The sequence below is a fragment of the Brachycentrus maculatus genome, unplaced genomic scaffold (assembly GCF_059751285.1).
Source record: "Brachycentrus maculatus isolate JH-2025_06_01 unplaced genomic scaffold, ASM5975128v1 h1tg000119l, whole genome shotgun sequence".
Classification (NCBI taxonomy): Eukaryota; Metazoa; Arthropoda; class Insecta; order Trichoptera; family Brachycentridae; genus Brachycentrus; species Brachycentrus maculatus.
This window is the reverse complement of record NW_028280872.1, coordinates 133,851-205,939: the sequence shown is the minus strand read 5'-3', so window position 1 is coordinate 205,939 and position 72,089 is coordinate 133,851. Positions and strand designations below refer to the sequence as shown.

The following is a 72,089-nucleotide window of genomic DNA, read 5'->3' as shown; positions in this document are numbered from 1 at the left end:
ATTATTACATAATTTTTGAAAACGGAATGTTAAAAAAACTGATATTTGTAATGTCCATTTCCGATCTATTTATTGACCACAGGTCAACCTTTCACCATTCGTCTGAGGTCGCTTGTGTCTTATTCTGATTTCAATATCACCAGCTATATCAACAAAATGTGCTTTTAAAGTACAATGTATTTTGGGTCAAGGTGAACAGTACATGTTATGTGTGACGAAGGGTTTTCCCAGTATAAGAATATCTATAATGTCCAGATCATACATTATTTTGTATAATTTATATTTGAAGCACTAACTTTGTGACTTTCCATTTTATAATTAAAATGTAACTTAGTTTTAAAATCACTTATTTATTATATCATACCTTAATTATAATGTCAGCCGGTTTCGAAGCTAACCGCTTCTTTATCAAGACTGATTAATACTTGTATTAATCAGTCTTGATAAAAAAGCCGTTAGCTTCGAAACCGGTAGACATTATAATTAAGTTATGGTATAATAAAATATTTATAGTGATTCTAAAACAATGTTACATTTTAATTACATTATTTTGTGTATCAAAGGATTGACTTACTGTTATTAGGTTATCAGGTACGATGGTTACTGTGTTTGGCTACCGTCCGGAGGTTCGGGGTTTGATTTCAAGGGCATTAAAAATAAATAAAATCTCACAACACTTTGAGTATGTCTAAATACTTCACAAATCTGGGGTTTCTCCAATTAGTAGTAATTTTTACATTACATCTAGACAAAGATGAGGAAAACTATGAAAATTTTGGTATTTGTTGGGCTTACAAACCATTTGGTATACCCTGTCATAGGCTGGTTAAGTGATCACTTTACATTCGTGCAACATTCACCATTCTACCCATCATTGACAACCACACTACTCATGTTTTTAGATATCCTAGATATATGATCAATCTTAAAATACAGCCATTTGTGTTGGATTGAAAAAGCTTTTTTTTAGCAGACACTTTTTTTTATTTTTGGATGTATGCATGATCCGTACCCCGGATTATTTTTACGTACCTGAAAACATTATTTTCATTTTTTACGCAGTTTATATAAGTGATATATAAGTAATCACTTAACCAGATTTCGACAGGTCATAAGCCCTGTAAATATCCACACTTCCATATACTTTTTTATCTACATTGAGATGCTAAAAAAATTTGAATGAAAGTGAAAAAATAATAAATGTAGTAAAACACAAATAAAAGTTATCAATTATTACTGTAAATTATTATTTATTATTAATTAATATTATAATGCTGTTATTTCCTCACTCATTCGTTCCTCATGTCCAAACCATCTCAACACACCTTTCATAATTTTATCGATAATTTTTATCGCAGCCTTGAATTCCTTTCTTATTTCACCATTACATCTATCATACATCGGTTTGCACACACATTCGTGTCTGGGAGATTGCATTTTGACTGCATATTTTTAAATTTTAAGTATTGTGGTTATCAATCACGGGTGGAAAAGTTACACTGTGTAGCGAGTGTTTTTGCCTAGAATTTTTACGCAATTATAGTAACTTTAAACATAAAGAGTAAATCCACTCACGAGTAGGCATAGGCTATGAAACTTATAAAGTTAAAGCCTGAGTAGAGACATGATAAACGGTGTTGCATAAGCCGTAGCTAGATTTCAGAGTCACTTGGACGTTGGGTAATTCAACAAAAAAAAGTTACACCGTGTACCTGATCTACCGTGTACCTGGTCACTGTAGTGTGCTTGATCACTTAAACCAGCCAATGACAGGTTTTGGGCCCCGTTAAAACCTTAACTTCCATATTTGCTTCAAAGCATATTTCTGTATTTACGGTGAATTATAAATAAAATCGAATGCAAAAAAATCCGAATTAAATTTGCATAAAAACTTGAATGCAAGGTCTTGGGTTTTGGTAATGTTTATATTTTAATAGGTTTATTGACCAAATCATTTAATATTTTCCTTATAATAAACCAAATTTGGAAATGCACTTGGTTTTCAAAATGATTTAAAATAATAATGATTTCAACACAGGAAACAGTATTTTTTCTTCACTGGTAGAGCATTCGTTTTTACTAACTAACTACTTAACCATCACGCCCCTTCGCCACAGGGGTTGGGCAGAGAAATTAGAACGCCACACCAATCTGTCTTTGCACACAATCTTTGCCTCTTCCAAATTCCTACATATTTACATACACGCCGATTATTCCGACTTCTGACCTGGCCACCTTTCAAGAATTTAAAATACTTGAACATGGCAAGTTTCCCTCGATCTTCCTCTGCTTCTATTACCAACCACATTCGCCTCATAAATTTGTTCAACTATACGTTCTTCAAACTTATTACTTAACTTCTTCCCAAACCATCTCAACGCACTTTTCTCAATTTTATCGATAATTCTTATCTACATTCAATCTTACATTCTTTCCTTATATCGCCATTCCAACATCTATCATACAACGTTTTGCCGCACATTTATCTGAAAGAACGCAATTCAATTGCATTTAGTCTTGTTTCATCAATCTTTTGCTTCTCTTCCATACGTTGGCATTCATTCAATAGGAGATATAAGAATTTTTCCTCGTAAGCACGCGATGTCTAGGTACGGTAAACCCCCTTATAACGTTGAGATAGATGCAGCGTTTTTCAATGGGGATATTGTAGGAGGTAAATGTTTTTTAATTGTATTTTTATTTTAAATGAGTCATTTCAATCTTTTCCGCTGGTAAAAATATAAAAATAGATTTAAAAAAAAGTCACGTATAATACGTATAATATAATATTCCTTTTGATAATGCTAAACCTATCTCAACTTTATAAAACGTTTAACAGTGTTTAGATTAATGAACTGTTGATAAAATGATTCGGTATTTTTTTTACAATTATTATACTTCTTCTCCGTCTTAATCCTCATTGCTGAGGGTTGTGACCCTTGCAGAAGCAATGACTCTTCTCCAGTTATCCCTTGACTGCGCTGCACGTAGCGCTCCAACCACTGAGGTGCCTGCTGCTGCCTTAATTTGATCGGTCCATCGTGTGGGGGATCTTCCTCTCCCTCTCTTTCCCTCCAGGCTACCGATCACAACTAGTCGTTCCAGGCTATCCTCGTTGCCACGCGCAACGTGTCCAAAGAACTGGAGAATCCGTCGGGTACAGATATTGGCCAGAGACAAGCCATCCAAGCGTAGTTCCTGGCGAATGGACTCATTGGTACGTCTAGCTATCCATGGAATTCGGAGCATGCGCCTCCAACACCACATTTCGAAGGCATCAATTTTTCTCCTTTCTGCTGCTTTTATAGTCCATGTTTCAGCAGCATAGAGAAAAATGGAGTGGACCAAGCTCCTGACAAGCTTCATCTTGGTGTTGTTACTCACACCCCGGTCTTTCCAAATTTTGTCTAGCTTAGACATGGCACTTTTGGCGATGGCGATACGACGTCTAATCTCTCCTTCACAAGTTCCTTCATTGCTGATTTGAGATCCAAGGAACTGGAACTCGTTTATTATCTCTAAACCTTCCAGTGAGTTCCCGAGACCACCAAAACTTCTTAGATCGATCTATGATCATGATCTTGGTCTTGCTTTGGTTAATCTCTAGTCCCAGTGCCTTGCTCTCAATCTCTACTCGTTTAAGGAGATTTACCATCTCTTTTGGGTAAAATTATAAGTTACTTAAACTCATACGGAAAAACCGGAAATTATCATATTCACTCGTGTTAATTCTTGTTTTTTTGTAATAGGTACACAATAACTATGCTTACCTATTGTTTTGACGAAATGTTGGCATTGAGAAAATTGCATAATTATTATCAAGGAACATTGTAACATAAATATGGACTCACTTTTTATTAAAAAAATGTAGTTCTAATCAATGTGATGTTACTATTGTTTCTAGGTAGGTAGTAGTGCCTTATTTCTTTGATTATTCGTAGTACCTCGTCGTTTGAGATATGGTATTTTCAGGATATTCTTAGCAATCTTCTATTGGTCCACATCTCGAACGCATTTAGCCTATCCTTATTTCTTTCAGAACGCTATGAGAAAAGCTAGGAAATATCATTTTCATTTTATTATTTTAGCTTATAATTCGACCAGCTAATTTATTAACATAAATGTGAGTGTATCCATATACTTGTTCACAAATCTGGATTATTTCTAATTAAATGAGTTGTTTTTTACATTAATTTTTGACATCTCAACAACTCTTTTAATTGGATATAATCCAGATTTGTGAACAAGTATTTGGACACACTCAAAATGTTGCAACTTAAGTTAAAATAATTGATTTGACTAATTTTTAAAGATAGTATTTATGCAGTGTAATTTTTAGTTGGTTTTTCCAGATTTGAGTGGATATATTAGTGATACTTTTGAAAGTACGTAAGAACCTTATATTATTGTTTCGAATGTAGGTTAAAATGATTGAACACGTATTGTCCTTGCAAATATTATAACAATGCAAAAACTTTGCTGTCTCGTAAGACGTTAATGCCTTGTAATTGATAATTGGTCTATTTGTCCGTCAATCTTGGTAGTAATTTTTATATTTATTATTTTTTTATTGAAAAATACATGTGCAGTTTTGATAGCTAGGCCATTGTTTCCGTTATGCTAAATTAGACTTGCCTTAGTTTTTCAAGGCATTGGGTAAATGGATATTAAAAACACTAATTAATCATATATATATACATACACGTATATATATATATATATATATATATACATATATATATATATATATATATATATATATATATATATATATATATATATATATAATATATATATATATATATATATATATATATATATATATATATATAAATATATATATATATATATATATATATATATATATATATATATATATATATATATATATATATATATATATATATATATATATATATATATATATATATATATATATATATATATATATATATATATATTTATATATATATATATATATACATATATATATATATATATATATATATATATATATATATTTATATATATATATATATATAAATATATATATATATATATATATATATATATATATATATATATATATATATATATATATATATATATATATATATATATATATATATATATATATATGTACATATATATATATATATATATATATATATATACAGTATCTACTCAATGAATTAGGGCCACCCATTATTTTTTTGAATACTCTGAAATCTTTTGGATTATTATATTTATTTTACAATAAATACTTTAAGTTTTCTATTGACATCTAATATCATGTATATTACCTTCAATAATATGTAAAATATACCTGGATTATTTAAGCCTTTACAAAATTTCAAACCCTTTTTCTGAGAAAGGTCCCTAATTAGCACAGGTAGACAGATAGTTGAAAGTTCAAAAAATAGTCCTATCTCATTTATTAGTGAAGTTTCTTGAGTTCTGGTTGTTGTTTTGTTCAGAGAGGTTATATAGTCATCGTGTCTTGTGAAAAAAACTTAATTTTTAATTTTAGTTCATAAAGTATAAAAAAAAATTGTAAACACAAGTGTTTTTTTTGAAAAGGACAAAATGAAAAAAAGTAAAGACATTTCTGAGGAAAAAAAGTCTAGTGTTATAGTGCTACTGAAATTAGGAATACTATCTAATAGAGAAATTTCAAAAAAAGAAAACGTTTCTCGTCAAACAGTGGATAGAATTTCAAAATCAATAAAAAATCAGTCACCCGCCACCAGCAATCGGCGAAAGAACTGTCGTAGGATTAAAAAAACAACACCGAGGACTGATCGAAAAATCGTTCAAAGTGCCTTAGAAAACCGTAGTGCATCAGCAAAAACATTAAAAATAAAATTGGAAGAAGAGGGTATAAATATATCGGTATCAACACTGAGGCGACGTCTTTACGAAGTAAATCTGAAATGCAGGCGCCCTGTAAAAGTCCCAAAATTGACACTACGAATAAAAGCGGATCGATAAAAATGGGCCAGGCTACATCGAAATTACTCGGTAGATGATTGGAAAAAGGTATTTATTTAAATTGAATTTTCAACATATCATTTTAGTAAATAAACTTATATATTTGAATTAAACTTAAATTTTCATTATTTTTCAGGTTATCTTTAGTGATGCGTGCCGGTTAGAAGCCGTGACAGAGAGCCGTCGATTCGTCAGGAGAACACCAATGGAACGTTACAATGAGGCCTGTGTGGTAAAAGTTATCAAACACCCCCCTGCAACAATGATATGGTCATGTATTATTAACAATTTACCTGGGCCGTTGTTTTTCGTGGAAGGAACAATGAACCAAAATTCCTATAAGCAGGTCCTCGAACGAATTTTATTGCCCTTCTACCATACACTCGACCCAACAGAAGGTCCATACACCTTCATGCAGGATGGGGCACCTTGCCACCGGGCTAAATCAATAATAAAATTTTTGTCTAACAAAAATCTGCCTTTGCTCCCCTGGCCTGGAAATTCTCCGGACCTTAATCCTATAGAAAACGTATGGAGCATGTTAAAAAATAAGGTATACTCATTTCCAAATCCGACAGTAGACTGTCTAAAAAAAATATTAAAAAAATTTGGTCAGAAGACGAAGAAATAAAAAACATCATAAAACAGTGCATTTTAAGTATGCCAGAAAGAATTGAGGCAGTTATTTCTGCCAAGGGTGGAAATACTAAATACTAACTATATTTATATGAAAATATATGCATAATTTAAGCGTAATAAAGTGTTCATGTGTAAATAAAATTCAATGTTGTTTTATTCAAGGTTTTCTCTGAGTTATTCCTGTTTGAATTGAGAAATTGCGCGAAATTCTGCGTGGCCCTAATTCATTGAGTAGATACTGTATATATATATATATATATATATATATATATATATATATATATATATATATATATATATATATATATATATATATATATTTATATATATATATATATATAAATATATATAAGTATATCGGATTATTTTTACATACTGAAAAATACATGAAAAGACGATTATCATTTTTTAAGTAGCTTATAATTTTACTACTTATTTTTAATCGTTACATTTTGAGTGTGTTCAAATACTTACATACAAATCTGGGGTTTTTCCATTAAGGGGTTATTTTTACATTTTTACATCTCAATGATGAAAATCTTCCTCGTTTATATAGAAATGACAATATGTGAAGTAAGGAAGTGGAGAAAACCCAGAATTGGAGTATTATTTATGTAGATACGATCAAAATGTGAAAAAAGTGTTTTTATTTTTTTACTTTTCAATGAGATGACAAGACACAGGTGAGATCAAAGAGATAATTTTTGTTAAGTAAGATTCTAGGAGACAAATAAGGTACACTAGGATAAGGGAAATATGTGAGATCGAAGATGTCGTTAGGTGGGAAAGGCAACGAAGGAGACAATGTTATGCGCATGTGGCCATCCAGACTCCCCCACATTGCATTGCACGGTCAACCACGGGCATACCACTAAAGAGATGGATTTACAGCTGGGAATCAACATCGCAGGAGGCTAATCTCCCTTAGAAACAAGCCACAAGGCCTACACCAAGAAGAAGAAAAATAATTGTACTGTGAGGTCTGGTTATTAGAGCATTTTTTGCGTTTTGCTTAATTTTTCATAAACCAGTCAAAAAAGTATGTTTAAACGTGCGTACAACGCTAAGTTCAGTGACATAATAATTACGTTACGACCTTGACATTTGTAGTGCGTCTGATTTTTATTTCCAAAACACCGTACGGTTTTTACGCGCGGCCTTGCGCGAACCAACACCCATTTTCGACGTTTTTAGTGAAAACTTTGACCATGGGTATCATTATATGATTATATTTTCGCCCACGCTATGGGAAGCATCTTTTTATTCTAGGTCACTGTTACGGGTGACTCAGTCTTGTTCTTTGTATAAAGTAGACGACCTTTACGCAAGGATTGTACTGTAATACTAAATTATGTTTCATATTATGCCAGAAAAGTATCTGAAATTACATACTTTTGCTAAACAAGGTTCTCTATGAAATATCTTGCTTTTAATCATGATATTTTACATTTTCTGGAATTCTGGGAAAATTATTTGTGTATTGGAATTGAGCGGAATATATAACTACATACGTAAACTACATAAACTAAATATAAAAGTCCCAATTTTTTTTTTAATCTTGGATTTTTTGGTGTCACCTTAATTGATGAATCTAACACAATTTGTTTTACTAATGAATTTGTAAACTATTTTTTTTGACATCTCAACATAGATGAAAGTGAATGTTAAAGTCTGTGCATTTACGGGGCTTAAGACCGTCATAGGCTGGTTTAAGTGATCACTTTTCACACGTGTAACATTTTTCATATTATTTTTTAGCATCTCAAAAAATAAAATGAAAATAACTCCTATAGTTGGAAATAATCCAAATTTCTGAACAAGTATTTGGGTACAACTTGAGAATATTGTGCTGCTAAATAATAAGTAAAACAAAAAAAGTTTTCAATCGCTTATTGATGTGAAGTAAACACTTTGTTTTTTAAACTTGAAGCGTTAATTTGGAACCATAATAAATTAATGCTAAGGAAAGCTTAATACGTATAAAAAGCTAAAATAAAAACCTAGTAATTCCTTAATCAAAATTGTTTTTTCACTCACACCCCTTGACTGAAAACAGCAGATATCGTATCTATATAGGTACATACGATATGATTATAAATATGTTACTTTAATAGAAAACACATAATACGCATTACAATTTGTTTACAACTTGATGTTCGTCAAGGAATATAGTAGGCGTAACATGTTTTTACACTATCTTTAAAATTACTATTTCTTTTTGCACTATAATAATACATACTCGTTATTATCTATTATGATTATAGTATTTGATAATATAATGATATCGTATCAACACTTCGTTATCAACCCACAAAGACCCACAAAGTTATTATTTAACATTTTTCTTTTTTAAGAAGTCGGCAATTTGCTTATACACGGTGTTTTTTTTAAGGTATACAAATTCAAATTTCCCACAGTAAATTTATGGTGGCACCCGCCGTGTGGCATGTTGTGTCATCTTGTTGAAACCACAGCTCTATCACATCAATGCCATTCAACTGAGGTAGGAAAAAAACAGTATCACGGTTCTGTAACGCTCTCCATTGACCATAACATTGTGGCCGGCATCGTCTTTAAAAAATACGGGCCAATGATTCCACCTGCCCATAAAAGCACACCATACAGTGACTTTTAATGGATGTATGTGAGGGCGTCTCGACAAAGGGTTCTGGGGTTTTTATACTCCAAATTCGACAATTTTGCTTATTGATACAGCAATCTAACCAAAAATGTGCTTAATTATTGAACACAATATTGTGTTGAAAAAGAGGATCAAACAGAATCTAGTTCTCGGCTCATTCACCGAACCTGTGACACGCATAATGGTCATTCAGTCTATTCACGGTGAAATGGCAAAATGTACAGGCTACAAATCAACTGTCAACTGTCAAACTGACAGTATGTAGAAACAATATTTCCATGATGTTCAAAAAGCTATCAGAATGATGAACAATATCCAAGTAAAGTAATGAGTTTGTAATGACCATGTTTCATTCTTTCAAGTATTCTTCGTCTCTATGAGACATATAACCTACATTATAAAATAACAATTATAATATTAACAGTCCGTCATTCGGCCACATAACTGTAGTTTTACGCATTACTGTAACTCCATAAATTAAAATAAGGGCCTAAATCTTATTTTTGGCAAAATAAGGTTTGCGCAAGTATCATTGAACCGTGTAGACTCCTCAGTATTGTTACCATAATTAATGAAGCTTAGGCAGGTATTCGATTTTTTTTATACGACATTATGCATTGGGCGTGTCGATATACGTAATAAATCGCTGTTAAAGGTCCTTATACTCATGACCGATATAAAAATTACCACGTTATTATATTGGAAAAAAATACCTCGTCTGTTACAGCGCATGAATATGTCGGACACCAAAATCGTGTGAATTTTGACAAGGCTATCAGAATGAATCAGTATATCTTTTTCATTGTTGTGTGTTTTTGTTTCGAAATTGGTTCAGATTTAATAGAGGTTATGAGATCTTGAAGAATAATTTGATTAATTTTCAACTGTTTTGCACTATCATTATATGCACATGTTTTAATCACTTATAATTATTATAAAAATAAATATTATTACTACATACATAATATTTCGAAAACATTAAATGTCCATGAATTGCAATTTTGCGATAGAATGTACTTTATTTTCTCACATATTTTTCTTCTACTTCTTGGTGTAGGCCTTGTGTTCTGTTTTTAGGACGGATTAGCCTCCTGTGCTGTCGATTCACAGCTGTGGAGCCATGTCTTTGGTGGTCTGCCTGGGAATCGTCTACCTTAGGGTTGGCCGTTAAGTGCAATGCGGGAGAGTCTGGATCGTTGCCTTCCCCATCTAACGACATCTTCAATCTCGCATATTTCCCTTTCTTGTTGTTCCTTATTCTGTTTTCTGTGTAGACTCTTACCAGTAATCGCATTTTTTTTTACATTGTCAAAATTTACAATTTTTAATTTCCATTTCTGAGAATGTTCTCACCTTTACACACCCGTGATTCTCACCTTCGCACACTTATGTGTTCCTGATTATGTAATTGTGTAAACAGGAACACATAAGTGTATGAAGGTGAGAATCAGTCCTGTACTCCAGATTCTTGAATCAAGGAATATATCAAAGGAATATATCGTAGTCATACAGGAGAAAGTAACCAACTATCAACACGTAAAATGTTCAGGAGGGCCATTTAAGTCACTTTTGCTTGGCAAGAAAATAAACATCAATGCAGTTAGTCATTTTTAACAAGTCAATATATTATACTTCCAAGTTTAAAATCCATTGGGATTTTTTCAGGGCAATATTAAGCTAGTAAGATATCAAATAGTCAATGATCACGTTTTTGTAAAACAATACACTTGGTCACTTTCTCCTGTATGACTACGATATTTGGAGGGATACAGGTAATACTACATCGTAGAATGCTACCCATTCCATGGACCGATATGGTCAGCATCGCAAATATGCTCCAAAGAGCAAGAGCAGGGAGACAGTTGCTGACTGATATCAAGGTCCGGAAGGTGTCCTATCTGGGGCATGTGCTAAAAGGAGAGAAGTACGAACTACTACACCTAATCGTAAAATGTAATATATAGGGTCGACGAAGTTTATATAAAAATAATTTTTTCTTCGAAATAATTATATGGTTTTGAAAATAAAAGAGCTGCTGAAAGGTAAAAACTTGAACAAATATATTTTTAACAAAAAGCTATACATTTTCAGAAAAAAATTTCAAATCCAATATACAAATATATTTTTAAATAGCACGCAAATGCACACCGATCTCTTGCGTGGTCATCAGCGTTCTGAAATTGAATTCTGAGAATTTCCCCTTAAGATAAAATTGCATTGGTAAAGGAAGTATTGCTTCTATTGAGGACATTTCTAGCTTCGGTTGAGTTGATTCTTACAATGACTTCACTGTTCGTTTCTTAGACATCACTCCGATGAGGCGAACGAATTCTGTAACAGACAATAAGTGAATTGAAAAAAAATATCTCTAACTTTACTCGTCGAACCATTCACTTAACTGAGAATCATTGTTACTTTTGTATAGGGTGGAGCAAAATTATTCATCCTATCGGAAGATGAATTTATTTTTGCGAATGATGTTTTACGTTAATCACACTTGATGATAGTAAAGTAAATAGTTGCAGTATACAAACAAATTGATAAAACGGGCACAAATGTATATCAACACTGGCAGCAGCCACTTGACAAAAAATTTTTTTTCCATCTAATAGAAAATAAAATACATCTCCAACTAAGATTTCCAATACTTAAAATATTTTTATTTTATCAACATTTATCAACAAAAAAAAAGAGTTTGTATACTGCAGCTGTCTTGTTTGTAAATGTAAAATATGATTAACGTACAATGCCATTTGTAAAAATAATAGCATCTTCACATAGGGCGATTAATTTTGCGCCACCCTGTAAGTAAAACGTGTGAATAATCAGTGTCAGATTTTTTACACAAGTATTACTTTTACATTATTACATATTGAAATATCATTTATTAAAGTTTTTTTATGATGTCATCCTTTATCAATTAAACATAAATAAGTTTTTAATTTATTATTTAATTTATAACTTTATTAGTTTCCTATCTAAAACTTTCGTGTTTACTTTCGAAATCAAGTGAGGATTACAGAGGATTGGAATTGATACTTTCTTATCCGAAGTGTTTTTTTTAAATATTTTTTTTTAAAAGAGAAATATTTGGTTTTTATTATTCAATAATTCAATTTTATACTATTTCAATGAGCCTAAGCGGCTCATAAGAAATAGGTATCAAATTGTGGTAGAGTGCCTTCGAACGGAGGAATTCTGACTCAAGAGTCCGTTACACTAACCACGGGACCACAACCCGACACTACCTATTATCCAAACTTCGTATTTTGGTCACATAATGAAAGGTGAAAATTATGCCATCCTACAACTGGTCATAAAGGGAAGATTGAGGGTAGCAGAGGGTTTGGAAGAATGCAGCTTTCCTGGCTTCGGAACATTGCAGAATGGACCGGAATGAGAGGTGTGCAGGAGCTGTTTCGTGCTGCCCAGAAGAGATAAGGTTTCTCCCAAGTGATCGTCAACGTCGCGACGTGTCACGCGTCCCGTGCTGACACGTCGCGACGTTATTCAAAATGTTATTCAAAGGTAAGGAGTTATGTATATATATATATATATATATTATATATATATATATATATATATATATATATATATATATATATATATATATATATATATATATATATATATATATATATATATATATTATTTTTGACATCTCATCAAAGATGAAGAAGAATATGGAAATAGTGAAGTTCTATTGATTCAAGAACAAGGTTTCTAAATTGGTTCATATATACAGAACTTCCAAGAATTAGAAACCTTGTTCTTAAATCAATAGAACTTCACTATTTCCATATTCTTCTTCATCTTTGATGAGATGTCAAAAATAATATGAAAATAACTCCTGTAATTGGAGATAATCCAGATTTTGTGGACAAGTATTTGGACACACTCAAAATGTTATATATATATATATATATATATATATATATATATATATATATATATATATATATATATATATATATATATATATATATATATATATATATATATATATATATATATATATATATATAAATATATATATATATATATATATATACATATATATATTTATATATATTTTTTTCTAAAAAAATGTGCGCACACAACACATGTGGCTTCTAGCGCAGCCAATTGTATATTCGAGAGTTCATCCTTAATTTTTTTTATGTCGAAAACGTTCTAGATTAGGGCTGCCAAATTCATGCGTGACTTTTTTTGCATTTTCTCACAATTGGTGATGATTTAGAAAAAAATAAACTAAGGTTTACAGCAAATTATTGTTTCTCAATACGAACATTGTTCCTCCCAAGGATATCGTTTTTTTGTAGATATATTGGTGTACCTATACGCAAAAGTAATGTGAATTGTATTTTTCGTATACAATGAAGGAATCGAGGAAATGACCACCATTGTGGCATATCAAAACAATGCAATGCAATGTTGAAATCGACACGTTATGTAACAGAAAAACGATTTTCATATGAATAGAATCTGTATTCATGTAATTATTGTCCACATTTTGAGTGTGTCCAAGTACTGAAATTGAATACGCAAAATGTTGTACATAAATTAACTGGTAAAATTATAAGCAAAAACATAATGAAAAGGATATTATCTAGCGTTTCTCGTGTATGTGATTATAATCCAGGATTAGCATCTCACGTACAAATGAAAGAGTTTGTGCTCAGTAAAAAAAATCTTTAGAAGCAAAAAAAAAAAATTAAACAAAAATAAATATGTAAGTATAATAAAAAGTTCTTGTAAATATTGATACTGATTATACAGTCCGCCTCCGTAGTGTAATCGTCACCACGCTGGACTACCGTATTGGAGGTCCCGGTTTCGATTCCCAGTTGGGTGTCAAATAAATATAAACGATTTTTTTCACAATAATATTTATACGATATTACCCTGGACTGGTACCTAAAGCGGAGGGCTGATCACCTTTCCTTCATAGGTTGACGATCAAGACACTTCGTTTATATGATGCAGTGCCCTATGCATCATTGGGTGCGGATAAGGATTAGAAGAAGAATACATTTATCCATTCAAGATCCATATATTCTATATACATGTCATTTCTGCAAACATATTTAAACGCCTATGAGTGTGTAAATCTAAGTAAAATAACGTATGGCGTATTGATCTAATTATTACGATAAAAAAGATAACTATCAATTATCATTGAATGCTTCAAAAACAATGAAATTGTATTAATTAGTGACGAGTAATAACATATTATTATTAAAAATGTACATACTTATAAGAAAAGTCCATTAAGATTATTTTAGAAATAAATAAAAATATGTGATTACAAATATCCAGATAAAAGACATGGATCTTCCTCGAAAGATATCTAGAGGAAGACCCAAAAATTCATGGATGCTGCAAAGAGAGAACCTGGCTCGAAGACATGGCCCAGGTGACGTTGTCCATGACAGAAGGACCTACAACCTGAGAACGAGGAGAGCAGTCTTAAAAGACTGTTGGGATGTAGCCAGGAAGTTTTTCTTCTTAGCCAGGATATGAGTCGAAATGTCACGTTTTATTTATTTTTACATTCCTACTGTTGGCCGCCAGATCCACATTCCACGCTGGTCGCATGATCCCTGTCGTTCGATGACGTTTTAATACAATCTGAGATTACTTTTATTTGATTTTAACGAGATCACTTTTCAATTTATGACAGATGACGAAATAGCAAGCGGAATCCCACGCTGACCTACTCAAGTATCCTTGGTTTTAGCCGATACCAAACCTAGAAAACGCCAACTCATTTCTTTTTTGTATGGATAAAGATACACTTTATTGCGTAACACACGATTAATAATACGAGTATAACGTAAGTTAATAGTGTTACTTATTACGAGTATTAAAAATAAACTATCTTTGAATTTTTCACCCCACAACACACCTATCTTAACCTGTCCAGGAGCCTTAAGGCGTACATGTACGGCCATACCGAATTTTCCTTTTAAGAGTATGGCCGTACATGTACGGCCGATACAAAACATGATTAATACCAAAACATGTTTAAAACATGATTTAAGGCAAAATCGAAGTTTCGATAAATCATGTTAACTAGTGTAAATAAAAAATAATAAAAAAATAAATAAAATATGGTGCTTATAGCTCATAGCGACTATGATATAAAATTATTAAAACCTGACTTCCCAGATACAGTTTTGTCCGCAGAAACTCACTCCCGGAGAGGTTTATTTTAAATATAATGCTTATCTCAGCCTTGCATTCTTTCCTTATTTCACCATTCGAATGTCTATCATGTATCTTTTTGCCGCACATTCGTCTGAGGGATCGCAATTCGATTTGATTTATTAATATCCAATATAAAATAAAACAATGAATAAGGTAAAAGTACACTTTTTAATAATGAACAATTCTTCTTCCTTTATGTCATGTTAAGTTGTTATGAGGGTGTTAAATTTTGCTGCGTCAAAATTAATAATAAGATTATTAATTTTGACGCAGCAAAATTAATAAACAAAGCACAACGCACATTTCTAATTTTGAATGACTAACGATTCTTCTTGATGTACGAGTATATCATGTTGTCATTGGAGTTGTTGTTGAAGTTGTTATTGGAATTGTTGTTGGAGTCGTTATTGGAGTTGTTGTTAAAGTTGTTACTGGAGTTGTTGTTGAAGTTGTTATTGTAGTTGTTGTTGAAGGTGTTATTGGAATTGTTGTTGGAGTCGTTATTGGAGTTGTTGTTAAAGTTGTTACAGGAGTTGTTGTTGAAGTTGTTATTGTAGTTGTTGTTGAAGTAGTTATTGGAGTTGTTGTTGAAGTTTCTACTGTAGTTGTGGTCGGAGGGACAGTGGTTACTTTTAATAGACAGTCTTCAATTTCTATTGTTATAATTTTCACATTGTCGATCGCCACAAATCCACCTTCAGGCAGTTGATCACAATAAATTTGAATCTGAAATAAAAGTGGTGATAATAAATAAAATAATATTGTTAATTGAGTTAGGTTATATTAAGTTATTTTTCATTTTATTTTTTGGACATTTCAACATAGATGTAGAAGAATATGGAAGTCTGGGCAATCGCACCAATAGATGTCACTAGAGAAAAATCCAGTGATTCTTGTACAATGTTTCAAAATTGAATCATATACATATATATAACTTCCAAGAATTTGAGTTGAGTGGTTGTCAATCATGGGTAGAATTGGTGAATGTTACACGTGTGTAAAGCAATCAAATGATTATGCCCAGACTTTCATAATCTACTTCATCTATGTTGAGATGTCAAAAAATAACATGACACTTACTATGACATTGCTATTTCTTGGTATGTTATTATTCAGTCGGCTGGTGGTCCAAGTCCTGTCGTTGTCAACAAGAGCAGTGCCAGATACGATATTGACTCCAGTCGCTGCATTCAAAATACTCCATCTCAAAAATGTTACTGGACCGGGGTTGCTGCTAAAATAAGTCAGATGTACATCCGTACCAGCGGTGACTTCAAAACTTCGGGATCTCATGCAACTTGGCCGATCTTTGGCGTTGATGATGAAGTTATTGTTGGCTCCATCTGGTTTCTGCGGTATTTCATCGAAACCATCATATTTCTCCACTTCGAAAACGGAACTATCCACAGCACATACATCTTCAAAAATACCCAGTGATTCGCTGAAATCTTCCGTGTAACAATCCTCCGAATCTATTGAAGATGTGGGAGTTGTCAGCGTAGTCGGCGAAATTGTGGTCGGTTGTAAATGGCAGTCTTCGATTGTTGGTGCTGTGATTTTCACATTATCGATTGCCAAAAATGCACCCTCAACTAGTCGATCACAGTGAATTTGTATCTAAAATAAAACCCTTAAAATTAAATACAGTGGAACTTCTTATAACGAACATAATTCGTTCAAGAATCTTACTCGTTGAGCGAAAAACTTGTTATGAGAAACATTTTTTGTTTTGACTGAAGTCCCGGCTCATGAGTAAATGTCGTGAATAAGGGACTTGCCTTTTTTCTGAAACTCGTTATGCAAAATTACACTCGATGTGTATATATATATATATATATATATATATATATATATATATATATATATATATATATATATATATATATATATATATATATATATATACACATTATTTTTTTTTTTATTAATTTATTTTTATTTTATTTTTAGGAAGGAAGAACAACAGTTACAATATGTGATACATACAGAATACAAAAAATAAAATCATGAGTACCAATTATAGTTCTTCACAACTATACATAAGAGAGGTCTATATAAAGGAAGAGACATGAGACAAGGTTGGGATAAAGAGGTAAAGAGATAAAGATATATATATATATATATATATATAACGGTTTCCTCGGTAGAATGGTGAATGTTACGAGTGTTTAAAATGATCACATAGCCAGACTACGACAAGTCATTAGCCCTGTAAATACTCGGGCTTCCATATTAGTCTGCATTATATAATTTAATTATTTTTTAAAGGAATAATCCGCAAATCCTCTAAGAGGCTTATCTGCAGGTAGGATATTACTATCCTACTAATAGGAAAAGTAAAAGTGAAAAATACATTTAAAAAACACCCAGACTTTTGAAAATAAATCTTACTTGAATATGGTTTGCATTTGACAAATTTCGCAGTCGAGCATCTACCAAACTACGCCAAGGCACCTGTCAAAATGTATGGATAACCCCAAGAGGAGAAACCCCTGATTTATTATTTGGAAGCACTTAAAATGATTTGAAAAATACTTACAAATACTTCCAAATCTTGTGATGAAGCATTGATTATTTTATCAGTATTCCAATGCCTGTCATTTTTTAAAATAGCAAATTGTGATGCAATATCGTTTCCCGTCTTCGCATCCAAAATTGCCCATCTCAAGAATACTAGTCCACTGGAATTGCTGCTAAAGTAAGTCAGATGTATTTCCGTACCAGCAGAAACCTCAAAACTTCGGGATCTCATGCAACTTGGTGAATCTTTGGCGTTGATGATGAAATAATCGCTTGCTCCATCTGGTTTCTGCGGTATTTCATCGAAGCCATAATATTCCTTCACTTCGAACAAGGAATTCCATCCAGAACATCCAGCATTAAATATTCCCAATGATTTACTAAAATCTTCCGTGTAACAATCCTCCGAATCTATTGAAGATGTGGGAGTAGTCAGCGTAGTCGGCGGAATTGTGGTCACTTTTAGATGACAGTCTTCGATTGTTGGTGATGTAATTTTTACATTGTCGATTGCCACAAATGCACCTTCAGACAGTTGATCAGAAAAAATTTGGATCTAAAATAAAACCTTTATTAAAATTAGGTAGGATAATTTATCGCATATTTTCATTGACGGAGGCAGAACAATTTAAAACTGACGATTAATGCATGAATATATGAGAAACGCCAAAAAATATCATTTCATATATTTTACTGTTTACTTTTAACTCATTTAACATTTGAGAATTTTTAAAATTCGAATATAACAATTACTTACCTGTTTTATTTATTATTCATTATTGTTAATGTTTTTATGGTAATGTTCTGTTAAATTTCTAAATAAATTAAATTAAATTAAATTTCCAATTATAGGAGTTATGTATGTGATTATAATCCAGGATTCGAACCTCACATACTAATAAAAGAGTTTCTGCTTATTAAAAAGCTTCTTTTCACCTTACCAATAGATGTCTCTAGTGAAGTTCTAGTGATTCAAAGACAATGTTTCATAAATTGGTTCAAATATATATGTATATATGTATGTATATATATATATATATATATATATATATATATATATATATATATATATATATATATATATATATATACATATATATATGTTTATATATATATATATATATATATATATATATATATATATATATATATATATATATATATATATATATATATATATATATATATATATATATATATATATATATATATATATATATATATATATATATATATATTATATATATATATATATATATATATATATATATATATATATATATATATATATATATATATATATAAATATATATATATATATATATATGTATATATATTTATTTGAGTAGTGTGGTTGTCAATAATGGGTAGATTTTGTGATGTTACACGTGTGTAAATTAATCACTTAAACCAGCCTATGACGGCCGTCAACCCCGTTAATGCCCAGACTTCCATGTCCTTCTTCAACTTTGATGAGATATAAAAAAACAATACGAAAAATAACTCCTATAATTGGAGGTAATCCAGATTTGTGAACAAGTATTTGGATACACTCAAAATGTTGGCTATAATTTCCGAATCGTTTAGGTACTAATTTAATTTACTTGTTCTTAACTAATACCGTTGATAACGTTACAAACATAGATTCGTTTCAGTAATTAAACAAACTATTCGATTCATTTATACGCCTAATGATAGTAAATGTCTATAATCAATTAGTTATTTTTAAATAAAATAAAATACATACTTACAATAATTTCTGCATCTCGTGGTAAAGCAGTATTTAATTGACTAGTTGTCCACCTCCTGCCGTTGTCTACCGCAGCAATCCCTGATGCGATATTACCTCCCGTCCCTGCATTGATAGCATTCCATCTCAAAAATGCTAATGCACCGGGGTTGCTGCAGAAATAAGTCAGATATATATCTGTACCAGCAGTGACCTTAAACTGCTGGGATCTTATGCAACTTGATCGATCTTTGGCGTTAATGATGAAATAATCGCTTGATCCTTCCGGTTTCTGTGGTATTTCATCGAAGCCATCATATGTCACAACTTGGAAAACTGAATTCGTCGCAACACATACAACATTAAAAATACCCAATGAACCACTGAAATTTTCTGTGTAACAATCTTCCTGTCCTCTTGCCAAACTCACAACCAGCAATAATACGTTCAAACACAGTAAGAATTTCATTTCTTAAACTATGGTTATACTGTGATTCTTTTTTGTATTTTATTAATATGTTTATCAATAAATTTTAATTGTATTTATCAGTGTGTTCAATTATCTCACTCGTATCGCAAATCAAATTTACAAAAACAGCATGTATTACTGTAAATTCGCTTTTTATTTACCGAATTAGGTATGTATAAAATGAATTTTAATAATTACATAATAAAAATGAAAAATACCACAATTATAGTGGTTTACTTTATTTTATACATTTTTGACATCTCAACATAGATGAAGAAGAATATGGAATTCTGAGAATTTACAGGGCATGATTAAGTGATCACTTTACACTCGTGTAACATTCACTGTTATTAATTGTTAGTTAAAAGCAGTTGAAATGCACTATTCTGTTATAATTTAGATGTAATAACTTTATCTTCTGTACATGCGTTTATTTTGCTTTGTACGAGTATATACTCAGAGCCAAAGAATGGGATAATAGAGCCGCTGAACTGCACTGCTTTGCATTTTTACCATACAATATGTCTTCCAAAACACTGTAGTAAATATGTTAAAATCTTACCTTGTACTATAAGCAGGATGCAAAAAAAATACATTACATCTCTAGTATATCCCTTGAACCGACCCTGGTACCATTTATTTCATCAGGAGATATTCATGTAATATTTTATATTCTAGATAATGAATCGATAAGTTATGGTTTAAGAAGATAATTTGAAAGTGGATTATGTGTATATTTTATGATTGATCATTATATCCAATATAATAATTTTATCATAAAAGAAAACTGTACAGAACTGATAATTTCATTATATCCAATATAACATCTAATGACGCAACTCTTTGGATCAGTGATAGTCATATGTCACTGTCATACATGATAAAAATAGTGAAGAATATTGGTTACATATGTAAACCAAGCTAGGAAACAAAATGCCGAACTCTCTTCAAGTGGAACGGAAGGTCTGCTGATGACAGTCAACAGTCCGCCTTCTCCTGAGGAGTTTTAGGTGGTTTTCTCCCAGCAATGATCAAATGCTGAGAAGTTCCTGATTGGCCTACACTAGATTATCCCTCCTGTTCCCAACACAGATTTAAATAAAAACATATTGAATTAGATAGAAGAAACAAAAATCCACTTAATGATGTATAAACCTTGTATATAACAAGCAAGGTAAATAATAAATGCTATTATTATAAATATAAATATTAAATGGTAAATATTAATGCTATAAATGCCATCTAAAACAAAAAAATACGCAACATATTTTCTGATTGGAAACATCCTCATTTACCTTCTCCACGCATATCAAGACTTAATTTTTGTCATTGTTTTATCACACAAATTAATTGCTTAAAAAAAAGGAATATGACATTAATTAAAAGAATTAACATTATACTTTCAATAAAATCAAGTAAATTTAATGATTCATATTTAAAAAAAACACATGCACTTATACATGCACAAATTTGTAAATAGTCGTAGTCGTACAAGAGAAAGTGACCAACTAACAAAACGTAAAATGCTTAGGAGGGCCATTTAAGTCACGTTTGCTTGGCAAGAAAATAAATATTAATGCAGTTAGTCATTTTTAACAAGTAAATATATTATACTTCTAATTTTAAAATGCTTTGGGATTTTTTTCGGAGCAAAATTAAACTAGTAAGATATCAAATAGCCAATGATCACATTTTTGTAAAAAAAATGCACTTGGTCACTTTCTCCTGCATGACTACGATATGTATCAGTATTTTACTTCTGCGCGAAAACTTTCGTTAAGTACTCATATAAAGATATCAGTTTTATAACATTTTGAGTGTGTCTAAATACTTGTTCACAAATCTGGATTATTATCTCTAACCAGGAGTTATTTTTTTAAAATGTTGACAGAAAAACTCCTACTGAAGATAATCCAGATTTGTGAACAAGCATTTGGACACTCAAATTGTTGTGAGTAAATTAACTGGTCAAATTATAAGCAAAAAAAAATATTGAAAATCATGTTTTCAGGCGTTTGTGAACATAATCCATGATTCGGACCTCACATACAAAGAGTCTCTGCTTAGTAAAAGCTTTCCTCTTCCCACCATAGATGGCTTTTGTGAACTCGTCATATTGTGTTACGAGTTTGAAGTGTCAAGAATTTGAGATGTTTGGTTGTCAGTCATGGGTAGAATTGGTGAATATTATACATGTGTAAAGTAATCATTAAACCAGCCTATAACGGTCGAAAGACCTGTGAATGTCCAGATTTCCATATTCTTCTCCATCTATGTCTCACATATGATGATAATGTGTCGGGTTGTGGTTCCGTGGTTAGTGTTGCGGACTCTTAAGTCAGAGTTTCTCGGTTCGAATCCACTCTAACACAATTTGATACCTATTTCTAATAATGAGCCGGTTGGGCTCACAGAAATAGTATGAAATTGAAATATTTGGTGTAAATAATAAAAACACAAATGGTTATTTAATTTTTTTTTAATAAGAATCAGTTTTAATTACTTTGGATTCATGTATCATTAGATATTAAAATTTCAAGATAAAAAGCCCATTGGGATCGAAATATTTTAAAATAATACCTTTTTACTCCTGATTTTCAATGAAAATGATTACATCGAAGACATACAAAAGTATACTTGGAAAATCCTGCGGTGGGACAGCATATAATTAGGTATATTCATTTTAATATCAGGGGAAGAAAGAATCCTAAATATAAAAATATTGTTACGCATAGCGTGTAATAATTATGGGGTATCTGATAACACGTTTTGAACTGATAATGTAACATATATTGTTTTAAAAAAAACACTGTAATTATAGAAATCATAATAATACACTATGGCCATAATAAAAAGTTCTTTACCGGTGTACCTCGAATAGTCCGACTAATTTGATGTACCTAATTCCCGGACTGTATGAAACAGTGATTTTAAAAAAAAGTAGTAATCGCGTGTTTTTACTAACGTACATATAAAAGACTACTCATGGAATCGTGATTCCTTTCCTTCCAATTACAAGAGATATAAAATATATAATTATATTGTACATAATAAAAAAAACCCTTACCGCACCCCAATGGTGCAAAAGGCACTGCTTCATAAACGCAGTGTTATCTCGATCGATTAAACATGAAGGAAAGGTGATCAGCCCTCCACTTTAGGTACCAGTCCAGTGTAATATTGAATAAATATTAGAGTGAAAAAATCAATCACTTATATATTAATATATTATTAGATTGAAACCAATATTTTTAGCTTTTCCACTTTATTTTTATTTGACCAGCGACCGGGTTTCGTCGTTACCGACATCATCAGACTGGTGGGAGGCTATACAAATTGTTGTTATATATAAAACAAGGCAGGAGTTGATAACCATTTGTATAGCCAACAATTTGTATAGCCTCCCACCAGTCTGATGATGTCGGTAACGACGAAACCCGGTCGCTGGTCAAATAAAAATAAAGTGGAAAAGCTAAAAATATTGGTTTTAATTTAATAATATATTAAAAATGCAATTCCATCACGAAGTGTCAGTGGATAATATAAAACACTTATATATTTATTAAACCCCCCTGGGAATCGAACCTGGGACCTCCAGAACGGTAGCCGAGCATGCTGACCATTACACTACGGAGGCGGACATAATTTCAAAATAATATTGTACATAATTTAATTTTTTTTTTTAAATTTTGAAGTTGTTTTCTAATATTTATATTGTTTTCCACTTGTTCCCATTGGTTATTGATAAACTAACCAGTCGTTATTGAATCTGGACCAAATGAATTAGGACTAATCGAGGTATTTCTGTGTTTGCGTAGTGTAATCTTACACAAAAGACTATGTAATGGCCTCAATATTTGTCACTTTTAAAAATACCGTCACACATAATTCACGACTTCTTCTCTTGTCTGTGAATACTGTGACAGGATTTTTCAAATAAATATTTTCTGGTAGTTAAAATATCAAATAAATATTTCTTTAAACTTGCAGGGAAAAGTTTGTAGGGAAATGGTGCCGAAAACGGTGATAGATTATAGCGTTACGATGCTTAAAACGGTCGGAATTTGGAACCCTTTGTTGTTCCTTTTTCAAATATTTAATATGAACATGTTCATACTACCTCACTTGTTGTATATCTATCGAAACGCCAAGGATATGAAGGATACAACTGAGTCGATTCTCCCTTCTACGAGCGCTGTATTAATGATGTTTAAATATATTCTACTCTTTTACAAAAGAAATGAGCTTTCGGATCTCTTGAAAAATTTACAAACTGAATGGGAGTCAGGTGAGTTTTTGTTTCATTTTTCCATTTCTTCTTCTTTTTTCATGTTCGCTCCCTAGGGGGTTACTCCCAAGTAACTCTGTCAAGCGCCATCTCCTTGGCTTCGTCATACAGTCGGTGAATGGTCGTCAGCGCCCTTCTAGGGCACCGGAATCCTCGGGGTTGGAAGAATAGACATGAGGGGTTAATGGTCTCAGGTGGCATTCTAAGGACATGTCCCAACCGTGTCCACATTCTTCTCTTCAGGACTTCCAGTATGAGGGGCTGTTGGGTTCTTCCCCTCACATCCTTATTCCTGACATAGTCACACTACTTTATATCCAGTATTCGCCTCAGGCACCTGTTTTAAAATCTTGCCAGTTTCTTGCTCTGAGATTTAGAGCGGTGCCACGATTCACATCCGTACAGCAACACTGTTAAGATGCAGGCGTTTAAAAGATGACACTTGGTTTTTGTTGAGTAAAGCAGTGAATCCCAGACAGTGCGCATTTGATTACTTTTATATTTAATTGAATAAATAATAATAATTACAACAATAATAAGAAAGCTAACATTTAAAAAATATTACAAATTTCTTACTATGATATTTGGAAAAGGGATTTCAGCTTTTTGAATTACCTATATTTTTCTTTTCTCTTCTACAAACTCAGTATATGTGTAAACTGTGTGCCGCGCGCATAGGGTAGAAACCTCATGTTAAGCTGTTCTGTTTAGTAATCCCAACATGATGCTTGTATAAAAGCCACCAAATAATTAAAGAACTTGAACGATTTCAGTTGTCCTCAATATTCGTTATCGTCACAGAGACAGGTTGGTATTGAAAGCAAATAAAAACTCCCAAATGATCGCCATTGGTTATTTGGCAATGATGACATCTGTTTCACTGATATTTTTAATAATCCCGTTCATGTTGAAAACATACGAGAAAATAATTGGCGTCTCACATGGAAATTTGCAATTACCTCTTAAAGCTGAGTAAGTATTTCCTTATCATTCATTTTTCACTTTGTCTAATACCACTTCGAATAGACGTTGTGTAATACCACAAAGTTAGCAATGTTTTTGATATCCAAACCATAGTGTGTATTTGATTTAGAAGTGTGATTAAATCAATTTTGTTTTTATATTTATATTTTGTCCTTTTCTATCTATTCTATTATATTTATTATTAAATATTTTATTCAACAGATAATTTTATTTTGTAAGGCAACATCTTTTTCTGCTCTAAATTCGGTGCTTAATTAAAATTAATCTTTATTTATACAAATCGAAAGATAATAAAAATTATAATTTGTATAATATTAAAAAAGCATTACCATGAATGGTAGCAATTGCATATTCTTCGCTATTTATTGCTTGTTTTACATTTTTCCACTTACATAATATATATCAAAAGATCCTGTTAATTCAATAATATCGCATACATATAATGATAATTTGTAAAATATTATCTAGCATTGCTGTGAATGGTAGTGAATGTACAATATATTCTCCGGTATGTTAATAACGCATAGCGCATAATTTATTGCATGTTTTACATTTTTCCAGCTACATAATAGATACTACAAAAGATCCTGCCCATTCAATAATATCGTGTGTAATGATAATTTGTATAATATTATCAAGCATAGCCGTTAGCGGTAGCGATTGTATATTCTTCGCTATGTCACTTCACGTCATAGCGCACCTCAAAAGCCTTCGTCAGAAGATAAAGCATATTGGCAGAAAGGGGAAAGGGGGTGATGGCTACCATTCCGAAAGCAAAGCTTTCTCACAGCTGAAAAAATGTATAAATCGACACAATCAGATGATAGAATACATTCAAAAACTGGAAAATATATTCAGCCATCAGTCTACATTGCAGTTTTTATCGAGTTCTTTGACCATATGTCTCATTCTCTTTCAAATGACTTTCGTGAGTATGAAAAGCACCAAAAATATTTTTTTACTTATAATGTAATAAAAAGCTCTTCATTAAGCGTTACAATGTAAATTTGGAGAAAAGTGAACAATTAATTAAAAATATATATTAAAAAAAACGAGTGCTTAAGGCCTAGTATTCGTAAAATAGCAAGTTAATTTTCTTTAAACCCATGTAACATTTAGCGCATTTTTAAAAAAATTTAAAACATAATTTTTACATTGAAAAATGAGTTTTTTTTTTAAATATAATATGTGGTTTTGAAAAGAAAAGAGTTATTGAAAGTTAAGGAGCTTAATTTTTTTTTCAATGCATGTTTAAAAAAAAAAAAAGTATGCATTCTTAAAAAAAAATTGGGCATGACTTGTCGTCCGGAATCTAAGAGAATTTTACTATTGCGAGTATGGCCTTAATGAAAAATATGTCAAATGACAAAATGTTTTTAAGAAATCATGTGAATAAATCATTTTTATAGTAAGTATTTGTTGCAACATAGAGGTAATATATTTAATTTAGACATGTGATATTAATTATTCCAACTATCGTATTATTCTTTGTACGCGTAGGTACTTGACATCCACCGCTTTGTTTGAATTACATTTTTCCAGTTTTTATTTCAATACTGATCCTCCTTTCCTTGTAATTATTTTACAATAAACGTCGATTAAAACAGTAATATTAAATAGTATTACAACAAACCTACGTCTAGGTATCAAATTAAAGTTGGATGTTGTTATGCAGCTGAATTCAGAATGATTTTGAATAATTTGAGTTACCGTTTTATTTATCCAAATGCAAGTGAGAAAAGAAAATTACCCAAGGGAAAGATTTCCAAGGATTTCGTTTAAACTACGTAATACAAATAAAATAAACTTTACCTCTCGACTTTTTTTTTCTAATAATTTTTGAATTTTTAAATAATATACTTAGTTAATATTACTACTAGGTTAAAAAATAATTTCTATATGGAATCCCTTTACCATAACGCGTGACTATAAATTTGTTTTTCCTTATATTATATCTATCATATTATCAAATATTAAAATAAAAGAGGGATATTTTTTATGATTGTTTGTTCCTATATTGATATATAATGTATTTTTAGAACATGGAGGACTCAAAGAAAATGGGTAGATTTTTAATTTATTTAACAGGATCAACACTGCAGCTTTACATGCTAGCATGGTATGGACAGTGTCTAATAAACGAGGTAATAATAACATCTAAATCAATATAAAAATCACATTAAGTAGTTAACGAAGTTTTATAAGTACCTATGTAAGTATTCAAGGATAAAATACACGTGTAGCCGATAAACACAACTAAGTTTGGAGTAAAGTCTCTGCAATATATTGCCGATAACCAAATTAACAAGCTGCCTGACATATCGTAGTCGTACAGGAGAAAGCAACCAACTACCAAAACGTAAAATGTTCAGGAGGGCCATTTAAGTCATTTTTGCTTGGCAACAAAATAAACATTAATGCAGTTAGTCATTTTTACCAAGTCAATATATTATACTTTCAAGTTTAAAATCCTTTGGGATATTTTTAAGGGCAATATTAATCTAGCAAGATATCAAATAGTCAATGATCACGGTTTTGTAAAAAAAATGCACTTGGTCTTTTCTCCTGGATGACTACGATATATGTATTATATATTAAATAGAACCCAAGTCAGGGATCCAAAATAAATCAACTGAAAAAATACTTTATGGGAAAATATTCGTGTTATGTGATTAGTTATATTTTCTCATATGTTTCCTTTAAGCATGCTTCTTACCTTATTTTTATATGCCTATTTACTATACCTATTTATTGTTTTATAATTTAAAAATTTAACAATTGTTAGTTTTGTGTAATTTTATTTATCTTTATTTAACTTTCTTCTTTGTGTTTCAGTCTTGTTAACCTTAATCCCAAAATGAGTAATGGAAATTATATGTGTAACTTATGTATGTAACAGGTTTTTTTCCTCGTACGATTTTTGTGTGACAACTAACGATGCATGTCTTCTTCTTCTTCTTTATTTATTACTATGTCCTGTTATTCTCTGGTCCGCTCCTGGGAGGTGGAAGACCAGCTATCTCTCCATCGTTTAGGTGGTCTTCCTGGGGGTCGACTACCTCTTATGCTGCTGTCTACTGCTATTGTCACTACTCGATCTGAACTTGCTCTTCCCACATGATTTCTCCAGAAACATCTTCTTTCTCTCCCTGTCGCACGACATCTTCAACATCGCAAAATTTTCCCATTTCAGAGATTCTCACTCTGTCGGGAAGTGTTAGGCCTGCAATGGGTCGTAAATTATTCATTTCGGTTGTTCTAAGAAAACTTTTCGTTTTGCTTTTCGTTCAAACGATGCACGTTAAATGTATTTACACAAATAAATTAACTTTGAATTTGCAGACCTCAAAAATTGCCGAAGCCGCTTATGAATGCCAGTGGTATAATTACAGCCCTAGATTTCGGAAGTCACTAGTTTTGGTGATTCTGAGATCACAAAGACGTTCTGCAATAACAGCTTCAAACTTCTACAGCGTGTCCGTGGAGAGTTTTGCAAAGGTATGAGCAATAAAATTCTCACTTTTACTACAGTATTATTTATATCATTTTTTGACATCACAACATAGATGAAAAAGAATATGGAAGTCTGGGCATTTAGGGGGCTTACGACCGTCATAGGTTGGTATAAGTGATTACTTTACACTAATGTAACATTCAGCAATTCTACTCGTGATTGACCACCACACTTTCCAAATTCTTGGATGTTCTATACATATATATATATATATATATATACACATTTATATATATTTATTTATAAATATATATATATATATATATATATATATATATATATATATATATATATATATTTATATATATATATATATATATATATATATATTTATATATATTTATATATATATATATATATATATATATATATATATATATATATATATATATATATATATATATATATATTTATATATATATATATATATATTTATATAAATATATATATATGTATATATATATATATATATATATATATATATATATATATATATATATATATATATATATATATATATATATATATATATATATATATATATATATATATATATATATATATATATATATATATATATATATATATTATATATATATATATATATATATATATATATAATATATATATATATATATATATATATATATATATATATAATATATATATATATATATATATATATATATATATATATATATATATATATATATATATATATATATATATATATATATATATATATATATATATATATATATATATATATATATATATATATATATATATATATATATATATATATATATATATATATATATATATATATATATATATATATATATATATATATATATATATATATATATATATATATATATATATATATATATATATATATATATATATATATATATATATATATATATATATATATATATATATATATATATATATATATATATATATATATATATATATATATATATATATATATATATATATATATATATATATATATATATATACACCGCAGGACAAAAAAAATTACGAGTTTACTTGCTACCGCACGCCTTGACTTTACTGAACTCTTTTTCTAAGAAATCCTTTATCGATACCTCTTTCTTTTGTTCAATAAATTAAAGACACTTTGTGTCACCTTTCTACAATATTTACATTTTAAAATGTCTTAACAATTTTGTTTTACCCGCGTTTGAGGGAACATAACACAACAATCATGGAAAGTGCAAAGCAAATGTCGATTGCGATAAAATCCAAAATAATCACATTGTCGCAACAAAACATATCTAATTGTAAAATATCTCGTCGTGTTGGGTATTTAAAAGGTGCACTGATGTTTTTATTTAAAAAAATCCAAGAAACTGGATCCATAGAACGGAAAAAAGGAAGCGGATGGGGGCGCGCGACATCTGCCCGAGATGATCGCTTAATAAAAAAAAATGTTATGCGCGATCGATTTTTAACGGCACTTAAAATACACGCAGAGGTGCAGTCTACCAGCAAATCAACATTTTTAGTAAAAACAGTGTCCAGGCGGCTGTTGGAGCATGGTTTCCAAGCACGAAGTCCCGCAAAGAAACCATTACTGACGAACAAAATGCAGAAGGCTAGACTGGATTGGGCGAAGGAGCACCAGAATTGGACCTTGGAGGATTGGCAAAATGTTATTTTCTCCGATGAATCAAAATTCAACCTTTTTGGTCCAGACGGCAGAAAGATAGTTCGACGAAAACTTGGGGAAAGATACCATCCGTCGTGCGTCACTCGAATCGTTAAACATTCACCCTACGTCATGATTTGGGGGTGCATGACAGCGTACGGTTTGGGACCTCTAAATTTTATACAGGGTACGATGAATGCCATCCAGTACAAAAAAGTGTTGAAAAACCATCTTATTCCAACAATCGAGGACATTACGCAGTATACCGCGGACCCGATTTTTCAGGACAATTTGGCGCCGTGCCATAGAGCCCGCACTGTGAGTACAAATATTTATTTTTTAATGCACTTTGTAGACCACTTGATAAATAATTTATTGTTTTTCTTACAGATCATTGAATACAAGGATGAAATTGGCTTAAAATCGTTGACGTGGCCCGGGAATAGTCCTGATTTGAACCCGATAGAAAATTTATGGCGATTATGAAAAAAAAAGATGGGAAAAAAAAAAAAAAAAACATTGAGGAATTAAAAAAAACTTGATTCAAGTTTAGGAAGAAGAAATAACATCAGAAATTTAAGATTCGCTTTACGCTTCGTTAAATAATAGAATTTTACATGTTTTAAAAAATAAAGGTGAATTCACTAAGTATTAAATATTTTTAAATGTTATAAATATGTTTAAATGTAAAATACCTTAATTTAAAATAAAGCGATTAGAACCTTCTTCTTAAATATGAATTAAAAAATTACATGCCTTTTATTACTCCATCACAAACACTCGACCATAAATGAACCGTTATGGGTCTCTAAGGTTCGGATAATCTGATACCTGGTATATTATGGCAATTTCTAAGTACAATTCATGAGTAAGATCTTTCATTTTAACCTTGAAGTAACGAGTAGTCATCACATATGCTAAACAATACAAAAAAACTAATTAAATATCAAGAATAATTCATTATGTGTCAATTTTAGTTTTTTTGAGAACTCGTAAATTTTTTTGTCCAGGGGTGTATATATATATATATATATATATACATATATATATATATATATATATATATATATATATATATATATATATATATATATATATATATATATATATATATATATATGTATATATATATATATATATATATATATATATATATATATATATATATATATATATATATATATATATATATATATAACTTATTTTTGAAACATTGTTCTTGAATCACTTTTATTAGGCACATATTCTTTTATTAGTATGTGAGGTCCGATTGACAACCACACTATTCCCATGATGACAACCCCACTATTCAAATTATTGGAAGTTTTGGAAGAATGTTGAGCTGCATCATTCTTATCTGGCACAATTGCGTGAAAATAAGGGTTAATAAATGTTTTTCTTAATATTTTTTATTCCTTGATGTCAAACTAAAAACATTTTTTTTTTTTCAGATTATGAACGCAGCTGCTTCATATTTCACCCTTTTAAATAGTTTAAAAAATAAAAAGTAAATAAAAATGGCACGCCTATGAAAGTTAGGCCCTCCATCTCTGGTCAATGAGTGAATCATGTGTAATTCGAATCAGATAATTTGTTGATGTGTATGGGTGTATTTTCACTAGTCCATTAAATTTAACTAACTTACTAACTAACCATCACGCCGCTTCCCCGCAGGGGTAGGAAGAGAGAATAGAACGCCACACCACTCTGTCTTTGCAAACATTCCTCGCCCCTTCCACGTTCATGCATCTCCTCATCATACACACCCGCCGATTATTTCGACTCCTAACCTGACCGCTTTCAAGTATTTGGCATCCCTGATCATGCCAAGTTTTTCTCAGTCTTTCTCTGCTCCTTTTTCCATTTCAATTTTTTAAAAAATCCATTAAATTTTTCTATTAAATTAAAAAAAAAATCGTTTGAGACTTAACCAGTCGCCAGTTTATCCCGAGCGTGACTCGGGCAAGGAGTTGTGTCGCATTGATGAGTACGAGTGCTGCTCGGGCAAATCGTATTCCAACTTTGTGGTATTGATTTGCCCGAGCCGAATATATTTATGTATTTGTTTTTATTGACTAAACCGAGCAGTGTTCGGGTAGTCCTATTTCAAGTTGCTTGGTGATGAATTCCTGCACCAATTAATTATTTTCTTGCCAAAATTCGACATTTATGTGGTTAATTAATCTAATTGTATATATTTATGTACATTTAAAGTAAAATATACTTTCTTTCAATAATTATCTTTAAAAAGTAAGTAACGGTCTTCATGTAAGTAACGATCATCGCTACACAATGATGCAGTGCCCTATGCACCATTGTGTGGCGATAAGGGTAAGATTTTTTAAAATTAAATAAAAAAAATGTCAAAAATCTTAATAATAAAAGAAAAAATAAACAGTCACTGGAATCAGACACTGGAATGTTTACCCAAAGCATGATACATGTACATATATTAACTTACGTTTCGTATATTAGAGTTTCATATATTGTAAACACCCATGCATCTATGTGAGTTTTGTTGTTATTAACTTAAGTTTTGTTTATTAGAGTAACATATATTGTAAACACCCATGCATCTATGCGAGATTTGTTGTTATTAACTTAAGTTTTGTTTATTAGAGTAACATATATTGTAAACACCCATGCATATATGTGAGATTTGTTGTTATTAACTTAAGTTTTGTTTATAAGAGTAACATATATTGTAAACACCCATGCATATATTATGTGAGATTTGTTGTTATTAACTTAAGTTTTGTTTATTAGAGTAACATATATTGTAAACACCCATGCATATATGTGAGATTTGTTGTTATTAACTTAAGTTTTGTTTATAAGAGTAACATATATTGTAAACACCCATGCATATGTGTTAGATTTGTTGTTATTAACTTAAGTTTCGTTTATCCGTGTAACATATATTGTAAACACCCATGCATATATTATGTGAGATTTGTTGTTATTAACTTAAGTTTTGTTTATTAGAGTAAATTATATTGTAAACACCCATGCATCTATGCGAGATTTGTTGTTATTAACTTAAGTTTTGTATATTAGAGTAACATATATGGATACACCCATACATCTAATTGAGATTTTTTGTTTTTAACATTAGTTTCGTGTATTAGAGTAATATATATAGTAATCAGATTTTTTTTAATTACCTTACGTCCAAGTGACTCTGAAATCTAGCTACGGCTTATGCAACACCGCTTATCATGATCCTACTCAGGCTTCAACTTTTTAAGTTTTATAGCCTATGCCTTCTCGTGAGAGGATTTACTCTTTATATTTAAAGAAACTATAATTTCATGTGATTCATGAATGAAAATTCTAGGCAAAAACACTCGCTTAGATTTTTTATTGAAAACATTTTCAACAACAACAACAACAATTTATTCAACAAAAAAAATATATATATATACACAACAAACAATATTCAAGGCGTATATATTAAAAGTAAGCAAGAAGACTTAAAGGTGTAGAAGAATCCCGCTTCGGAAAACTCCTTCGGACACATGGAACAGATCAATATCCAATGTGATATTGTTCAACATAGCGGTAGCTCTTCCTACAGGCATAACCATCGGCAGGTTGGTCCTGTGTATAGGAATGTGAAACAATCTATGCCGACGCTGTCTTAGGTAACTATCGGGAACATACAGACCAATGCTCCGGATAATTTCAGGATTATCGATCATACCGCGCAATAATCGATAAAAATGCGTAATCAAATACACATTCCTTCTAGTCTCTAAACTATTGTAGCCAAGCATACCCTGGAGAAACTGGGTCGGGTAGAGCCAAGGATAATAGCCAATTTTCGTAAATTTGAGTATCATACTATATATTGGATACACCCATGCACATTTGTGAGATTTTTGTTAATCTTTGTAACGATATATAAATCATTGTATTTATCGTGAAGTATGGTTTTAAACGAAAAATAATAATAAATAAAAACTTATGTATGCAATATTTAATTTTAATGTCGTATTATGTCTAATAATTACAAAATTACAGCGTGGGTATACCTTTTATTAAAGTAGAATAATTCGTTTCATACGTAATTGACCAATTATCTTTCACATTTCTCATATTAAGGATATAAGTTATATGAGAAATGGTAATTGTTGGTAATTATAAGTAATCGTTGGATAAGTAACCAGTTTTACTCCTTAAATACACAATTATGATTCAATAAAGCATTCTAATGAATTATGAGGATAATTCCTAAACAACACAATGATAAGGAGCTAAAACTAAAACTAAACTAACTAACCATCACGCCGCTTCCCCGCAGGGGTAGGCAGAGGAATAGAGCGCCACACCACTCTGTCCTTGCAAACATTCTTCGCCTCTTCCACGTTCATGCATCTCCTCATACATACCCGCCGATTGTTACGACTCCTAACCTGACCACTTTCAAGTATTTGGCATATCTGATCGTGCCATGTTTATCTCGGTCTTCCTCTGCTTCTTTTCCCGCTAACATTCGCCTCATAAATTTGTTTTAGCGTTCTTTCCTCACTCATTCGTTCTACACGTCCAAACCATCTCAACAAACCTTTCTTAATTTTATCGATAATGCTTATCTCAGCTTTGCATTCCTTCCTTATTTCACTATTCGTACATCTATCATACATCGTTTTGTCGCACATTCTTCTGAGAGATCGCATTTCGACTGCATTCAGTCTACTTTCATCCTTCTTTTGCCAACTCCATGTTTCACTTCCATACATTAGAGTTGGAACCAGGACTCCGTTGTGCACTGCCAGTTTAGCTTGATGATAAGGAACTACGCATCTAATTTAAGTTTGATTTAAATAAAATCAATAAATTATTCAATATTTTACAACATTTTGAGTGTGTCCAAATACTCGATCATAAAATCTTGATTATCTCCAATTACAGTCGTTATTTTTATATTTATTTTTTTTGACATCTCATCAAAGACGAAGAAGAATATGGAAGTCTGGGCATTTACGGGGCTGACGACCGTCATAGGCTGGTTTCAGTGATCACTTTACACACGTGTAACATTCACCAATTCTACCCATTATTGACAACCACACTACTCAAATTCTTGGAAGTTCTATATATATGAAATAATTTAGTAACCTTGTTCTTGAATCACTAGAACTTCACTAGAGACATCTATTGTAAAGAAGCTTTTTACTAAGCAGAAAATCTTATATTAGTATGTGAGGTCCGAATTCTGGATTATAATCACACACATGAGAAACGCCAGAAAATATTATGTAAAATATTAAATTTTATCTCATCATTGATGAGATGTCAAAAAAAATAATATTCAATTTTATTATTAAGAAGATATTCGCTAACACAGAATTATTTTTTGATATCACAACCTATGTTGTTCATCTATATGAAGAAGAATATAAAAGTATGGGCTTTAAGGGGATACCGTCCAAAATAGACTGGTTTAAATTATCATTTTTATTTTTAAATAATGAAACCAAATTCACTCCCTAAGTGGAGTATATGTAGTCCACAAACTGTCTCCAGGCTTTTCTGTCGGCTTCCAGCTCCTTCGCAACCTCCGTTACAAGTCAGACCCGCGTCCGCTGGTTAAAAGGAAACGAATTAATTTAACAAACACACATTTCTCATTCGTTCAATTTCACAATGCTTATAAAGCAATAAAAATGTACAAAATATATGATACAATAACGCAAATAAACTATTAAAAATGGTAAGTTACAGAAGCTGTCAAGAAGCAGGCTCTCCTCAATGGTTGGCATGGAGTGTGTAGCTGTTACGTTCAATAGTTAACACTGCTAAAATTATACGATTTGAATGAAAAAAAAAAAATTTTACCGGTCACAGGTAAAAACACACGTTGTGTCAAAATTTCAAAGGAATCTGTGAATCATATTAGGATATATATGATTTTGAAAACACTTACATTTACATTTTTATTTATATGTCATAGATAGATAAAACTGTGTGTTTTAAAATAAATTTGTTATGTTTTCTGAATATTATTTATCTTTTGAATGATAATTATTCCAATTCAAAATTATTGTATCAGAATGAAAATAATAATTTATCAACCATGGTGATGATACAAGTAGATTCTTATCATTTCAGGCATATGATTAAAGATATGTTATATTGCTAGGATTTTTGTAAAAACAGTATATTTTTTCTATTTACCCATAAACAGTAAAAATATCCTTTCATATAAATATATATAAATATAATATAAAACAAAGTCATAGATTGTTCAATAACAGGGTATTCCTACCCTTAAATTGTACATTAATAATCCAATTATCATTTATTTCAACCCTATATAAGCCTAAGCGAATAAGAAATGGTATCAATATATCCTTAAGCCCTTGTTTCAGTCGTTTATTTGTTGCAATAAGTATTTAATTTTAAGTATTTAAAAATTCCCGGTTATAATTGACCAAAGTAGTAAAAAACTATCAATTTCAAAATTAAAACCGTTAAAACCATATTTTAAAATGATTAACGTTACTAATAGGACTTATATAAACCAAAAACGCAGTTTTATTCAAACAAAGCGCAATTTTTTATCAAAGTTAGAGAAAAACCTAAACATCGATACTCTTATAATGCGGAACAATATTATATTACTGAAAGCAACTGGGCTGTGCATAAGGGAAAACGGAGTACTATCTTCAGATTGTATTACATTTAGTATCATCATGCTACTTTTCGCCTTCGTGTGGATACCCCAGATCCTATACACATGTCGACAAGTGGATGATGTATTGGAAATAACCGAAACCGTTGCTCCAGCCCTAAGCAATTTGATGTTGGTCACTAAATACATTATTGCCTTCGTTCACCGTAAGAAATTGAGAGAGTTTATCAAATGCCTTCAGCAAACATGTTAGTATACTTCATTATCGTGTATGTAACCCCAATGCCCTAGCCATTGGTTTAATTCTCATTTCTGTGCCTTCTATTCTTCATTAATTTGTTTATTAGATATAAGAATTATATTTTTTTCTTCATAATATTTCATTTAATATAAAACAAGCCATTATTCACACTTAATTCAAACATTATTTATATGAACATCTTCTTACAGTAAAATACATTTATTTTAAAATTCTTTCAGACTCTTTTTATTCTTCTTACATTAAAGCATCTCATCATACATTTTTAAACCCTTGTACATAATACAATTTTGCGACTCTGTTTTTTAATGACAGTCATTTAATCCCTTTTTCTAGTTGCTTAATGATTTTTTTAATTTATTTAAAACTACTTATTCCTAAAATATTTTGGCCTTTTATCATATTTTTAAAACTTTTATTTACGAGTTAGTACTTTTACCCAACCAACAATGTACAACATTGTGCTACTATGTTTCTCATTTCCATTTATTCTGATATTACAAACATATGAGATTTTAATGAAATACTATCAAGAAACGCCAGTAAGTTTGTTAAATTTTCATTAAAAGAATTCATTCATGATGTTTTTTTAAAAAAAAAAGGTATATGTATTTGTTTCAGACACAAAATATCAGAACTCAGAGTTCAAAAAGATTTTAAGTACCCGGAACGCAGAATCTAATAAGATAACAATATTCTATACAGTTCTAATGTCTTACAGTGCTATCAACTATGCCTTGATTCCACTTTTTATTAGGTGGTACAAACACATTATCGAAGCCCCTGTATCTGAATTAAATCTACCCTTCAAGACAGAGTAAGAGTTTTACATTTTTATTTAAATTTAGGACATATAGCTCAAAATCAATCAGATGAATTGAAGGCTGCATTGAAAAAAAAAACAAAAAATTACCTTTTACCAATTGTTCATACCAGGAGCTCATAAAACACATTCTCTGGTGTGACCATCGCTTAAGGAGGTATCCTGCCCAACATCAAGCTATGCTCTTACCCAAGAAGACCAATAAGAAAGCAAAATTAAACGTTTCCTCCTAGTCTGCCATCTACTTGAAGTCACGAGACCGATTGACGTTTAATTTTTTATCGGTCATTATAATCATCCACGTCTTTATGAGCGCCCTTGAAGTAGAATTTTATGAAAATGGCGCTATCCAAAATTATAATTAAAATCATATCACTCATGTATTTATCTATATGGTATACGATATACTTTTATAGCGAAAAACATTGATAAGATGAGAAAAATACATTTTACAAAAAGAAAATTGAGACTCCCTTTCTTTTTTAATTTTTCAATGGCAAGACACGTATTATTTGAGTTTTTAGAAGTAAATGATATCATCATCTGTACAATTAAAAAATAAATTATCATTAATATTCTGTCACGTTAATGGAAAATGAAGATCTAAAGTAACGTACTTTTTGTATACTTATGTGTTTTCATAAAATCATTTGAGTTTGAATTATAATAATAACATTGGCATCGTTTTTTTATAATTTGTTTTTTTTTAATATTATTTTTTGACATCTAATCAAAGGTGAAGAAGCATATGGAAGTCTGGGAATTTACGGGGCTGATGATCGTCATAGGCTGGTTTAAGTGATCACACGTGTAATATAATTGTTTCTGCTGAATAAAAAGCTTCTTAACATCTCACCAATAGATGTCTTTAGTGAAGTTCTAGTGATTCAAGAACAAGGTTTCTAAATTGGTTAAAAAAAATAAATGAAAACAACTCCTGTAATTGGAGATAATCCAGATTTTGTAAACAAGTATTTGGACACACTCAAAATGTTATAGTTATTTTTAAACAAAATAAAATAAATACTTATAAAAAAAAATAATGTTGACTCCTATTACTTTTTTGTGAATTTCTAGCTATATTATAAATCATCGCAATAATCCAGCGTTCGCACTGATATATACGGTAACTTGCATCAACATGTCTTGTTTGGTTATTATTTACTCTGCAGTCGATTGCGTATTTGTATCCTGCTGCCTGCATGTACAAGGAAATCTGAAGATCGTCAGGAAAAAGGTAGAGAAGATTGGAAGTCTTAAACCAAAAGGTACCAAATCATTTAAAATTCATGACTTAATTTTAAAATATTTAAACCGTCAAATATTTTATTGTAATAATAGCCGGAGAGTGTCTGGATTTAATGAACTTTGTAAAATAAAACAATTTTGTTTTAACCACTTTTATTGGTACACTTTTTTCAACCTTTCCATAACTATTTTCTTTTTAAAATCATACAATTATTTCGATGATTTTTTTAAAATGCAAAAACGATGTTTCATGTAAAAAAATTAATTGCGTAAAATCTTGCCTGGAGTAAGATAAAGTTGAGATTTAAATATTATAATTCAAATATTACGAAAAATTTTATGTATTTTTTTCAAGGTAAAATATCAAACGGGTTGAAGATGAGTATTTTGGATGAAGAGTTGGCCATTTCTCAGCTAAATTCTTGTGTCAGGGAGCACAATGATGTCATCAGTGTGGTTGTTAGATTGGAAGACCTTTTCAGTATGCAATGCATGATACAGTTTCTCTCAAGTTCTCTAACAATATGTTTCAGCCTATTTCAAGCGAGTGTGGTAAATATTTATTTATTTATTTATTTGAACTTCATGTAAAGAAAAGAAAGAAGTATATTGGCGGGCTTATTACTTAAAAGCAATATCTTCAAACCAACCAAAAACAGACTAGTGATATTGGTCAAAAGTTTGTTACTATATATAGGTGTTTGCAATCAGATGGTAGATAGTACTTGAACATTTAAATAAAACGTAAATTACAAATTGGTGATAATAAGGAAGGCAAAGGAAAAGGGAGTTTACGGAAGGAGGTAGAGGGAAAAACTAAGGGAGGAGGTTTGATGGACAGTTAGGAATCTAATGATAGATATTAGTCTCAGACGTTTCTTAAAAGTTATAAGGGAAGGTGCATTGGGATATTCCGGTTAACCTTATTAAATCATAATTTAAAATAATTATTTTTAAAATTTAAATTATTTAAAAAAAATTAAATGCATACTGACGACAATTTTTGATTCATTGATTATAATCAACGAATTCAACGTAATAAAACTGGATGTCCACTGTACTATCTTTGTATCGTAAATGTTTCTTATATTTCCTGCTTTCAAATGTGTTTGATGGATGTAAAAGAAAACTTTATTTCTTAAAGCTTTTTTAAGGTTTAAATTGACATTAAATTACTCATTGGAGTATGATTTTTCCCCACTAACTTGATTATTGAGACTTTGGATAACCTAATGATTTTGTACATTTTTGTGAACATATTCATATGCACATATTTTCAAGTATATGTATAAATATGTTTTTTTTCTTTTTTTTTCAAATTCTTTTGCATTATACAACATTATATAAAATGCAAATACAAAAAAAATAAAAAAAAAATACAAAAAAGATCCCACAAAGGCATGGCCTGTGTGTGGATAAACAATATAATTTAGTTCATAGTAAAGGGCACTGGCAAGAATACAATATATGTATATTATAAGAGTAAGAACTAGAATAAAAATGTTAATATAAAATACAAAAAAATACCTAATACTTGACTTACAGAATACAATTAAAAAATATATTATGTTTATATATATATATATATATATATATATATATATATATATATATATATATATATATATATATATATATATATATAATATATATATATATATATATATATATATATATATATATAAATATATATATACATATGTATATATATATATATATATATATATATATATATATATATATATATATATATATATATATATATATATATATATATATATATATATATATATATATATATATATATATATATAAACGTTGACGCTTAAATCCGTTTGAATAATCCCTGTTATTTAAAGCCTTTAGTGTGAATAAAATACCCGCTATTAAACTTGAAGTAGAATTTACTTTTAAAACCAGTTTTTTGCCAGTACATCCACGATTTATTTGATAAATAACCTGGACTGCTATTGGACTAATTGTTTTGATAGATTTATATTATCCACTGACACTTCGTGATGGAATTGCATTTTTAATTTATTATTAGATTAAAACCAATATTTTTAGCTTTTCCACTTTTTATTTGACCAGCGACCGGGTTTAGTCGTTACCGACATCATCAGACTGGTCCGACCGTCATCACCGACATCACCAGTCTGATGATGTCGGTAACGACGAAACCCGGTCGCTGGTCAAATAAAAAAGTGGAAAAGCTAAAAATATTGGTTTTAATCGAATGATAAACTAATTGTTTTGCTTTTTATGCAATTAACGATAAAGATTAACAGTTGCAATTCGATGCAATAATGAAGTAAATGTTGTAGTTCTCACATTAAATAAATAAAAATGCAAAAATGAGTGGTCCAAAAGCATTTTTTTTTCAGAATATATACGATGTAAAGAAACTGATGACTTTCATTGGATTTTTGGCAGGGTTATTTGTTCAACTTTACATGTTCGCTAGATACGGGCAGTGCATTCTAAATGAAGTAAGCTATTTTAAACTAACTAGAGCACGTAAACGGAGAGAATAGAACGCCCCACCAATCTGTCTTAGCAAACAATCTTCGCCAACTTCCAATCCTGTTCTCTCTAGTGGAACGGAAGATTTGATGACGACAGTCAACAGTCCGCCTTCTCCTGAGGATTTTTACGTGGTTTCCTCCCAGCAATGAGCAAATGCTGAGAAGTTCCTGACTGGCCCACACTATATTTTCCCTCCTGTTCCTAACACAGATTAAAATAAAACATCTCTTTTTAAGATAGAAGAACTATAAGTACACTTATTGATCTATAAACCTTGTACATAATTAGCATTGTAAATAATAAATGCAATTCTCATCTAAAAAAATATTAATTCACATTCATGCATCTCCTCATACAAACCCGCCAATTATTCCGACTTCTGGCCTGACCACTTTCACGTGTTTAATCGTGACAAGTTTTCCTCGGTCTTTTTCTGATTCTATTACCGACCACATTCGCCTCATAAATTCGCTTCCATGATTCACATGCCAAAACACATTTCGATTCTGTTCTTAGTTTTTTTTTAAAATAAATAATGAATAATATCTTATATTTTGACATGTTTATGGTGGGGAATACTTCTATTTCACTTTTTTCAGTCTGTTCATATAGCGGAAGCAGCATACGGAATTCCTTGGTACCTCTACGGTCCTAAATTTCGAAAATCACTTCGACTTTTAATTCAGCGGTCTCAAGTTCCACTAGGAGTGACGGCAAACAAATTTTACTTCGTTTCTATCGAAAGTTTCTCCAAGGTAAATTGATTTTGATGTCTAGTACATTTGTACGAATAAATATGCCGAATTTTTCAGAATTGCAACCATGCAACCATGGACATAGTGACAATTACCCGCCTGTCGATATTGTAAAATGGCCGCTTAACTTTGAACTGCCATGATAATATTCTCTCGGATACTGGTTCATTAACACTACAGATGATGAAAGAAGAGAGATGCCTGAGAAATCTCGTAAGCTCTAGAATGATCAGATATCCAACATCTTCTTTCGTATAATATAAAAACGAGTGATGTTTTGTATCGGGCTGAGACACCTATTATTTCTTTATATTTCTTTTTCGAAACATTGCACAAAATAATAATTGTAAATTACCAAATCATACAATTTTTAACATTCAGTTCAAGTCAGAAATACCTTTCAGCTGAGGAAAGTCAGTATTTCACTTTAATAATTATATTCCAACATTGTATACTCTTCCCTTATACCTTATATATTTAGTAATTGAGTTTATTTTTCTTTCAGATCATAAGGGCTTCAGCATCATATTTTGCTCTTCTTCAAACTATAAATGAAAAACAGAAGATTTAAGTAATTCACAACAAAAAAATATCATTATGTCAATGTTTTTATGCAGACTATCACTTTTTTAAAACACGAACGTAAGTGATGAGCAAAAATAGGATAAAAACATATGTGAACTCTTAGAGCACTTCAAGTGTAGACTTTGTAGAATCGTGAAGAGTTGCACTATAAAATAGATTTTTTATACCAAATTTACGTTGTTAATTTATCTTCAACCTGATGCGTTGTTCACGTTATTGCGATCTACGGAGATGTCATAATTATACGAGTACATCGCCAGTATGACTAACAAAACAAACAAACAAATATCCAACCTTATTTTTTGACATCTCATCAAAGATGAAGAAGAATATGGAAGTCTGGGTATTTACGGGGCTTACGACCGTCATAGGCTGGTTTAAGTGATCACTTTACACACGTGTAACATTCACCAATTCTACCCATTATTGACAACCACACTACTCAAATTCTTGGAAGTTCTATATATATGAACCAATTTAGAAACCTTGTTCACGAATCACTAAAACTTCACTAGAGACATCTATTGGTGAGATGTAAAGAAGCTTTTTATTAAGCATTTACATCTCACCAATAGATGTCTCTAGTGAAGTTTTAGTGATTCGTGAACAAGGTTTCTAAATTGGTTCATATATATAGAACTTCCAAGAATTTGAGTAGTGTGGTTGTCAATAATGGGTAGAATTGGTGAATGTTACACGTGTGTAAAGAGATCACTTAAACCAGCCTATGACGGTCGTAAGCCCCGTAAATACCCAGACTTCCATATTCTTCTTCATCTTTAATGAGATGTCAAAAAATAATATGAAAATAACTCCTGTAATTGGAGATAATCCCGATTTTGTGAACAAGTATTTGGACACACTCAAAATGTTGTAAATATCCAACCAATTATTTCAGGAAGCTGAACTTTTAGAGCTACGAGAAATCTATTGTCAACAGTGTCTGAAATATGTTTTCGTGCACCAACATTTATTTCCTAAAAATAATAATAGATGCCAGCCAAAGAATAAAAAGTAGAGGTACTATAAAACTGTTTTGCAAATCCAGACTCGCGCAAAGACACTCATTTTTCATAGCTCTTAACTGTTTTATTCATTCCACAAAGACTGTATGAAAGACATTAATTATCTTTATTTATTTTGATTTGAAATTTTGTTTAAATTAAAAAAAAAAAACAGATATAAATAGCTTCTTCTTTTAATCTTATAACCCGCATTGTACTCGTACGTACTTATTTGTTAACTTTTCTCATTTTTATCTCTCTGACTTTTTGTTTTCTGTCAAAATCAAATGTTTGTAGTAAACTACATAAATATAAGCACTTAAAATCTATTTATATTCTGATATTTTTATATTCTTTCCAGTGCTCTTTATTATAACCTTAAGTAAAATGTTTACCCACACTCAGACCAAGCCTTTGTGAGATATTTTTTTTGTATAAATATAATATAATTATCTTATTCTTGCAATTGTAATGAATTGTGAAATTCAAATATAAAAAAGAGTTAAATGAAATTAAAATATGCTGTTTTTAACTTCATTTGTTAGTAAAAATTAGTAAATTAAAAACGTTGTAAACGAGTAGTTGCGTTCGTAAAGTTTTTTTCACTCGGAGATCGAAGATTGTGTTTTATGAGTGTTTTATCTGATTTCTTACAGATTTTTTATTAGTTAGTTATTTGTAGGTTTTGAGAAAGTTTGAATCAACTAATATCTTTACCTCTTGCACTTTCAGTTTTTACAGCTCATTCAAATGATAAAATAAGCCGGAATTAATCAAACAAAAAATGACGTTTGAATCACAACTTTTGGTATACTGGTGTATTTAAACGATTTTTAACGGTATCAGTAGCATTGTTTTTTAATTCTAACGTACAGCAATATTCTATCTGGCTACCCCTACGAGGAAATGGTGTGATGGTTAGTTGGTATTTAAAAAATGTTTTCCAGGTTTAAGAATTTCTCGGCCTTCCTCGGCTTCCTCGTCTAGCTAGATATGCGTCATAACTCTGTTTCATTGTTTTTCACAATTCATTCATTCCACATGCTCAAAATAACACATAACACGTCATATCTAATCTTACAAATCATAAATCATTTGTTTTATATCTCTCATCGACATTTTTTTTATTATTAAGAATGGCGATTAATCTACATAAACTCAATAAATTAATTAAAAAACTAATAAAACTTCATCACATCAATATAATTTAAAATTTATTTAATGTAAGCAATATTTTTTCGTGTCTTTAATTACTCTATATCCTTAATAAATAATTACTGTATATCTGTACCTAGTTCCACGTCCAAGTCAGTCATTTCGATACAACTTTTATCTCCCCGATTTGACGTCAAGAAGAACTCGTTAGAATTGTCCGGCTTATCGATATCGGGAAAGTCGTCGTACATTTTAATTTCGAACATACTCCAGTCTGGACACCTAACGAAAGATAACCCAAAATCACCACCTCCAAAATCATCTTTTTTCAACATAAATCTGTTACAAAACAATCATCCAAAGTAACACAATAACATTTGTTACTTATCATCGCCAGACAAATAAAAACGAGAACTTCACGACTAAAACAAATCATTTTTGGAGTCGTTTCACAAATTTGCTTGTACCAAAAATATTTTTGAAAACAAATGAAAAAATCATGAAAATTCAATAGGTTGTATATTTTACTTTGGAAATATTGCATAAAATTAAGTAAACGTTTGAACTCTCGAAGAAGCAAGTATCTACTGATAACCGATTACAAGTTCTGAAGAAGCTGAAGGGGTTTTTCAGGTCCATAAAGTTTTTTTTTATGATTTTAATCCTGGTCATATTTTTTTCAAATATTACTCACCCGCATATTAAAATACTGTGTTAAAATTATTTTTATATATTCGAACTCGAGAGACCCATTTCGAATATCTTACAGTTAAATGGAGTTTTTTTTTTCTTCATGCCGTTATTTCTTATTTCTTTTACAAAATTATTGAGATTCTTTATATATTTTAGTTGAATATAATTACAGAAATTTTAAATTTTATTAATGTAATTTTCTATCGTTTGTTTTGTATATGTTTGTAGTGTTCGTTAAGTTTATTTTTTTGGAGTGTTTGTGTCTTTTCTATTTTTAATATTTAAAGAGAGGATGTCGAGTTTTTTCATTCCTAAGTACACGAAATTTTGTTAGTAGGTACTGTACTGTGTTGCATTTGGCTATTTAAAAATTATTTTCATATTTTTGGGATATGTTTGTTTCTAGTTTTGAGTTATGTTTTCTTCAGTACGTTGTATAATTGATATTTATGTTGATATATTCTCTTCTATGTACCGGTAATATGCTTAGGTCACAATAGACCTAATATGCAACTAATATGTCACTTGACCTCAATTACACAAAATCACATTTCGTATTTTAGTAATATACTCGTAGATAGTCTTATTAAATGTTACGATATTTAATATACTTTGCTTAGTAAACACATAAGGGCAACAGTTGCACTTTGCACGTTATATATATATATATATATATATATATATATATATATATATATATATATATATATATATATATATATATATATATATATATATATATATATATATATACATATATATAAAAAAAAAATATATATATATATATATATATATATATATATATATATATATATATATATATATATATATATATATATATATATGTATATATATATATATATTATTTGGAGAAAAAAATTAACTTTGGTTTTTGATCCACACACTTATATTATTATAAACCAACTAGTTTCGGCAACAACCTATTGCCATCTTCAGTGTTTATTATTAAACAGTTATAAAACAATCTCTGAAGATGGCAGCAGGTTGTTGCCTAAACTAGGTGGTTTATAATAATAAAATTAAATGATCAAAAAATAAAGTTATTTTATTTCTCCAAATAATATATCTAAATATGTTTTCGTGCGGCAACATTTATTTCCAAGTAAATATTAATAGATCCAGCCAAGAAATGAATAGAGTAGGTACTAGAAATCCCTTTTTGCAAATCCAGACTCGCGCAAAGACATTCATTTTTCATAGCTCCTATATGGTTTAATTCATTCCACAAAGACTATATGATGGACATTAATTATCTAAATTAGTTTCGATTTAAAATTTCGGTGAAATTATTTATTAAATACAGATCTAATTAGCTTCTTCTTTTAAACTTATGACTCACATAGTACGTACTTATTTGTTGACTTTTTTTAAATTTACATCTTTGTGATTTTTTGTTAAAATCAAATATTTGTAGTTTATATTAGCATTTCTAATCTTCTTATATTTCTTATATCTATTGTATTATTTCCAGTGCCATTTATTATATCCTAAAATAAAATGTATACCCACACATAGGCCATGCCTTTTTGGGATCTTTTTTGTATTAATATTATTTATTTATTTTGTTCGTGTAGTTATTTATATATATTGCGAAAAGCAAAAAAAAATAACAAGTAGGTTTTAACTTAATTAGCTTTAAAATGCCTCCAAATCGTCGATAAACCCTTAAAACGTTGTGATCGCGTAGTTGCGTTCGTAATGTTATTTCACTCGGATCTCGAATATTGTATTTTATGAGTGGTTAATCTTGTATTTTACAGATTTTTTATTAATTAGTTAGTTGTAGACTTTCGGTAAGTTGTGGACAAGTAATAAATACCCTCACTTCTCGCACGAAAAGTTTTTACAGCCGATTCAAAAGATAAAATAAGCTGATGTCAAACAACGAAATAAATGACATTTGAATAACAACTTTGGTACACTAGTGTGTTTGATCAATTTTTAATGGTATAAGTACGTAAAATTAAAAAAAAAAACTTTTCTTCACATTAGTAATATTCTCTCTTACTACCCCTACGGATAGATGGCGTGATAGTTAGTTAGTATTAAAAAATATGTTCATCATCAACCCTTCGATACGATGGGCTCAAAGTATCTATTAGATACACATTATTTTTTTTAATTCTCCGTTGTTCGCCTATTCCGAATTCACATGTCTTCTAATACATGCGTGCCGATTCTTCCGACTTCGAAACCTTCTAGATACAAGAATTTCGTATACATGATCATTTCATGTATTTTTCGGCTTTCCTAGACTTTTACGTCTAGCCACATTCGCTTCATAAATCTTTAACATATTCTTCTTCATCTATGTTTAAAAAAATGTTGGTCTAAAAAATAATAATCTGTTTCATCGTTGTTCACAATTTAATCGTTCCACATGCTCAAACTCGTAAAACACGTTATCTTATCTTTGAATTCATAAATCATTTGTTTATATCTCTCATCGACAATTTTTTATTGTTAAGAATGGCGATTAATCGACATTAACTCAATAAATTAATTTAAAAACTAATAAAATTTCATGATATCAAAATAATTTATAATTTATTTACTTACTAAAATTAAAATTTATTTACTAAAATTAAAAAATATTTAAGACTCACCCCTTCCTAGACTCCATACCAAAGAATGTTTATTTTTAATTTTTAATTTTCCTTGTTAATTTTTTATTTTTAATTTTAATTTACTTTGTTTTAATTTACTTAGTTTATAAAAAAAATAAAAATAAATGTGAAACGAACTCCCTCTCTAAACACAAGTGTCTACTTTATTAGAGAGGTAGAAACGTTATATATAAGATGTTCTGTATATTTACCTATTTTGTATTTCAAAAATGTATTTTTGTAAAAAAAAAAATATAAAAAAAAAATTTATGAAAACAAAACATTTTTCAAATCTTCAATTACTCTGCATCCTTAATAAATAATTACATACATTTAAAAAAACTAAAGTCATTTATCAAAGGACGCTTTTCACTAGACCTGACAAACTCAAATTGCACCCCAGGCAGCATCGATGACCTTAATTTTTCCTATGGACCGCATACAGACATTAATAAAAAAAATGTTCACATATTATAATGAATTTCATGCCTTTTATTTATTGTTTCGGCATTAACTTTGTGGTAAGACATGTTACAATGATTAAAGAAAACACTTCGTTTTTTACCACTCGAGTTTTATTATAGACTACATGTTTCAGAAGTTAAACTTCCATCATTCAGGTCTGTATAATAACATATGTATATGTTATTATACAGACCTGAATGATGGAAGTTTAACTTCTGAAATATGTAGTCTATAATAAAACTGAAGTGGTAAAAAACGTAGTGTTTTCTTTAATCATTGAATTTCATACCTTTTGATTTTTTTTGATTTTATACAAAATTTTAATGCAGAGGTAATCAGAAAGTACAATCAGATTGATTGTGAAAAAATATATATAGTTCAACTGCATAGATATGGAAAGAAAACACAAATTAAACCAACAAAAAATATATTTTCATTAACAGAAATTTATATTATTTTTTGACATCTCATCAAAGATGAAGAAGAATATAGAAGTCTGGGCATTTACGGGGCTTACGACCGTCATAGGCTGGTTTAAGTGATCACTTTACACACGTGTAACATTCACCAATTCTACCCATTATTGACAACCACACTACTCAAATTCTTGGAAGTTCTATATATATGAACCAATTTAGAAACCTTGTTCATGAATCACTAAAACTTCACTAGAGACATCTATTGGTGAGATGTAAAGAAGCTTTTTACTAAGCAGAAACTCTTATATTAGTATGTGAGATCCGAATCCCGGATTATAATGTCTCTAGTGATTATGATGTCTCTAGTGAAGTTTTAGTGATTCATGAACAAGGTTTCTAAATTGGTTCATATATATAGAACTTCCAAGAATTTAAGTAGTGTGGTTGTCAATAATGGGTAGAATTGGTGAATGTTACACGTGTGTAAAGTGATCACTTAAACCAGCCTATGACGGTCGTAAGCCCCGTAAATGCCCAGACTTCCATATTCTTCTTCATCTTTGATGAGATGTCAAAAAATAATATGAAAATGGCTCCTGTAATTGGAGATAATCCAGATTTTGTGAACAAGTATTTGGACACACTCAAAATGTTGTAACAGAAATTTACAAAAGAAATATACTGAGTTGAGCAGCCTTTAGAAAACTCAATCATATCCTCAAAAACAAAGACATTCCCGTAAATTTTTAAACCAAAGTTTTCGAAACATTTATCTCCTTGTGCTTACATATGGTCTGGAAACATTTATTACCTTGACCGCAGGGACCACATATCAATTAAGATATGCCTAGCGGTCTATGGAGAGACAAAATATTTTCCTGTTCCTAGAAACAATAATAATAATAATAAAAACTCCTCGCCTTCAACCTCTCACACTTGAGACCTAATTTTATCAATCTCTCCCTTATCCCACCTACTCAAAGTAACGAAAATAAAAGTGGTTTAAAACAATACTTGCGTTTTGCTAATAATAATTCAATGTTTGTTAAATGTGCCACAAAGTATTAAAAAAATGAGGTTTTCACACTTAGGAGTTATTTTCAAATTTGACATCTCAACATATGTAGAAGAAGAAAAATATGGAAGTCTGCATATTTACAGAGCTGATGACCTGTCATAGGCTGGTTAAATGACCGTTTTATACACATGTAACACATTCACTAATCTATCAGGATCTGAACATACTAAAAAAAATGTTAATGAAATAATCTATTAAATAATCTGGTCATCTGCATAAAAATTTAAAATCACGTTTTCAGGTGTCTCTCAGTATGTGAAAAATCCAGTGAGAATCTTACAAACATCTAAATAAAAGGGTCTACGCCAAATAAAATCTTTCTTAAACTAACCATATATGGCATAGTGAACTCACACGTAATGAGTCACGAGATACTAAATACTATTTTAAAAAAAACACTTGTATTTTACCTTTTTTTACCATAAATAATTATCATACAAATATAATGAATATATTATTTATTATATATTTTAATGAATATCTTCGAAAATTTAGAAATCAAAATGAACTTTATTTCTTATAATAATAAAATAAAAAATAAGTATTTATTACAAAATTCTTCTCCTTTGCTTTCCACTTTTTCTTTATTCTCAAACTCCCAACTCACCCCCTCCCTCTCTCCCTAACTTACTGCTCTCCTTATTTATATAACAGATAATTATTGATGCATTATTTTACATTTAGACCTGAAGTTGGAAGCGTAGCTTCCGAAATGAGTCGTTTTAATAAAATAAATAAAACTTAAGTGGTAAAAAACAAGTGTTTTACTTTTACAATTTCATCATGTCCCACCACAAAGTGAATGCAGAAACAATAAATAAATAAAAAAAAACTATTTACAAGTTTGAACACCAGATCATTGATTCTTCCTTTCCGACATTATTACAGTGGGGGCGACCAGCTGACCAATCAGTATCACTATTTGATTTACATATCTTTTCTCGTTATTTCAACGGATTTACCTCTAGGAGTTATTCCCTGAAGTACTTGAAGTCGCGGAAGTGTAGTGTTGCTATCAATATTTATCATATTAGTATTATTATTTATATTATGATTTTCGTACGCCAAAGTCTGAAGATTACTATTTTTTCTGGTTAAATTAAGAATCGTTGTTATCGATAACCATCCAATCCCAAGCAATCCGAGTGATAATGCAACGATAGACATTATTCTCCAAGTGTCATAATCCTCTGGAGTGATTATAATTGGTGGCGGTGTAGATCCTGAAGGTGGCCCTGTAGGTGGTCCTGTCGGTGGTCCTGTCGGTGGTCCTGTAGGTGGTCCTGTCGGTGGGGGTGTAAGTGGTCCTGTAGGTGGTCCTGTAGGTGGTCCTGTCGGCGGAGGTGTAGGTGGTCCTGTAGGTGGTCCAGTAGGTGGTCCTGTAGGTGGTCCAGTAGGTGGTCCTGTAGGTGGACCTGTAGGTGGTCCTATAGGTGGTCCTGTCGGTGGTGGTGTAGGTGGTCCTGTAGGTGGTCCTGTAGGTGGTCCTGTCGGTGGCCCTATAGGTGGTCCTGTCGGTGGTCCTGTAGGTGGTCCTGTCGGTGGTGGTGTAGGTGGTCCTGTTGGTGGTCCAGTAGGTGGTCCTGTCGGTGGTGGAGTAGGTGGTCCTGTCGGTGGTCCTGAAGGTGGACCGGTAGGTGGTCCTGTAGGTGGTCCTGTCGGTGGTCCTGTAGGTGGACCTGTCGGTGGCCCTGTAGGTGGACCTGTCGGTGGCCCTGTAGGTGGTCCTGTCGGTGGTCCTGTAGGTGGCCCTGTAGGTGGTCCTGTAGGTAGTGTTGGTGGGAGTATGCAATCATCTGCACCAGGTTTCTTTATCCGTATGTAATCAATCGCGATGAATGCATTTGAACTCAGTAGTTCTGAGCATTGCAATTGGATCTGCAAAAAAGGCAATAAAATATTGCATTTGTTTCAGGCACCACGTTTAATGTACGTCAGTTAATCTTGCATTTTTGTAAAGCTTAATTTTATACAATGTATTAATAAACTACACCAATAAAAAAGGGCAAATCATGTTGCATACCATATGTACTTAAAATATTATTTATTATTATGAAAGATTGTTATTATAAATTTACTTCTCTATCGAGCATATTTTTTTAATGTAAGGAAAAAAGATTAAGAATGATTTGTCAAATAAAGTTCATGAACGCACGACTTACCTTAATTTTGGTTGTTTTGGTAATTATAATGCTGATTGGTTTCCAAGCTCTTGAGTTATCGACGATAAAAAATCCCATTCCCGTGGAGGTACCAGAATCAACTTCCGAAGTGATCAAGAGGCAAGAAATAGGGTCGAAGGGGTCATGTGACGGATTTATAGTAAAAACGGCCAACTGTAAATCTGTATCTTGTTCAACGTCCAAGTCAGTCATTTCCATACAACTTTTATCCCCCCGATTTGACGTCAAGAAGAACTCGTTAGAATTGACCGGCTTATCGATATCGGGAAAGTTGTCGTACATTTTAATTTCGAACATACTCCCGTCTGTACACCTAACGAAAGATAACCCAAAATTACCACCTCCAAAATCATCTTTGTAACAATCATCCAAAGTAACACAATCACATTTGTTACATATTATCGCCAAACAAATAAAAACGAGAACTTTGCGACTAAAACAAATCATTTTTGGAGTCATTTCACAAATTTACTCGAATCAAAATTATTTTAGAAAACAGAAGTAAAAATCATGAAAATTCACTAGGTTGTACATTTTTCTTTGGAAATATTGTATAAAATTAAGTAAACGTTTGAACTGTCGAAGTACGTAGTATCTACTGATAAACGATTACAAGTTCTAAAGAAGCTCAAGGGGTTTTTTTAAGTCCATTAAGATTTTTTATCATTTTAATCCTAGTCATATTTTTTCTTATATTACTCACCCGCCGATCAAAAATGTTGTGTTTAAAATATTTTTGTATGTTCGAACCTGAGAGACCTATATCTAATATCTTACAGTTAAATGGATTTGTTTTTTTCATCAAGCCGTAATTTCTTGTATCACTGAATTATTAAACATTCTTTATACATTTTAGTTTTATATATTTACAAAAAAAAATATGTACATTTATACACAAATATAATATTCAAAAATGTTTTTAATCTTTTCATATATTTATCAAAAGATTTACTGAAAAAAGAGGACAACGGATGCAATAGCAAAATATTTTTTTAATAAAAATCTCTATATCAATGATAAATGTATCGGTATTGTTTTAGACATTTCTAAAGCATTCGAAGATTTAAGTCACTATATTCTTTTAAGAAAACTTAATGAAATAGGTGCTGAAAAAAAGGGACTGGAATTTTTTTAAAAGTTATATGGATGAAAGAAAGAAGTGGCTGAAATTCAAATAAGACAAGCAAACAAAGTACAAACAGAGCAGTATTCTGGGACAAAACTTATTTTTCTCTCTCTCTGGTCTCAATCCTGCGGATTGGTCTGGAGGTACAGATGACATCTCCTTCGCCATTCTAGTATATTTTCCGAAACCCTCTTCAGCTCCTCATACGTCAAGCAGCCCATGTCCTCGTATAAGTCGCTGAGATATTCGCGCCGTGGGCGTCCTCTGGCGTTTATTCCCTCGATCGTCCCCACTATTATTATGTGCAGGAAAAACTCTTGTCTTAAAACGTGACCGATCCATTCGGCGCGTCTCTTGGAGATAATTGTGAGTAGGCGCTTTCTTTTTTCGATTAATCTTATTTTTAACTAACATAAATACGAGTAAATCATACATCATATCTCAGTATTTTATACATCGATTGTTCTATCATAAGTTTTGCGGATGATACTGTTCTAATAATCCAAGGAAACATATGAAAGACAGTCTAAGAAAAAGCTTAAAATATCCAAACTATACAAATAATTGGTTTGATTCTGATTAGTTAATCCTTAGTAAAACTACTTTTATTCAGTTCCTAATAAAGACTCAAGCAATGATGCTACTTTCGACCTTAAAATCCACTCAAATCGGAAATCACATCCCAATTTATACACTTTACGGTAACGTACATATTATTACAATAATATCCAAAACACGGAAACACGTCGAACAAAATGCAAAAGCGCAAATCATAAATGGATAGAGAAGTGGGTAAATCTGACTTTTTAATTTATTTATTTTATGTAGTTTTTTTTATACATTTCTACTTAATACAATCTAATACTTTTAGGTGCGCTGAGCCTCTCCAAAAAAAAATTGAGGTCTTGTGCTTGGTGAGGGACTTTTTTCTTATTTTTTAATGTTGGTAGTTTCATGTTATATATTAAAAACATATTACTGGGAAATATTCGAGTAGGTATATATTTTTAAGCGGTACGAGGGAGCTACTTTGTTTAGTTTTCTATTGTATAGTCTGTATATGTTTGAAGTGTTCGTTAAGTTTTTTTACTGTTTTTATCATTTCTATTTTAAATTTAAAAAGAGAGGCAGGTGATTTTTTTCTTCCTAAGTAAGTATATGTTATTTTGTTGGTACTGTGTGTTTTGCATTTGGGTATTTGAAATAATTTGTATATCTTTGAGATATGTTTGTTCCTAATTTTTAATGATTGTTTTCTTTGAGTTGCATAATTGATTTTTTTTGTTGATAAATACGTATAAATATTACTCGTAAAAAAATATATATATATATATATATATATATATATATATATATATATATATATATATATATATATATATATATATATATATATATATATATATATATATATATATATATATATATATATATATATATATATATATATATATATATATATATATATATATATATATATATATATATATATATATATATATATATATATATATATATATATATATATAATAATTAAAGAAAACACTTCGTTTTTTACCACTTGAGTTTAGATAGACTACATGTTTCAGAGGTTTAACTTCTGAAACATGTAGTCTATCTAAACTCAAGTGGTAAAAAACGAAGTGTTTTCTTTAATTATTGTAACATGTCTTACCACAAAGTTAATGCCGAAACAATAAATAAAAAAAAATAAAAAAAAAAATATATATATACATATATATATATATATATATATATAAATATATATATATATATATATATATATATATATATATATATATATATATATATATATATATATATATACATATATATATATATATATATATATATATATATATAAATATATATATTTATATATATATATATATATATATATATATATATATATATATATATATATATATATATATATATATATATATATATATACAGAGAGAAAGAGAGAGAGAGATAAGTATCACGTCTTCGGAATCAGAGGACTTCTGATCGACTCTCACACCGGCACTGAAAGCTTATAACTAATCGAATGACAATGTGGCATTAAATAAATGTTGTAATGATTTCAAGCACTCAAAAATCCAGCGGTTTCAATGTTCTCTTCCTTTTTGGAACGGGGTTTTTCATGCATGCAATTCTTATTCCACATATGGCTCATTTTTATTATTCCATAAGTCAATTTTGATTCTTAAAAATACTATCTAATGAAAGGGTTGCCAGCCGCGACGCCCTTACGTGCGGCCCGCGGTCATGTATGAAGAATATATTTTTAAACTAGTGATATATTTGTGATACACGGTTTGATACATCAACAAAATTCATGTCCTCAAGTATTATCTGTGAGCCAAGTCATGTTGTTATAAAAACAGTGAAAATATCTGTTCGCACGCAGTGTTAATTGATAAATTGCTTGTATTTAAAATAAAATGGTTAATATTGTTTAATTTATGTGTCCTATTTAATAATTTTAATTTTTAAACTTTAAAAGAATGTTTATAACTATGCAAATACATTTTTTGTTGGTTCAATGTGTGTTTTCTTCTCACATGTGGTCAAAGTAATGTTTTTTTCTTTGCAATTACCCTGTTTGTACTTTCTGATTAGATCTGCATTCAAATTATTTATAATAATTTAAAAAAATCCGTATGTATGAATTTCCTTGAATAATTATTTTTTCTTATGTCAGTATGCGGCCATTGGGAAAATTTTAGGTCATAGATGCTGCCTGGGGTGCAATTTGGGTTAGCCAGGCCTGATATAATGCCTGAGCAGAAATTGTAATTAATTTTCTAAATTATAGTATAGACTCAAGGGAGAACAAACAACTAAAGATTATATTATTTTTTGACATCTCATCAAAGATGAAGAAGAATATGGAAGTCTGGGCATTTATTTCTTCCATATTCTTCTTCATCTTTGATGAGATGTCAAAAAATAATATGAAAATAACTCCTGTAATTGGAGATAATCCAGATTTTGTGAACAAGTATTTGGACACACTCAAAATGTTGTAAATAAATTATCTGGTCAAATTATAAGCTTAATAATAAAAATGAAAATGGTATTTTCTGGCGTTTCTCATGTGTGTGATTATAATCCAGGATTCGGATCTCACATACTAATATAAGAGTTTCTGCTTAGTAAAAAGCTTCATTACATCTCACCAATAGATGTCTCTAGTGAAGTTCTAGTGATTCAAGAACAAGGTTTCTAAACTGGTTCATATATATAGAACTTCCAAGAATTTGAGTAGTGTGGTTGTCAATAATGGGTTGAATTGGTAAATGTTACACGTGTGTAAAGTGATCACTTAAACCAGCCTATGACGGTCGTCAGCCCCGTAAATGCCCAGACTTCCATATTCTTCTTCATCGTTGATGAGATGTCAAAAAATAATATGAAAATAACTCCTGTAATAGGAGATAATCCAGATTTTGTGAACAAGTATTTGGACACACTCAAAATGTTGTAACTAAAGATTATCTTTACTTGGAATATTGAATATTGGGATACATTTCAATGGGATTCATTAAACAATATTGTATTCAAATATAATAATTTACATAAAATCCTCGATAACTCATAATCAAAAATAGATATGTGACAAAAAAGTGGTAAGTATGTATTCATAAAATTTCATATGGAGACTGCGATACAAAATATAAAGGCCAAACCGCGAGATTTTAAGATAAGAATTAAAAAACATCGTAGCGGTCTTGTTAGTAATTATTTTTCGGAATTTGCAAATCACATAATAGATACAAATCACTCATTCTACTCTCATAAATCAAAATTATTATATTTTCTACCAAAAAAAAGCCAAATTATGAATTATTAAGAAAATTTAATAATCCAAAAAAACCTTTATTCTAAAAGTAATTTATTAAATAATATATTATTTAAAAATTTTCACCTTTGCTTTCCATTTTTCCTTTGTTTTCAAACTCCGCCCCTTGACTAAACCCCTCCCTCTAACTTACCGTTCTCCTTATTTATATTTTATTTTTATTTTATATTTTAGTTATTTTTCAGTCCTGACGATGGAAGTTTAGATTCCGAAATTAGAAGTCATTAATAAACTCAAGTGGTATAAAAACAAGTGTTTCCTTAAACATTTTAACATGTCTTACCACAAAGTAAATGCCGAAACAAAAAATAAAAATTGCCTATTGTTTTACATTTCAGATCGAGTTCCTATTACTATTTTGACATAACCCGCTTGTGTACTGATGTTTTTATCAAGAAGATATGAGAATTAACAGCATTTTATGTCCGGATATTTGTTCGTAAAATTGTGTTCATTCGATACGATTAGCTCAATATGAACAATAAGATACAGAGCATTATTTTTTTGTTAACATTCATTTACGTGAGAGTATTATTTTTTAAATACAAATTTTTATTCACAAAATTTTTAGTGTGTCCAAATACTTTTTGACAATTCTAGATTTTCTCCACTTTAGATAGATGAAGAAGAATATGGATGTGTGGGTATATTATTAATCGAGGGTTCCCATGTCTTATTAATGTGACAGAATTTAAGAAAAATACTATTTTTAGCTAAAGATCTTTATAAACCCTTTCAAGCAATGAGTGCAATTAAACGATCGAAGACGTCAAGCTTCAAAATGTCTAAAAGCTTCTTGTCCAGTCAGCATTTCAGAAAATACCTTCTCCCATGTTTTTTAATGATCGATAAAGAAAATGTTTAAAAGCTTCTTGTCCAGTCAGCATTTCAGAAAATACCTTCTCCCGTGTTTTTGAATGATTGATAAAGAAAATGTCTAAAAGCTTCTTGTCCAGTCAGCATTTCAGAAAATACCTTCTCCCACGTTTTTTAATGATCGATAAAGAAAATGTTTAAAAGCTTCTTGTCCAGTCAGCATTTCAGAAAATACCTTCTCCCGTGTTTTTGAATGATTGATAAAGAAAATGTTTAAAAGCTTCTTGTCCAGTCAGCATTTCAGAAAATACCTTCTCCCACGTTTTTTAATGATCGATAAAGAAAATGTTTAAAAGCTTCTTGTCCAGTCAGCATTTCAGAAAATACCTTCTCCCGTGTTTTTGAATGATTGATAAAGAAAATGTCTAAAAGCTTCTTGTCCAGTCAGCATTTCAGAAAATACCTTCTCCCGTGTTTTTGAATGATTGATAAAGAAAATGTCTAAAAGCTTCTTGTCCAGTCAGCATTTCAGAAAATACCTTCTCCCACGTTTTTTAATGATCGATAAAGAAAATGTTTAAAAGCATCTTGTCCAGTCAGCATTTCAGAAAATACCTTCTCCCATGTTTTTGAATGATTGATAAAGAAAATGTCTAAAAACTTATTATCCAGTCAGCATTTCAGAAAATACCTTCTCCTATGTTTTTGAATAATTGATAAAGAAAATGTCAAAAAGCTTCTTGTCCAGTCAGCATTTCAGAAAATATCATCTCCCATGTTTTTTAATGATTGATAAAGAAAATGTCAAAAAGCTTCTTGTCCAGTCAGCATTTCAGAAAATACCATCTCCCATGTTTTTTAATAATTGATAAAGAAAATGTCAAAAAGCTTCTTGTCCAGTCAGCATTTAAGAAAATACCTTCTCCTTTATTTTTGAATGATTGATAAAGAAATCGAAAGAAGAGTGAGTGCCGGAAACAGAGTAAACGGTGCACTAATATCAGGTATAGCAAATAAAAGCCTAGTAGCGAAACTGCGAAAGCTAAACTGACAGATCACAATGAAATCCTAGTACCGACCCCCATGGAAGTGACGCATGGCGTTGGTAAAAGAAGGATGAAACTAGTCTGAACGCAGTCAAAATGCAATCTATAAGACAAATGTGCGAAAAAACGATGTATTATCGAACGTTATAGAAAAAAAAGAGTGAATGTTGGAAACAAAGTAAATGGTACACTGAAATTAGTTATAGCAAATAAAAACCTTTCCCTGAAAGCTAAGCTGGCAGTACACAACGGAGTCCTGGTTCCAACCCTAATGTATGAAAGTGAAGTATGGAGTTGGCAAAGGAAGGATGAAAGTAGACTGAACGCAGTCGAAATGCAATCTCTCAGACGAATGTTCGGCAAAACGATGTATGATAGATGTTTGAATGGTGAAATAAGTAAGGAATGCAAAGCTGAGATAAGCATTTTTGATTAAATTAAGAAAGGTTTGTTGAGATGGTTTGGTCATGTGAAACGAATGAGTGAGGAAAGAATAGAAAAACAAATTGATAAGGCGAATGTTTTCGGAAATGGGAGCAGAGGAAGACCGAAGAAAAATTAACATGATAAAGTATTTAAAAAATTTGTTAGCGGTAAGGTCAGGAATCGTAATAATCAGAGGGTATCTAAGTGGAAATACATGAATGTGGAAAAGGCGACAATGGTTTGGTGTGGCGTTCTATTATGTCTGGCTAACCCTGCCGGTAAGCGGCGTGATGGTTAGTTGGTATAAAAAAATATTTTCTATCTGATGGGCTCAAAGTATGTAGGTACTAATTATATTGCTTTTAATTCAAACTCTCTGTTCCTCGCCTATTCCGAATTCACGTGTCTTCTCATACATGACGGACCCCTCCATACTTTTGTATACATGATCATTTCATGTCTCTTCGGCATTCCTAGGTTTCACATTCACATTCGAGTTATAAACCTGTACCATCGTTTTTCACCACTCATTCGCTCCACATACTCAAACCATCGTAAAACACGTCATATCTTATTTTTGAAGTCATCAATCATTTGCTTATATCTTTTAAAATGATATTGATAAGAATTTTGATTACACCAAATAAAGTCAATAAAATTTCATGACGATTGAATAATAAACAATTTTATTTGTGAAAATGATAGTTATTACATTTCACATGGACAATTATTCTTAATCTAAAATAAACAATCACTAACATAAAAAAGAATCAGTCATTTGTCAATGGACGCTTTCATTTTCTTTGCATCATATGCTTTGTTGAAATTACAACATTCATTCAAACCCTTATCCGCACCCCAATGGTGCATAGGGCACTGCATCATACAAACGCAGTGTTATCTTGATTGTTAACACATGAAGGAAAGGTGATCAGCCCTCCGCTTCAGGTACCAGTCCAGGGTAATATGGAATAAATATTAGAGTGGACACTTATATTTATTTGACCCCCCCTGGGAATCGAACCCTCGAGGCGGACATTACAACATATAAAATCAAATATGAATGTGCACAAATATATATAAATATGATTTCTTTTTTTATACAGTGGAATCTCTCATAACGAGCACCTCTCATAGCGAGTAACAGAGGAAGGGCAAGTCCCTTTTTCACGACGTTCACTTGTAAAACGGGACATTTGTGGCTTGTGAAGGAGAGACCAAGAGAACCCTCACTTTTGCTTGTGAAAAACTTTGGCCAGAGAGTGTTGTCAAATGTGATTTGGAAACAGTAACTGTGTAGTCTACAGTCAACGTGATTGTGTTATTAGCCAATATCATGGAACTCGAGGTGGATAACAAAGATACTGAAGAGCTTGTGGAAGAGTATAGCCAAGAGCTGACCACCGAAGAGCTTTGAAAGCATGGGAAAATGATGCATCGTACATTAAGAAGCATCACCCTTATAAAGAGGTGGCTATTCGTGCTACGAATTTATTCAATGATAATGCTGTGACACATTTTCGCCAAATTTTGAAGCGTTGGCAAAAATAAATGTCTTAAAACAGTTTTCTAATTAAAAGAGATAAATTATTTGTCAAAAATTTACATTTTTAATAAAGTTTTTTTTTTCAAATATAAATTATATTTCAAGTTTTCACACTCCTTAACAATTTGTGAGTAATGTTTTTTGAAAAAACGTTTAAAAAATAAAATTTAAAATAGAGTTTTCTTTCGGCCTTATCGGCATTATCGTACATCTATTTGTATGGAGAAAAATATTTCGCTTAACCATTGTTTCGCATAACGAGTAAGATGCTGGAACGAATTAAACACGTTATGAGAGGTTCCACTGTATTGTTGTATTGAAAAAGAAAAAAAATGTTATTAATAAATTAGTTTTCATCTAGAATCTCCTGTTATTTGAACGACGGATTGCCCTGATGAAGATATTCCTTTTATTACTTGTAGTCTGGGAAGAGTACCGTTACCATCATTATCGGGAATTTTATTACTTGTATCAAAGTCTTCGTTATGATTTTCATATATAACAGTTTGAGTATTTTTATTCTTTTTTGTCAATTTAAAAATCAATAAAATTAATAAACACCCAATTGCAAACGATCCGAGTGATAATGCAACGATGGATATTATTCTCCACGTGTCATAATCCTCTGGAGTGGATCCTGTCGGTGGTCCTGGTGGTGGTGGTCCTGTAGGTGGTCCTGTAGGTGGTCCTGTAGGTGGTCCTGTAGGTGGTCCTGTAGGTGGTCCTGTCGGTGGGCCTGTCGGTGGTCCGGTAGGTGGTCCTGTAGGTGGTCCTGTAGGTGGTCCTGTAGGTGGTCCTGTAGGTGGTCCTGTAGGTGGTCCTGTAGGTGGTCCTGTAGGTGGTCCTGTAGGTGGTCCTGTAGGTGGTCCTGTAGGTGGTCCTGTAGGTGGTCCTGTAGGTGGCCCTGTAGGTGGCCCTGTAGGTGGTCCTGTAGGTGGTCCTGTCGGTGGGCCTGTCGGTGGTCCGGTAGGTGGTCCTGTAGGTGGTCCTGTAGGTGGTCCTGTAGGTGGTCCTGTAGGTGGTCCTGTAGGTGGTCCTGTAGGTGGTCCTGTAGGAGGTCCTGTAGGTGGTCCTGTAGGTGGTCCTGTAGGAGGTCCTGTAGGTGGTCCTGTAGGTGGTCCTGTAGGTGGTCCTGTAGGTGGTCCTGTAGGTGGTCCTGTAGGTGGTCCTGTCGGTGGGCCTGTCGGTGGGCCTGTCGGTGGTCCTGTAGGTGGTCCTGTCGGTGGACCTGTCGGTGGTCCTGTCGGTGGTCCTGTCGGTGGGCCTGTCGGTGGACCTGTAGGTGGTCCTGTCGGTGGTCCTGTCGGTGGACCTGTCGGTGGTCCTGTAGGTGGACCTGTCGGTGGACCTGTCGGTGGTCCTGTCGGTGGTCCTGTCGGTGGGCCTGTCGGTGGACCTGTCGGTGGTCCTGTCGGTGGGCCTGTCGGTGGTCCTATAGGTGGTCCTGTAGGTGGTCCTGTAGGTGGTCCTGTCGGTGGACCTGTCGGTGGTCCTGTAGGTGGTCCTGTAGGTGGACCTGTCGGTGGACCTGTCGGTGGTCCTGTAGGTGGACCTGTTGGTGGTCCTGTAGGTGGACCTGTCGGTGGTCCTGTAGTTAATGCTGTAGTTGGAAGTGTACTCGTCGGTACAGGCAGCGTGGTGATAAAGCAATCTTCTGGTTCTTTTGTTTTGATTTGCACGTTGTCAATGGCCACAAATGCACCTTCACCTAGTTGATCGCATTGAATTTGAATCTGAAACAAAAACATTATTTCAACATGGAACGTAAAATGATCAATTTTGTAAATAAAATATGTACTCGTATGTGCTACACCCAGGTCCGACGCTAGCGCCTCGAAGGGCAATTTGGACGTCGAAACAATATGTATTTTTTTATATTTTTTATTATGAGTCGAGAAAGCGAAACTAAATAGAAACAAAATAGCTCGGAAGATCAGAATGATCCTGCGCGGTTTCTCTCCGGTTCGCAAAAACTTATTTTTATAGTAAAAAATAAATAAACTTTTCTCAACTAACTAATATAAGGAACATTATGTATATCAATTGCAGGGTGGTCTCTCACTCTTTAAAATCACTATAAATAATTTATTATAAGTCAATTATAACGTCTTCCGGTTTCGAAGCTAACCGTTTCTTCTCAAGACTGATTAATATTACTGATTAGTGTTAATCGGTCTTGATAAAAAAGCGGTTAGCTTCGAAACCGGTAGACATTATTATTTAGTTAAAATAAAATATTGATAGTGATTTTAAAACAAAGTTCCATTTTAATTATAAAATAGAAAATCACAAAGTTAATGCTTCAAATATAAATTATACAAATACAATGCTTCAAATAATGCTTTGCGCAAAATAACAGAAAAGTTTTTGGACAAAAACCAAAAGCTTTTCTGCGCATTTGTGGATTTGCGGAAAGCGTAAGACCGAGTTGATGGAATGAAATAATGGAAGGTATTATCTGAGTAAGCAGAAAACTTATCCAAGGCATTAGGGATAGGGTTAATGGTTTTTATCTTGCTTTAGCATCTCTTAAGGTGTTAATAGGGATGTGTAATGTCACAGTGGGTGTTTAACCGATACATGGTTAATTGCATGAAAGTACTAAAAAATTCAAATGTCGGAGCTGTAATGAAAAACTTGACTGCCTGTTGCCTTTGGTATGCTGACGATGCTGTTATTCTAGCCAATAGCAAAGAAAACGTGCAGGCGATAGCTACAAATATGTATGATGGTAAATGGGGAAATTATGAAAGAGGTTGATATGTCGTTAGGTGGGGAAGACAACAAAGGACACAATGCTAATGGTATGCGCATGTGAGGTGAATGGAACTATCCAGACTCAACCACATCGCACTGCACGGACAACCCCACGGTACACGACTCCCGGGCAGACTACTGAAGAGATGGATTGACAGCTGGGTATCGACATCGCAGCATGATAATCCCTCTTAAAAACTGGCCACAAGGGAGAAAAAGAATTCAACTACACAATCTAATAAAGCGTTTAAACATATGTAGCTTGTTAAATGAATGACACCCTTTACTGATGCGGTTGGCCAGGATTTAAAAAAAAAGTATTTTTTACAGGAAACACAATAAAACAAAATAAAAATCGCCCTTACAAACTAAGGATGGCAATGTAATGTTTCAGAAAGTAAAGTAACAATAAAAAAAAAATATTCAGAAAATATTTTTTATTTTAGTCATTTTTTTATTTAAAAAAAAAACTCAAAATATTTTTTGAATTTCGTGCTGTACTTAATTTACTAATTGTTAATAGATTTATATTATCCACTGACACTTCGTGATGGAATTGGATTTTTAATTTATTATTAGATTAAAACCAATATTTCAATACATCACCAGTCTGATGATGTCGGTAACGACGAAACCCGGTCGCTGGTCAAATAAAAAAGTGGAAAAGCTAAAAATATTGGTTTTAATCTAATAATAAATTACTAATTGTTCTTAACTAGTATCGTTGATAACATAACAATCATTGATTCGTTTCAGTAATTAAACAAACTATTCGATTCATTTATAAGCCAAATGATAATGAGTAAATGTCTACAATCAATTAAAACCTTATCCGCACCCCAATGATGCATAGAGCACTGTGTCATATAAACGCAGTGTTATCTTGATCGTTTACACATGAAGGAAAGGTGATCAGGCCTCCGCTTCAGGTACCAGTCCATGGTTTTATTGAATAAATATTACAGTGAATAAATCAATTATATTTATTCTACCCCCCTTGGGAATCGAACCCGGGACCTCCAAAACGGTTGCCGAGCGTGCTGACCATTACACTACGGAGGCGTCCATAATCAATAAGTTATTTTTAAAGAAATTAAATTAAATACTTACAACAAAATCTACATCTCGTGGTAAAGCAGTATTTAATTGACTAGTTGTCCAACTCCTGCCATTGTCTACCGCAGCAATCCCTGATGCGATATTACCTCCCGTCCCTGCATTGATAGCACTCCATCTCAAAAATGCGATTGTACCGGGGTTGCTGCTGAAATAAGTAAGTTGTATATCTGTACCAGCAGTGCCCTTAAGCTGCTGGGATCTTATACAACTCGATCTATCTTTGGCGTTGATGATGAAATAATCGCTTGCTCCGTCTGGTTTCTGCGGTATTTCATCAAAACCATCATATGTCACCACTTGGAAAACTGAATTCGACGCAACACATACTTCACTAAAAATACCCAATGAATCAACGAAATCTTCTGTATAACAATTCTCCTGTCCTCTCGATAAATTTATAAACAAAACCACAAAATAAATATACTTTACTAAACACATTTTTAATGTTTTTGTCAAAAAAACGATGAAGACAAACCGATTGCACTTTATTACGTTATATTATAGAAAACTGCATTTCACGAGACATTCTAGTCGACATATTAAACATATAATGAAGTAGCCTATCAAATATATTTATTACCCGGGCAAAAAATCTTATCGTATATAAATATTCATATCAATCATATCAAATCACTCAATGTTAGTATATTGTAATCTGTTCACTATCTGTTAATGATTTTTTGCATAATATTGCGTCAATGAGCTGAGAAACGAAAATGGCATATCGTCATCATCACAGAAACATTTTTTTGGGAGTTTTATAATTTTTTAGTGGGATTTCTCATAATTTTTTTAACATGTATGTAGCTTTTTACTTATTATTTTATTCCCATATGAATATAAAGGTGGCGCAAAATTTATCACCCTATGGGAATGTTATAATTTTTGCTAATGGCGTCGTACGTCAATCATATTTGACGTTTGTAAACTAGACAGCTGCTATATACAAACAATGTATCAACACTTGTGGCAGCCACTGGCGGATATTACATTTTCCGGAAATAAAACCAAAAAATATGGTTTAAATAAAGATTTTCATCACTTTTTTTTTAAATTTAGTAATAAAACTGTTAAAAAACAAAATTAGATGATTATTTTTGCGCCACCCTAATTTATTTATTTATTTGTTTCATCATTTAAGCGTATACATATACGTATTACGGGCTGTTACATTAGTTAATAGGTTGTATAATGTATCAAACGTATTAAAATAATAATTTTGGAAAGCTTATAAAGAGCTAATTACGTAAATAACTGCTTCGTAGGCGATATTAAAATATAAAAAAAATTGTAGGCTGCAGCTTTATCTGTAAAACACAAAGTGAAACACCAAGAAATAAGGAATGAGAGTAAAATGAAGAGAGACATGCGTATGACATACACTTATGGAATCTAGGCAAGGACAGATACCACTAGGACAAAATTTCATCTTCGAACCTCTGAGATGAGAACTCTTCGATCTATAATCGTAAATACGAAGGGACACCGTGTAAGAAACATTGATACATCGCTCACTCCTTTCAAAAATGTCGTTAACAAAAAAATCGTCGATTTTCAGTTTTGCATGTTTTTGGAATGCCCAGAAAATGTACTATATCCCAGCAAAAGAGGCATATTTTAAACTTAATATTTACCCGCTACAGGGCACAAAGTGATGTTTTTGCATTTTGAAGAAAAGGTTTTTTTTTAAACGCACTAAATATTTTTCAAATGGAGAAAAAACCTAAAAAGATCTGTTGCACGGTAAAAAGTTCAATAAGTGGCTTGATTTTTTTTTAAAACATTGTATTATATTTTTAAACTACGTTTTTAAAAATTAAGTTTTTTATTTGTGACGTTCTTGAAAGGAGTGAGAGACATAGGTACGTGTGTGACGGAAAATTTCGTGAGGTGGGGATGACAACGAAGGCGATACTGGAATGAGCATGTTAACAGAATGCCAGAAGACAGACTTTAACGTATCGATCTTAAGGGTAACACCGATTGAGGTAGACTCTCAGGCAGTCCCTTGACAGTCGGTATCCCAAGAGGAACAAATGGCGGCACAGACAGATCAGACAGACAGACAGATCCTGAATCAGACAGACAGATCCTGAATATCTATGGAAAGAAGAAGAACAAGAAGATTCCTTAATGATCTTATTGCTGCCATATTTCAATATATTAGATCCAAGGGTAATTTCTGGCCGAATTCACCATCTGGGTTATATTATAGAAGCGCCCAACGCTATATCCCGCTTCGACCATGGTTTGAAATTGAAAAACAGTCAAAATTTAACATCTCTTTAAAAACAACATTTTGACTGTGTCCAAATACAGATTAACAAATCTGGATTATTGATGAAAAATATTATTAAAGTCTGGGCATTTACGGGGCTTACGTCCATCATAGGCTGGTTAAAGTGATCACGTGTAGCATTCACCAATTCTACCCATGATTATCAACCACAACTTCCATATATAGAACTATCAAGAATTTGAGTAGTATATATATATATATATATATATATATATATATATATATATATATATGTATATTTAATATTCTGAACTGTCAGAATCAGATAGATAGATAGAAAAAATATTATAAAGATAAATTAAGAATAAACTTTAATTATAAACTTAAATTACAAAGCAACACATTGTTTATTTTATTATTATACACCCACTTTACATATTATTTATACCCAATTTACAAAGAAAAATATTACCACGTTATATATATATATATATATAAAGATACACGTATACACGTATGTAAACAATATTTAAAAAGGTATGTTACAGTGTTTTTTTGTGCACATTTAATATGATTTAATCAATGTAAATAGCATAATTTATTTTTTATTTCCCTAAATGCATTAAAGTTGTTAACCTTTTTGACTGACATACATTTTGTTATTCCTAAAACATTTCCAAACTTGTGATTATTCAAAACGAGTTTTTTTCCTCACAATTCGCTTCATACTTATTTCACTAGCCAAGTGTCAGTATTGGAACCCACAGAGACATCTATGGAGATAATTATAAAACAAAGACACGATATTTTTGTTACGAAATTCAGAAAATGCCGTTCATTAAAACCAATTGTACAGCCAGATAAAAACGTCATTTAGAAAAACCAATTTTACTTATTTCTAACCTGACATTGATCTCTTGAAAATTGTCCCATATAATATTGATGTACCCTTTGACATAAATCTTTTCTATGTATAAGTATGTACATACATATATTGCTCACTCCTTTCATGAACGTCATAAATCAAAAAACTTGATTTCTCAGGAGTACGTTTTTAAAGTTTTAAAATATAATAAAATAAATCAAAAATAAATATCAATCCACGTATCGAACTTTTTACTGTGCAACAGATCTTTTAAGGTGAAACCTGAAGGTTTTTTCTCCATTTGAAAAATATTTAGTATTTTTACAAAAATAATTAAACAAAACATTTTCTTCAAAATGCAAAAACAACGCTTCCTGCCCTGTGGCGGGTAAATATTAAGTTAAAAATATACCGCTTTTGCTGGGATATAGTACATAGGGCATTTCGAAAACATGCACAACTGAAAATTGACGATTTTTGATTTATGACGTTCTTGAAAGGAGTGAGCGATATGAGACGTTCTATGTATATGTATGTGAGATATTATATGGATATGAGGGGCACAATTGTCATATGTATTTATTAAAAGAAAAATATTGAAAAATTTGTGTTTAAAACAGAAAATTTATTTGTAAAAATATTTATTAAAAATTTATTTTCAAAATTTATTTTCTAAAAAGAGTTTGTATATAAAAAGAACAATTATAAAAAAAAAGAAAGAAAGGATCTCGGCCATTTTTATAACATATTTATTACTTAAAAATATAAATATAGCGATAATACTGTAACTTTGTTATATCCTATCAATATATTATACAGGTGGCTCAAAATTAATCACCTATCGAAAAAATATTTTAATTTGCAAATGGAGTCGTACGTCAATCATATTTGACATTTTTGAACAAAACATCTGCAGTATGCAAACAGATTCAGGATGGAGCAAAATAAATTATCAGATTTTGTTTTTGAATAACTTTTCTCCTAAATTTAAAAAGAAATCTGATGGAAGTCTTAATTGGACCATGATTTTTTTTAAAGTTAAAAATATGATATCCGTAAAGTGGCTGCCGCCAGTATTGAAACATGTTTGTGCCCGTTTTATCAATCTGTTTGTATACTGCAGCTGTCTAGTTCACAAATTTAAAATATGATTGACATAAAACGCCATTTGCAAAAATTACAACATCTTCCGATCGGGTGATTAATTTTGCGCAACTGTATAAAGTACACATTAGTTCGCCCCCGTTCGGATAAAAATGTCTAAAACCTGTTTCGAAAATCGAGATCATCCATACACTCAATGGAATATTTGTAATCACTGTGTGAATAACGTAATTTTGAACATTTTTTTGAATCCTTGAAGAAGAAGATAAATGTAAAAAGTATAAACGGTAAAACGGTATCACGTCATTTTTAAAGTTATCACGGCGTTTTAAAATTTATGTGAGATATGGATAATATCGTTAATTAGGGCCCAGCATTGGTTGCAAATTAATTAATTAATTCTCTTAATCCAGGTAACATTTTGCGTAATTGATTTTTTTCTCAAATCCCGTTTTTGCATTGAGAATATAGTTTTTCTTCAACTTAATTATATGGTTTTGAAAAGAAAAGAGTTAAACAAAATATTTAAAAAATAATATTTCTAAAAAAAAAAAGGACATCCAACAAACAATCTTTTAAAAAAAAAAATAATAATATATATATGTATATATATATATATATATATATATATATATATATATATATATATATATATATATATATATATATATATATATATAAATATATATATATATATATATATATATATATATATATATATATATATATATATATATATATATATATATATATATATATATATATATATATATATATATATATATATATATATATATATATATATATATATATATATATATATATATATATATATATATATATATATATATATATATATAAAATATATAAATAATAATAAAAAAAATAACTACAAAATAGTGAAGAATGTTGAAATGTTGGTTCATCAATAATATCAACTGGGCAGGTGACAAATACTACTAAGCCCTCATGTTATCTCACGCGAATAAAAATATTTTATATGTTACAAAAAATAAACCACACACATATTTTAGATAAGATTATATTGTATTTCAACTAAATTACGTATTTATACAATAAAATAAATGTAATTCTACTTACTTAATAGCAAACATTAACATAGAAACGAATAGTAAATAGAGTCATATTTTTTTTAGTGATTTTCACTTGATGCTGGTAGCATTACTAGGGTTATTTAAAAAATAACACTTGTATAATACCACTTAATAAGTTTTATTTCATTACAGATGACTAGTTTTGAAAACTACAGATGTTTTTACAGATGAAAACAAAAACTAAAATTGTAAAAGTAAAATTTAAACTAAGTAAACTGTTTTACTTTCACTAGTAGGTGAAAACATCTGTAGCTTTCGAAACTACTCGTGTATAATGAAATAAAACTAATTAAGTGGTTTTATACATTTTTTAAAAATAATCAACATGTCATTCCACAAAGTTAATGTCGATTCAATAAATAATATTATTAAGGTTATTTTTCTGCATTTTCTTAAAATCTTAGCGATATTTCTACATATGTACCTTCAAGTGTACTTTTCATCATCAATGTAATCTCGTGCCTACCTATAATTTATACCGAGTCGATATCTATAGGTACATTTACTGCGATTCGCTTGTTTATTTATTACATTAGGGTAAAGGAATCCTTTGGTCACATCTCGTCATCAGTAATTTGATGTAAAGTGAGAAAGAAAATCTAATCATACGAGGTAAAGTGACCGAGAGAAAACCATTTGACTTAAAATTAAATTATTACAATAAATGCGGTTCACCTGCATTTTTTACATTATAACGGAATCTTTTGGTCACATCTCGTTATCAGTAATTTGATGTAAAGAAAATTTAATCATACGAGGTAAAGTGACCAAGAGAACACCATTTGCCTTACAAATTAAATTATTACAAATAAAAGCGATACAGCTGTTTATTATTACACGGTAACGGAATTTAAAACCGTTTGATCACATCTCATAATCGGTAATTTGGTATAAAGTTTGAAAGAAGATCTTATTATACGTGGTAAAGTGACCAAGAGA

At 30.9% G+C, this 72,089-nt stretch overlaps 3 protein-coding genes across 3 annotated transcripts; 2 read left to right on the top strand and 1 right to left on the bottom strand.

Moving 5' to 3' along the window:
• Positions 1–15,800: 15,800 nt before the first annotated feature.
• On the bottom strand, positions 15,801–21,507 carry LOC148309609 (uncharacterized). The gene is made up of 5 exons (XM_088259711.1): positions 21,495–21,507; positions 19,753–20,066; positions 18,021–18,557; positions 16,551–17,098; positions 15,801–16,110 (listed from the first exon to the last, which is right to left on the bottom strand). The coding sequence occupies exons 1-5, from the start codon at positions 21,505–21,507 to the stop codon at positions 15,801–15,803; spliced, it is 1,722 nt and encodes a 573-aa protein (XP_088115837.1).
• A 3,190-nt stretch (positions 21,508–24,697) lies between these two features.
• On the top strand, positions 24,698–28,975 carry LOC148309608 (4-vinylanisole receptor-like). Its single transcript, XM_088259710.1, has 5 exons — positions 24,698–24,807; positions 26,033–26,440; positions 26,972–27,044; positions 27,511–27,615; positions 28,814–28,975. The coding sequence occupies exons 1-5, from the start codon at positions 24,698–24,700 to the stop codon at positions 28,973–28,975; spliced, it is 858 nt and encodes a 285-aa protein (XP_088115836.1).
• An 11,084-nt stretch (positions 28,976–40,059) lies between these two features.
• Positions 40,060–43,485, top strand: LOC148309607 (4-vinylanisole receptor-like). Its single transcript, XM_088259709.1, has 3 exons — positions 40,060–40,185; positions 42,759–42,914; positions 43,420–43,485. The coding sequence occupies exons 1-3, from the start codon at positions 40,117–40,119 to the stop codon at positions 43,483–43,485; spliced, it is 291 nt and encodes a 96-aa protein (XP_088115835.1). The 5' UTR covers positions 40,060–40,116.
• Positions 43,486–72,089: the final 28,604 nt, after the last annotated feature.

Bases quoted from the DNA above. Each gene is read 5' to 3' on its own strand.
- LOC148309609 (XM_088259711.1), bottom strand. The intron at 17,099-18,020 runs GTAAGTATTTTT...GTTTTATTTTAG, and splicing joins CACAAGATTTGGAAGTATTT to ATACAAATTCACTGTGATCG. The intron at 16,111-16,550 runs GTTATTTTTTGA...GTCTATTAAAAG, and splicing joins AATGTCATAGTAAGTGTCAT to TAACCACTGTCCCTCCGACC.
- LOC148309608 (XM_088259710.1), top strand. From the start codon at position 24,698: ATGTCCCAACCGTGTCCACATTCTTCTCTTCAGGACTTCCAGTATGAG. The intron at 27,045-27,510 runs GTAATTATTTTA...ATGTATTTTTAG, and splicing joins ATACTGATCCTCCTTTCCTT to AACATGGAGGACTCAAAGAA. The intron at 27,616-28,813 runs GTAATAATAACA...TTGAATTTGCAG, and splicing joins GACAGTGTCTAATAAACGAG to ACCTCAAAAATTGCCGAAGC.
- LOC148309607 (XM_088259709.1), top strand. From the start codon at position 40,117: ATGCAATGCATGATACAGTTTCTCTCAAGTTCTCTAACAATATGTTTC. The intron at 40,186-42,758 runs GTAAATATTTAT...CACTTTTTTCAG, and splicing joins GCCTATTTCAAGCGAGTGTG to TCTGTTCATATAGCGGAAGC. The intron at 42,915-43,419 runs GTAAATTGATTT...TTTTTCTTTCAG, and splicing joins CTATCGAAAGTTTCTCCAAG to ATCATAAGGGCTTCAGCATC.